General features: G+C 37.7%; 2 protein-coding genes, 1 non-coding gene and 1 pseudogene across 3 annotated transcripts; 2 read left to right on the forward strand and 2 right to left on the reverse strand.

The window, feature by feature from the left end:
• The first annotated feature begins 35619 nt into the window (after window positions 1–35619).
• Window positions 35620–55476, forward strand: LOC103719086 (bet1-like protein At4g14600). Its single transcript, XM_008808158.3, has 4 exons — window positions 35620–35770; window positions 35898–36021; window positions 52037–52093; window positions 55056–55476. The coding sequence occupies exons 1-4, from the start codon at window positions 35733–35735 to the stop codon at window positions 55215–55217; spliced, it is 381 nt and encodes a 126-aa protein (XP_008806380.2). The 5' UTR covers window positions 35620–35732; the 3' UTR covers window positions 55218–55476.
• A 191-nt stretch (window positions 55477–55667) lies between these two features.
• LOC120108670 lies at window positions 55668–57814 on the reverse strand. Its single transcript, XM_039122351.1, has 2 exons — window positions 56745–57814; window positions 55668–56249 (listed from the first exon to the last, which is right to left on the reverse strand). Exons 1-2 carry the CDS (start codon window positions 57723–57725, stop codon window positions 55851–55853), a joined length of 1380 nt encoding a protein of 459 aa, XP_038978279.1. The 5' UTR covers window positions 57726–57814; the 3' UTR covers window positions 55668–55850.
• Window positions 57815–62000: 4186 nt separating this feature from the next.
• Window positions 62001–62072, reverse strand: TRNAI-AAU. The gene has a single exon. It is a non-coding gene; the product is annotated as a tRNA-Ile (tRNA).
• A 1291-nt stretch (window positions 62073–63363) lies between these two features.
• Window positions 63364–72089, forward strand: part of LOC120108671 — a 9327-nt pseudogene continuing 601 nt past the window's right edge.

The raw sequence follows: 72089 nt of genomic DNA on the forward strand, positions 1-72089 counted from the left end.
TCCCTTGTGCTTCCAGTCGCTGCCGGCCGTGTCCACCGGCTACATCCGGTAGCTTAAGCTCCGCACTAAGCCAACCCCCCTCCTCTTCTTAAACCCCTGCTCGGGGAGGTTTGCTACCTTGCGCGGTTTTCACTGTTTTACTCCCCATGGTGAATAGCAAAAGCGTCGCGTCAACTGAAATGACCCGGTGAAAATATTAGACCAAAATTACGTATAATTTCAGACAATTTTGGCATCTTTTTCTTTCTCTTTTTAAAGTTTGACAGCATGGTCTCAATTTCAATAATTCCTGTATACCCTAAAGACAGACCCTCTCTGAATCCATACATCCAGCTTTTTATAAAGAAATTTACGGCCGTAATTTTTCTAGTCATAACTTTGACTGCCTTCACTTAATACTAGAAAAAAGTAATCATGGAATAAAAATTCTCAATAATGTAAATAACAATCAGAAAAACAAAATGTCATTTCAGGTTTTCAATGCAAAAGAATTAATGAAACATGCATGGTTGCTTTTATTGTATAATAATGATTAATTATTATAACATATACTGTAGCGAAATAGTTATTTCATAATTAAATATATTTATTGAAAAAAAAAAATGGTTCGAATTGCAGTTTCTGTGAGCTATCAGCTATATTGTCACTGTTCTTCGTAATCCTGCTACTATTTTATGCTGGTAAGTATGTTGCCAACTTAGACCACCAATACTGCTACAAGGGATACCATGTCATGATAAGGTCTGTTATTTAGACCGCGCTTTTCCAGCTTTGACCATCTAGGCATAAAAAATTTGAAATGGGCAAAAGAAACTTTCGAGCTCTCTTTTTTTTTTTTTTTTTTTGGATAATAAAGAAGTGATACATCTTAGCATATGCTCAAATACAAATAAGAGCTAGTCAGCATTGAGGGTGCAAATAAGTAACCTACTCGAGCTCAATTCGAATTCAAGCTCGACTCCATTCATGGGTCAATTGAGCACATATATTTTATTTTATAATATATATTAATATTTTAATAATTATAAATATAATATAATATTATATTTTGTTTAAATTATATTTTTTAACTAAGATCAAAGTTCAAATAAAACTTTGGATATATATAGTTTAGTTAATATTTGAGTCGAGCCAAATCGATTTTGAGTATTATTTTTTTATTAAATTGAGTTTGAATAACAAAGTTCGATATCGATTTCAATTTAGAGCCAAACCCGAGCTTCTAGCTATTAGAATTTGATTTGGCTCGATTGCATGAAAAGAGAGGGATCAAGTATTAGATTGGAACAGATGCAGCATATAATACTCGGCCTTACCACCTCTCTGACGTACAACAGCAGTGGACACAACAACACAAGAAATTACTCGGGGAGAGGAGAAAAAAAAAAGGAAAGTGAAAAAAAAAAAAAGGGAAACTAAGGGAAAGGATAAATAAGAATGGTGGGCATTTAAGGCGGCCTGAGCTACGTGCGCCCCTCCGACATGCGTGACGCCCTTCTACGCGTCAACACCCATTTAGTAAGCCCCTGTTTGACGAAGAAAACCACTCAACCCATCTTGCCATTTCCCCCCCCCCCCCCCCACCATCTTTTCTTATTTATGGTTACTGCTATCGCCGACCCCGTTACGGATCAACATATGAGACGGAACCCCACTCCGTTACTGCTCCATTTATACCTTTCTCAAGGCTCCATGGCCACCCATCTGGCGACGTTGACCATAACTTTGACCGGTGGCCGCGGTTGACCGCTTAAGAAAGGGTGGAGCAAAGTATAACATGATCACACGAGGGTTTCCAATAATGGGACTTCCCACTCTTTAATTAAAATGATAAACACAATGGGCCCTGGAAAAAAACAAAAAATCTCGACCATACCAATATCACAAAAAGTCCAGATAAAGCCTTATCCTTGTTAACAGCCTTATCTTGGTAAAAGAGTTTGGATACCACATATTTGCATCCTGCTAACCTGATGTGGTCCATATTATCGACTTTGGGTGGGTCTGAATAGAGTGTCATCTCATTTCTCCCCAGGTGCGAACTTTAAGCAAAAGCAACGGATTGATGGAGATGGGTACAATCCAATTTAGACATTAGGTCGTAGATTATTAACTGTAGAATGGTAAAAGACAGTCCGGTGTATGAAGCTCCAAATGTTGTGGAATTTCGAAAGGGTTAAGATATATGTAGCCTTATCCTGCTTCGAGTTAAAATAAAAGCCAACTAATTTGTGGCTAATTTTAATTTGCAGCTAAAAGCCAAGATTTTATGTAGGATCGATAGACTCCATGGGATCAAAGTAGCGGCATAAGCCACCGCTTTCTAGTGAATTCACACCACATGTTTAGCTTGAAAGTAAGACACTTGTCCAATATAAGCCAAAAGAGGAGATAAGAGATTATAGTGACTATTTTTGCATCCGGACATGGGAGACACGCAGCAAGTGACACTAATACTTGCGGCGCCGAATCACCTGGCCAACGCTGATCAAATATAAAATGGCTGCATGTGTTAGTGGAAATGAAAAAATCGAAACTGAAGAGAGAGTCCGTTGTGGAGGAAAAAAAAGAGGACACGTTACATCTTGGAACTTGGATGGAAGCAGTAGAGGCCAAAATATTCTGAATAGATGATAAACAAGCAAAGATAAGAAAGGGAGGAAGGAAATTAAAAGCGGGGGAAGCAAGCATCGCGAACCAGTCGTCTGTTTGCCAACAGTAAGCAGCCTTTTACTTTGAGTGAAACGAAGTAAGTGGGCCCTAGCACTTTTAAGAAGATGGCACGTTGCGAGGGGAAGCTGGTTGGTGTTTGGGAGGAGAGAGGAAGGGGTCATGTGAGCCGGGGCAGGCCGTCCGGGTCACACTGACGCGACGCTCTGGCGCCGTACGTCAGGCCTGTCAGCTGGCAGGAAACCGCAGGATTAGCATAAGAGATAGAGAGAAAAATGTGCTCAATGAATAATGTCTCTAGAGAGAGAAGTCGAATTATGCCCACAGAGAGAGAGAGAGAGAGGACAAAAGACTGTAGGGATGCAGCTGGGGCAGAGAGAGAGGTACTGTAGCAGCAGCAGAAGCAGCAGCGGCAGCAGCAGAAGCTCACGCTTTCTAATTCCAAGTCCACAAGCAACCCACGAAGATCGAACCAAATACCTCAATCATGGTCCGTTCCGTTTTGACCTCAGAACCCCGTTTACTTCCCTCCGTTCTCTATTGAAACTATTTAGAAGAAAAGGGGGGGGGGGGGGGGGGGGGGGAGTGTAGAGGGTTTTGCGGGGAAAAGGGTGTTGGATGTTGACAAGACGATAAAAAGGTCAGCCGACCGTGATTTCCATTTCTATTCCTCGCAGGCTTTTCTCCCCTTTTTCTTTTATTTATGGCTCTTGTTTTAGAGCCATCTTACTGCTGCTCTTTCTCTCTCTAGATGGCCCAACATTCCTCTCACTTCTCGCACCACCTCAGCTCCCACCAATCCAGCTCAAATAGTTAAATATCTCCCTATCTTGTTTTGTTTTTGCCTTACTTATAATGTACCTAGCATGCACAAGGTTGTAATATTATCATATGTAGCTCTTCTGCACATACTTAGGGCTCGTTTGGTTCGCAGGAAAGGGAGGGGGGAAAGTGTGGTCAACGGGAAAGTAATGAAATGCCTCTTGTTTGGTTGGAGTTTTCAAAGGAGAGAGATGGAAAAGTTGTATTCTCATGGGAATATGATTCCCACATTTCATGGGAAAGTCTTTCCCATGAGAAACATGGGAAAGTTACTTTCCCATGAGGTGGGAATCACTCCTTTTTTATTTTTTCCCAAAAAGACCCTTCAGCATTAAAGAAGCATTAAAGAGGCATTAAAGACCTAATTTTTATTAAGGGCATAATAGGAATTATACATAACTTTCCTAGGAAAGTGGATGGTCAACCAAACATAAGCACTTTGGAAATTTGTCACTTTCCCATGGTTAACCAAACATGCCAAAAGTGCTTTCCTAGGTATCCTCTTCCTAGGAATCTGATTCCCAGGAATCATATTCCTAGAAGGGAAAATACTTCCCGCGAACCAAACGAGCCCTTAAGTAAATGGCACGGTATCTCTTATATGGTAGCTTGGGGAAAGAAAGAGGTATGAGGGTGATGAGGTGGTGGACCACACATCAAATGGAAATGGGATTTGTTTGGTTGATTCCTCGACAGTGGTAGGAAGGAGCAGGTGCCGAGTGTGGACTGACATTCCCACCAAGTGATGGGAGGGGGAGAGAGAGAGAGAGAGAGGATAAAAGGCTTCTTCCTTTGTCTCCTATGATCTCTGCCTCCATCATTGCCTTTGTTCCTCTTTTTCTTCCTTCACTATTACCTGTATGTTTCATTTCTCCATACGCAACCAGCATACACGCACCCACACACATGACCCCCAGCCCAAAATACTCCAAAAGAAAGAAAACAACATTGTATGGAGTAGAAAAGAAACCCCTTGTGCTCGCGGACTGAGTCAAGTTTGAAGACAGCAATATGGACTATAGAGTGAAAGACAGAAAGAACAATACAGAGAGAGAGAGAGAGAGAGAGCTCTGTGATGATCTTTCCCCGGTATCATGATTAGCCACTTCCTTGTTTGGCTTGACATGTTAGCCCAACCCATTCCCCCCCACATCCCACCAGCAGATTCAGTCACTGGTGCACCCTCTCATCCATCATTCATGCATCTTGCCAACTTGATGGAGGCATTTGATTGCTAGCGAGAATAACGAGATATGCAGATGTTGGATTGGAATGGATGGATGGAACCTCTCCGAGAGCATCACAACACTGCAACAACAGCACAAACACAACAATCTTTGATTAAGACAATACGTTAGCATCGTTACGGTCCCTCGCTCTGAAGTTTCTGATGCATCTCGCCCTTCAACCTTTCAACTGTTGCTCATGTGAGTCCCAACAGCGAGAGGCCTGCAGGGTGGCCGTAACTTCGCTACTAGGTTATCTCAGCAGGATCAGCTCCTGGGCTCGCTCTAATGAAACTGGTGCTGAGGATCCTTAACTCTCGACACGTAACAGGGTCCTGTCCGTGCTTCAGAAGAGACAGAGGGAGCTCTGAGCTCGGGTTGTGTCCTTTGGGACGCCGTATGCGGCATGGGATGCAGTCCACACGAGGGAGAGCATGTGGGGATCACATGCGCTGGCGGGCGGACGCACGAGCGTCAGACTGTGAGGCAGAGAGGGCAGCTGTGGCTTGCGACGAAGGAGAGCATAAGGCTGGTCAATCGAATTCTCGGATATTAGAGAGGAAAAAGGCTGCCAAAACCGCCGGAAGAGCAGCCGGTGATGACACGTGCTCGTATTCCCCTTGCTGTTGTACGCTCTGTGTAGGGAGCCATGGGGATCACCAGTCGTAGCTGTCTAGTATCTACCTGGTCGAACGTACATCTCCTGTGATCCCACGTGCGAACCTTGTCCTCTCTCCCGTCGATTGTGCATGAATCTAATTAACCACTTGGTGGATATCCCCTCCGACTCCCTCTTGAACCGGAGAGCACGGATTCCCCAAACATGAGCCGTCCGATTATCGCATGAACATCCATGATTGAGTAATATACACAATAAATACATTGGATATGTACTCCAAGTGTCATTTGCTCGAAAGAAAGACTCACCTTCCTTTGCATGAATCAACTGTTGAGTCATCTACTAACCTTTTTGTGATGCATTCAGATGGCACCTAGAGAGCTTTGAGATCTGTGTGATTGATGATCCAACGATGGATTCGCATGAAGAAAGACGACATGGCCAGTGTTGCACCAACTATTCAAGCACGAACTATAAAGAATTTCGACCCTTAAAAGAAGCTTGTGTTGCACCACCTAAATGCACGATGGCGATTAAATAACTTGTTTGCTACCTTGGAACCTTGTCCACTGGCTTGGTTGTCAGTTCTGGAACATCTAGTAATGCATGGTTGTTGATTTGTAAGCATGCAAGATAATCAAATGGATAAGCAACCAAGGCATTGTCTAATAGCATGTGGATTAGATCGTGTATCGATTAACTTGGCTTGTAGTTATGATCGGGGCTTGGTTCGGTGAGTTTGTGGTTATGCACAAGATTTTCATGCATGATCGGTCATCGATCGGTCATTTACTAGATCATGCAGAGATTTGCACTCATGAAAATGGATAGGGGAAATACAAAGGGAAATTGATGTTTATTGATTAAGTAGATCAATAATTGTAACTATGAGGACCATGTTGTTTCAAAACAAAACGACAAAGAGTAGTAATCAACAAACTGATCGGATTGCCTGTGAGGAATCTTTTGATCGATCCTTTAGCTTAATTTTCACATGACCTTTCTCTGTAAAGGATATGATCTAAATTCAAAGCACCACCAAGAGGTTACTCGCATGAGTTTGGCGTGGTTGGCAACATGTTGATTGTAAGCATTTGATGTGGAGGGCGCTAGATGCATATGTGGACAAATTCCTATTTATGGCATGCAACGTTTGACGGATCTTATAGAATGGTCTCACATGGTATGTTAAGTTATTAGGGTTCATATATTTTTCATGGTTCTTTGTCTACTAGAACCAAGCTAGCTCGAATTTAGGATTCTAGCAAAGAAGAAACTAACTCGAGTGCGCATGGAATAGATTTGAACATGAAATTTACACAAAAATAACATCATAGATAACTTGATGATCGAATGCGGCCGCATAAAAGCACATACAAATGGCACAAGATGGAATTTTTCTGATGTGAAGTCGGCAAAACCTTTCAGAAGGAACAACTTAGATCATCAGAGAAGTATCTAGTTACCTGTTGATGCTGTGGTAGACTGGAAATGGAAGCGTCTCAGATTTTTTTCCAAGGAATGACAAGAGTAAAGTATCTTCAGCAACAATATATCCATTTAAGTAGGATAAATCATGGAGGAAAGACCTTATTATAAGCCACACATTGGCAATAAAACTGTACTTAATTTCTAAAGCTAATAGTTTCCGTATCCGTGAACTTAGGAACCTTATAATTATGTTTGACATTATACGTCACCAAATTAATATTGGGTCAATGTGCAAAAGATTGCCAAGAGTGAAGCATTGTGACTTCATATATATTAAGGGTCACGTGTGAGGTATGGTCTTAAATTAAATAATTAGCGTAATGGAGAGATAGATGATTAAGTTAACAGCTTACATTTTTAAATTAAATTAGGTTCGACATAAATATCAAGTCCTTTCTGTAACAGGACTCTGGTGAATCAAAATTAAACTTGATTGGTGATGCTGGGTATGAGCACAAACTTGAGCATAAGTTTTTAAAAGAGTGGATTTTGTTAAATATGCGGTCAAATGTGGCCCTTTGCGTGGGTGATTCTTGGGCTAATTAAAGTGGTGACTTGCATATGATTAAGTATGGTTCTCACAATCATGCAGCAGTCTAAATATTTGACGATTCTATGTTCACCACCACAAGCCACCTTTTAGAAGGCTTGTAGGCAAACTAACTGAGTCGGAGTTCGACTCCTTCAAATCGATCCGATGATACATTACAATTGTTCAAAGGACCAAGAGTAAAGTTTGAGATAAAGAACAAGACTGAAAAATTTGGCAGTAAGCCTTTCACTACCAAATTAGATCCGATGGTACCAAAACTACCATCTAAAGCTTTCCGATGGCAACTAGGTCACTATCGAAACATTTTCTTATAGAAGTCCTTCGGCGAGATAGCTTAGTTTAGTTAGCTTATGGGTTTTTTTTTTGTTCTTATAGAACTTTGATGGGACCCAAATATCCTTAGCTTTGTAAAGGGTCCTAAAGCCTAAAAATATCCCCAACATATCCACTGTTTTGATCAGTTAATGAAATTTCTTTTTGTAGGGTTGTGCACTCTAGGTGGTGGATTCTGCAGAGGCCACCTATATGTTGCAAGGTAGGGAAGCTACTAGCTAGGTATCCTTAAAATAGATCTTAGTTTTCCCTTTTACCTTTATTTTTTAATTAAAAAAAATAATGATATAGTTTTTGCATATTTAATTATGGTCTTCCACTATTTTGGTCTGAACTTAATATCAGACCTTCCTTGTTGGTGTCAACATATTTTGGCATTAGAGCAAGGTACGTAATTTTTAGTGGTTATTATGCTAGCATAGTTTTCTTTCAATACCTTTGCTTGCTTATGTGACACAATGAATTAGTGAATTATGGAATTGAGTTTGGTTTAGAAAATTTATTGGAAAAAAAATATTTTCAATATTCGTTTACTTTCGAAATTCTAGTTGCTCTCAAATTCAAATTGATCAGAAATTATCTTTAAAATTTTAATTTGATTTCAAGTTAGATAAGGTGTATTATCGGGAGTCGAACACTGTTCCTCTCATAATTGATTACTTTCCTGCTTGACACATCTACTCTTGGGCATTACCCACCACACACCAACAACCCTAGCTACATCCTTGTTTTCGTGGACTAATATAACCAAGAGGTAAAGGTGATACATGCACCCAGGACCTTATACTTACCACCAGTTGGCTTTTTATTACTATCAATCTTGCACACATCCCACCAAATTCGATGGCAGCATTCCCACCTTCAAAACGCTACAAGTGGTAAAACCCTAGTGGTTGGAACCCAAGTGATGATCAGCATCCATCATATGAACAAAAGTAGCCCTAGCTAACCCTAGCAATCGATGACAAGTGTATGTTATTAGGAGGTGTTTAACAACATATATTCACCCCACTATCTATTCCCATCTGATAGCAACCTCCCCACCATAAGGTTGGCAATTTACTCCACCCCATTGGGTACCCGACCCTAAGGTCCAGGTTTTACCCGACCTATTTAGAGTCGACGGTGAGGGTCTTCATTCTAAAACTTGCAATGGATTGAACGTAGGTATGGATAATGGTAATGCATGCCCCGAACTAGACCCAATTATATATAAGCTTTGATGATTATTAATGATTATGATGACAATAGAGAAAAAGTATTACGATCAATTATAAAAAAGATTAATCATATTAAAAGTTACGAGCTACCTACTTAGCTGTTTGTTTTCTTTTAGTTGATAGCTTTTCTAGTTTAAGAGATACTTAACTTCCAAAGGATATTATTTCTATTTGTCGTTTCTATTATTGCTAAAAATTTGGTTTGTTACATTCTATATCTTGACTCGTCTTATCTAATGTTACGTGAAGTACTAAGATTTTTGTTTGTTTTTTTGTTTATTTGATTTGCATGCAACAAAAAACAATTACAACTTTACGCATCTTGACTCATCCTAACCTGCGCCATCTAACTCTATCTGCCCTACCCAGACATGCCCTAAGATAGGTACGAGACAAGTATGGGTGTGTGGTTTCTAATTGCAGGGCTGGTATATATAATGGCCTACTCGGCCCATACTCGCCATGTTGCCATCCCTAACCGTGGGGTCTAGTAGCAATTGTGAGTCTCCTCAACCTTAGGTCCAACCTTCTACCATGTCTATAACTGTGCATGCACTTTCACAACAGCGGCAAACTCCCTGCAATACTGTACCAACAGCGAAAGTAATTCCAAAGTTGAATGGCTCAGGACACAAATGCCCAAGAGCACTGGAATCTTGAGGTAGATCTAAGCCACATTGCAAGCCATTTTGGCTAGACTAAGGTACTCTCAGCCCTGTGGCAAGGAGCATCAGCAGCCCAAACCAAGGGGCTGCCGATGCTGAAAACTCTCCATGTCCAAAAAGCCGCACAAACAATCAAAACAAGTAGCGTAATAAGGACGAACATGATAAGCATCACGACAAAATAGTGCATTTGACTATGGATGAACTTTTTTTTAAGGTAATTGGAGCTGCTGCATTCCAAGGCTGGCTGGCCTCAATTGATGATAATTTCAGATACTACCTCCTGTCTTACTAAAAGCAAGCTCAAATTTTGTAAAGGCTAATTAAGACACCATCGCAACATGGGCCTAGATGAAAAAAACTAGAGGACCATTGCATTCCCTTGAACACTCAGATGCTCTAGCTGAAGCAAGTCTCTAGATCAGCGTGGGAGTACCAAGAGAATCTGACGAGCTCGCTCTACGGTTTCGTTTCAGTAAGCCAATGCATGGCCAGGTTTTGCCATGGACTTCGCTTGGAGATTCATGAGCAAATGGTAGTAACACAAACGAAAATGTTAGGAAAAGCTGGGGGGTCAAGCCTTAAATGAGAACAAACAGCACCATAGCCAGCCTCGGGTGGAGAAAAGATGGATTGGAAGCAGAACAACATTTTCGTATGTCATGTTGTTTATCACGATTACTATATACATCAAGGTCGGCATTGGTAATGGTGGAAGCGAGAACGTGGCTTCCAAAGAACTCGAAAATAAACTCGGACTCTCAGTTATATATCAATCTCCCGATACCCCATGCCAACAAGTCGCTTGGGTTGATAACCTAGCCATCACTATAAGCCATAGGAGTCATATCTCTTTCAGGTGGAACAAGAGACAAGAAGAAGAAGAAGAAGAAGTTCGGTGGGATGTGATACCCATGAATGTTATGCCACCTCTTTCTCAGACGGCTGTGGATCGATGCTTGCAACTACCTATGATGGCCAAGAAAATACCTACACCTTTGATCTGAATGGAGGAGAATCAAGATGCATGCTAACTAGAGTAGTCGAAGAGTCAAAAGAGGTGGAAATAGCTGGATCCCAAGCATCAGAGCTAGAACAACTTGATCCTCAGGAGGAATAGACCACTCAGGACTAGTAGCCGCTTGAAGGTCTATAACCACTACGTCTTCAGGAGATGGCCCATGCTAAGCTAGGAAATGCTTGAAAAAGGACCAATGGCATTCAATAATGGAAGCATGCATGATACTAACAAGGCTTCTATTCACTGGGAGCCAAATTCTCGGGGGCGGCGGAGGGGGTAGCTGAGCTAATGCAGGCTAATTAAAGATGTCCAACCTATGGTTCAGTTATCCTAGTCATGATTACCTGGGAGCCTATGAGTTACACCCACTAGAAGGGTCTTATAGAGGCTCAAGAACACTCAAGGAACCATGTGGATAGAGCTCTAGTCCAAGAACTCTCAAGGTCGAACTATAAGGATCGAGCTCTAATTCGACGACAAACATACTCTCACCATTTTCTTTTTATTTTATGGCAAGCTAAGTGCTGATAGAAAGCAATTGACGATGAATGCTTCACCATTAGATGAAGTGCCCAACGATGCCATATTCACCATCAAAAGATTTCTAATGGCATGATGATCATCATCAAAACTAGAAGGGTCCATGTTCCACCTATGTTAATCATCGTATGAAGATGTTTGTGGTTCAATGTTCATTGTCGGAAGCCACGTTTTAGAGAACTTGTGGATCCCGAGTTCAAGCCCGAATCCTTCATATCCAATGACTCATTGCCAATTGTCCGATACATTGAAAATATTTTACCAAAAAACTACTATGTCTTTATTTTATAGAAGTATTATAAAAGAATAATATACTAAAATAAAATTAGAAGATTGAAAAGAGTTTGCTAGATTGAGGCGTGTGATATACAATGTCCTAAGAACGTGATTCGTCCCCTATGTATAGGTCTGGATCGATCTTAATTATCCCTAAGGTACAACAACCGGCTTAGCCCGATTCTCCTTTAATGAGCACAATCGCTGTGGAGGCTTGATTTGACCAACTCTTTCAGATATCCAAAAAATAAAAAGAAAATGGAAAGCAGAAAGTTAGAGGATAAAAAAACTCTCTGTAAAAGAAACTCTCGGAAGAAAGAGTATCGGTGAGAAAAGGAGAAATTGGATTATTTTTGAATTTAACTGGAAGAGTCTATTTATAGATATATCTGGAAGACTCCAGAGATGCTGGTTCCGAAGATACGTTATATTTTGAAAACACCATATCTTTTTAGAAACCAACATTCTCTTTCGAAGAGTCACAACTCTTATAAAAAAGATATTTTAAAGCATTTAAAACAACTAAAGTATAGGATATAAAAAAATTAAATCTTTTTTAATTAAAACTCCAACAAACTCTCATAAAAGATTTAAATTTTTAAAAATCATAAAATAGAATATTTGGACAACTTATACTGTGCAATAGGTGAGGTATCCCATGGACTTGAATCTCAGTGTTGATAGTATCTATCAGAAAAAACCATTGTGAATTAGATCTTAAATTAGGTCATTTGACTCAGACTTCTACTTCTCACACACACAATATGGATTAATGGGGTCTTTATACGATAAGCGCCATTTAAAAGTCCTGCACTTAGTACCTTGATTTTTTATAAAAATTTTATTAGGGTTAGAGCAAACCCCTAGTCGTGGCCTATACGACAATTCTTATATAGGTAAGTCCTTCAAGGATATATGGGGCCTAATATCCTGCAGATTTTCTGTCTTGAACTCATTAAGAGCATAACTCAATCTTTCTAATATATTTTTGTCATTGATAAAAGCACTCATCATAGGGATGGAAGGAGATATACTCTAGAAAATGTGCTCTAACATGATCGCTCAATCAGTTTCATTTCTACCATATTGAATCTCCTTCATTGGATGTTCAATCATAGAGGTTAGGTATCCACTTTCGGTGACCAAATAGTGGGCTTAAGCCCCATCTCCTTCAATGATTCTAAAAATCACGTCCTAGAAAAATCCTTGGTTAATATATCTACCAAGTTTTTCTCATACTTGATAAATTTCAAGAAAATGACATTACTTTTTTTGAGTTGTCTTACAAATTTATGACAAATCTAGATATGTCAGTTCATTTTTTTTTGTAGCACTCTTTTAACTCGTAAAATTTTGAGTTACATTCTAGCTTATGAAATAAATGCAATAAAAAAATAATATTAATAAAATTAAATAACCATACTAAGAAATATAACAAGTAATGTAACTTTATAATTTTGCATGTTTTTCAAAGCAGTAGTATGTATGTTGAGAACAACAAATAATATGCATAGTTTTTAAAACAACAATAATTTCTGCACATTTTTTTAAAATATAGGAGTTTTCTGCATAAATTTTAAAGATGTAGAAAATTCTGCACAGAAATTAAAGATTGCAGAAAATATATTGCATAGAATTTAATGCTGTAGAAAATCTGTACGGCTTTTAAAGCTGCAGTATTCTTACACAGATTTTTAATCTACCTAAAATTTCAGCACATACTTTAAAGTTGCAGAAAAAATTTGAAAATTATTTAGATCTGCAGAAAATGTTTGTATAGCTTTTAAAGTAGTAGAAGTATATTTGCATAATTTTCAGAGTAATATAACTTTCTTAAAATACTATTTTTTGTGAAGAAAACAACCTTCTGAATGAAATTAAGGTTTTTAAATTTTTATATAATTAAACTAATTCTAATTCTATGCTATTAAAATTATATATATATATATATATATATATCAATTTCTAGTACAATCAAGTTCACGTTCTTAGACTATTAAAAATATTTTACCTAGAAACTGTTGTATCTTTATTTTAGAGAAGTATTATAAAGGAATAATCTACTAGAATAAAATTAGAAGATTTAAAAGAGTTTTTTAGGATCGAGATATGTGATATACACTGCCCTAAGAACGTGATTCGTTCCTTATATGTAGGTCTGCAGCGATCTTATATATCCTCAAGGTACAATAACTCGGCTCAGTCCGATCCTCCTCTAACGAGCATTTCTTGTGAAGGCTTGATCCGACCGACTTTTTTTAGATGTCCAAAAAATTAAAAAAGATATAAAGCAGAAAGTTAAAGGGTGGAAAAATTCTCTGTAGAAGAAACTCTCGGAAGATAAGAGTATCGGTGAGAACAAGAGCAGATTATTTTTGATAGGGGGCAAAATGGATCGTCCAGCTCAGGACAGGGGACCACCCCATTCTAGCCAAGTAGACCTCGGTGCTGACTAGGCGGGACCTCGATCCCGCTTAGGGCTAGTCCAACCTCGGTCTCGCCGAAGGCCAAGCCAACCTCGTCTAGATCTCTCTACTACTACGACTGCAGCAACCTCTTCTGGTGCTTATAATGACATTTCAGGCTCGAACTCGGGGCGCCTTGCTGCGTCAATTGCAAGCCAAAGAGCTCCCTCGACTGCTGGGATATACGACAATGCGAATCGGCCCGAGCTCGGGGCGCCCTATATGACGATACGCTCGAGCCAAGTTTGGGGCGCCCTATGCGATGACGCACCCCGGCCCAAGCTTGAGCGCTCTGCTGAGCAGACCTCAAAGTTAAGAAAGATAGGCCGATCTCAGGGCCCGCCAAGCCGACCTCATCAAACATGTCGTGGCTCCCAAGTCGGCCCGACCTCAATGCCTACTAAGCCGACCTCACCGAATATTTGTCGTGGCCCTCCATGTCAGCTCGACCTCAGCACCCTGCCAAGTGGCAAGGCCAATCTCGGCCCCCACCAAAGGCCGAGCTAATCTCGTCTGGTACGCGCCGTAGCCATACCCTGCGACAACTTCACCGCACCATGCTTCGCTTGATAGCCATGTCAAGACACATAATAAAGGACTATGCCTTGCTGCCCCAGCTATACCTGCTGACAAGGGCCATGCCCTGCGGCACATACCCACGCCATACCGCATGCAGAGACAACTCAAACCGTGTGCCTCAAACATGCCGTGGCTGCGCACCACCTGGCTAACACCATCTCCTCCCATGATGAGGACAAGCCACACCTCCGCCACCTGGGCACCTCCGCGGGGACTCTAAATAGCCCCATCAAATAACGCCTAAAGAACTTTTTGGCCAAGAAATACTCCACGCTAACTTAAGCATTGGAGGGTCCTCACCGGAAACTTTGGTGAGGCTTTGTGCAAATACGCCGGCGTATGGAAGGTGGCGTCCTATCTCTTTTTCGACCGGCAGCTCCCTCAACTCTTCCGGCGTGGTCACTCTCGGGCCAAATGTGAACCACAACACCAATATTAATCGACCTTTCACTGTCATATGAGATCTATAGCTTTATAAAAACCGTCTGAGAGCTTTCTAGCAGTAGCTAAATAGCTTTTCAAACACTTTTCTTGGAGAAGCACCCTTTCGATGAGCTAGCTCGATTTAGTTAGTCAAACTTTTGTTTTTCTTTTTCCTTTTTCAGATTCTGAGGCTATCCAGACGGCCCTAGCTTTGTAAGGGACCTAGGGCCTAAAAATAAACCCTATATTTTTCCTGTTTTGATTCGTTAATAAATTTTTTTTTTATGGGTGCCATCTCGCCCCCCTCTCTGTGTTGAGGATTATCCACGTAGAGTCGGCATCTGTTGGTAGAATTTTTGGCACACAGAAACCCTCTTGCTAGCAAGGTGAAGAAGCTGCAAGGTATCCTTAGATTAGAACAAAGTTTTCCCTTTTTCCTTGAGGTGTTTTGATAAAAATCTATAATTAGTTCCTTACAAATAGTAGCAAATACTTTAATTTCTTCATATTTACTTGTAGTCTTCCACTATTTCGTTTTGATGCTAACATTACGTCTTCCTCACCAGCATCGTGCAGAGTGAATTCTTGAATTCAATTGGTAATATTTAGTGCACTAAGATGAATAATTAAATGTGAGCTCATAACTATCTACCTATATATATAAGTCATTTTGGTATTAGGAGTCGTTGTGTCCCCAATAATAGACCTAATATTATACCAAAATAGCATGTGAAAGTCGTTAATAAAAATTAGCATAAAGAAATTTTGCAGGTATAAGACTAATTTAACTACAAACTAGTAGTGAAGAGAATAGAAACATGGACTGGTAAAATCAAAAGATGAGTAACGCCAATGAGCAAGCTTCGTTCCTGGAAGCATGCAAAATCAGCATGCTGGCTCACAATGACTGCTTTCAGATGCCTTTAAAATTAGCAAATTACTATCTTTGAACCTCCAACAGGGAACAGATTATAGATTAACATTCAACTCTAGATTGTGTTTTTTCTAAATTGATAAGAACTATTACTGCAACTTTTGGCTAATCCTTTTCTCCATGTTTTATCTCCTTCTGAAAATATGATCTCTGGAGGCAGAGCATAACATAGGTGTATAAAGGGAGCTGTAGAGGCGAACATGGCACATGAACATACTAATGGGCTTTCATGAATATGTTGGAAGGACTAAATATTTGAATCAAATATATGGTGCTTTACCAACCATATATACAATACCCAATATCTTGAAGGCAGTCCTTCAAGTTTACTGGACGTACATATCGGAAGCATTTAAGTCATGCATGTGCCCTCAGAGGAGCTTCTTACTGTAGCTTCATTTAAACAACTCATTGGTTCTCTTTTATTTATTTAGTTTTTAAAGAGAACTTGTATGCTTTCTTTTAAATTTTCCATCCCAATTCAGAAAGCTTGCGAACATTCATTGCATTTCCATTACCAGTTCTAGCTGAACCACCAGTCCAATTTCTCCCAGACTTCATAAAATAGTCCATATTTGAATAAGAACACTTGGGATTTCGAACTACTGTAGCTGAGATTTCATTTCTCTTACTGGAGGCAACGAAGAACTGTCTCCGGATGCAGTGATTTGACCAATCTAATCTATCAGCGCTGTAGTTTACTCCTCTTGGCTTAGCTTCAGCTTGAAAACTCTGGGCTCTAATCATTTGAATGGCAGCTCTCTCTCTCTCTCTCTCTCTCTCTCGTATACTCATTCATTTCAATCTTTCTCCCTTCACCTCAGTAAACATATCGCTCTTTAATTCCAACCGAAAACCAGATTGGGAAGTCGAGGAACTCCATTTGCTCTTCTCCTTGTCGTGTTGATACAATTCTTCGTAAGCGAAGGACGAGGCAATATATGCCATCCATATTAGTCTCAAGCTTGCCCATTATCTTCATTATTCAGTTTCCTATTTGACATTAGTTTTGTGTTGAAGTATTCCTCTCCATTAGCAAGCTGGTCATAATCCACTTTGAGCTAGCTGAAGCATCGTCATGATAGTTAGAATATATCAAAGGAAAAGATAACGGCAATGCTAACGAAAGATGCATGCAATTGAGTAAGGTGTTGATTACCGATAAATCTTGCCACTTGGTGTTGCTACCAAATTGCTTGAGGTCATCATCATCACCACCTAAGAACTCCGTAAAATCTAGTTGATGACACCTTGAATAGTGAACTAACAGAAGAACTACAAGGTGCTCGACAGAGAAAGGAGGAAAGAAGAACCTGGTGACGCTACTTTGATACTCTCCTTCCACTTCTCCATGTTCGATATTTGATCTCTGATATCCCTTGCACCGAGGTTTTTCATGCTTTTAAAGCATTGCCGATTAGAGCTGAGCCCTTTCTTACAGTTAAATTGAGGGGGGCGTTATATTAGATGTTTGAAAAATTTATACGTTGGAGTTTGCTATAGAGGAGTTATTCAAATATCATTAGATGTTTCGGATGGAAAAAGGAGTACTGCTGCTTTACGTGAAGCGAATAAATAAAGGGTTGGTTGCCCTTGAACTTTCAAGCAAAAGATAAGAAGGCCGTGGATGTGGGCTTTGGATAATAACCTCTCCTAATTTTCATCTTCTATATAAAACCTCTCCATATATTAGATTTGTTTTTTATGGCTTAAGATGAAATCTGCGTTAAATTCAGTATGCCAGTCTTGAATAAGTTGATTTGTCATTTGGAGATTGGAGGATTAATTTGTTGGGGCATATGTGACAATTTGGGGCACTTTTTGCCTTGATTTGCTTGAGCTGTAAGCACAAATAGATCATTTTCATACCAATAATTACTAACGTTAATGCTTATGAAATGGCCATCTTTCTTTTATTCCTGATTTCATATTATCGAGTTCAAACCAATCATATTTGAATGGAACAACTCGATTACTATGGGTGATATAATCTAACAAAATAGTATTAGTCATGACAACAAAGAAGTCAATTAGCTTAACATTATGGATCTCTTTGACAACCACTAGTGTAGTCACTTCTATGATGCTTTTCATGACCTTCATGTGAAACCTAACTCCATTAACAGCAAAACCTACGTACCTTCTCGTACAAATGACAGGACTTTGCTAATGTATATGGTTGATCAGTAGCTTCTAATGACTTCTAATTATATAATAGAATATTACTTGTTTTTTGCGAAAAACATGTAATGCTAAACATGAATACATAACTTGAGAGTTTTTTAAATAGATGATTTTGCATTCAAGTTGTTGTCATGTTTTTTCAATATAATCATAAATTGCTAGAAGATATTGATTAACATTTTTATTAGCATGAAATCTTGACAAGAAGAATCTATACAGGTTGTATTGTCAATGATGTTAGGTTTCACACGGGGACGTGATAGCTATCGTTGAAGTCAAAATTATTAATGGTGTGGTTGATTCATAACAATAAGTTAATTAACTTCTTTGGTTCGCAACTAACATTATTGGATAGGAATATATCAGGGGTAATTGAGTTGGTTAGTTTGAGCATGATTGGTTTGACTTGGGTAACGAGAAAAGAGGAATACACTTGAGAGAGTCATTTCGCAAGTATTGATTTTACTAGCTAATAGTATGAGAATGAGTTGTTTGTACTTAGACCTTAAGCAAATCAAGTCAACTACAATCAATGAGAGTAAATTTGGCAAGAATTTGCAAGCCATGCACTTAGGCACTTTTTGGATGAACCAAAAGTTGCAAAGTGTAGTAATGGATATCAACAAAGTCCTGCTGCAAATGAATATGTGCCCCATGACAATAAGTCATCAAGGAATGCTATTGTTTTCCACGATAAATATCATGAAATTGGATGTGCATATGGATGATATTGATCCAGATATTATTGATGTTATCATTGTATATGGTAGCACGACAGTAAATATCTTGACCATGATTTCAGTTGAGATGATTATAGTGGCGAAGATAAAACATTGTTGAGACACTATAATGATACGAAAGAGATTTTGTGATCGACGATGATAGTGATATGGAGCCTATGTTATTCTTTATGTTATTTTTTCTTAAAACTTTATGAATATATATATAATTTGCAATGATAATTAAAATTCGTAATATGCACCATTGTTGGCCTAGAGGTTTGATTTTTATGAGTACAAAATAATTGAGTATAAGTCCACTAATCATATGTGCTTTGAGTGTTTAAGATTGTGTGCAGGAAGTAAAAATTAATCTTTAAGTGACTTAAGTTTGGAGAGGATTTTAGAAAATCTGGCTAAGCTCTGTAGTTGAGGAGTCGACCCAAAATGAGTAAAGTCATACCACAGGATAAAATAGAGGATCATTAAATTTTAAGATCTCGGGACTCAACCCAAAGACTAGTGGAGTTGGCTCCAGCACCACTCAAGTCGACCATCATGCTGGAGAGGATTGACATGTTTCCATGAGTCGATCCTAGAACAGTCTCAAGGTGAAATTGAGCGTCGTGGAAAATTAGCCTTCTATGAGTTGACTCAAATAGTACAAAAGCCAATCTCTACGATCAAGAGTCCACCCAAGAATGGTCAGAGGCGAAAGACAAAATGCAGTGAAAAATAAACATTTCTCAAGTCGGACCAAGACTTTCATGAGTTGACCCAAGCCTTCCATGATTCGAGCCCTCTACATTTGATGGTTCAAATGGCTAGTTTTCTTGCGAGTGTAGAACAGAAATCAAACCTCAAACGACTCTCTCCACCTCTCTAATGGCCAGAAATTGTTCTCCAACAACTCTTTGAGGTGTAAATGCATTCAAAACAAGTTAGAGAAGGCAAAAAAAGAAATATGAAGTGATATTCAAGAGAGTACTCAAAGCATACATCCATATAGACTTGAGAGCAATTATTTGAGCATTCACATGAGACAACCAAGCATTAAAGAAGGGCTGCCACATCATTCAACTCAAGCTTCAACAACCTTCAACTTGCTCATTAAGGAGCTTTGCACTTTCATTGTTCTATTATTTGTATTTACTGTTTTCGTGTAACAAGTTCCAATAGGCTTGAAACTTGGGTTTAGGTCTATAAACCTGTAATTAGATTGTAAGGGATATATCAAGCCTAGAAAAGGTTATGATTGGGTTGGTTTTGGTTGATTTCTAGTGAAAATCAATTAGGTTTGACAACGAGCCCAGAAAAAACATTCATGCTTGTTGCCCAGTAGATACAACCCAAGAGGGGGGGGGGTGAATTGGGTCTTTTAAAACTTTTAGACTACTTCTAAAACTTTTCAATTAATTATGCTAAGTTGTATAGATGCACAGTGAAATTTAAACTTAGCAACAGTTTGATGTATAGAATGTGACTTGATTGAATATGCTTGCAACTAAAGGATGCGCGGATAAGAGTTAAGCAAGCAATTTATCTAAGTAAGTAAGTGAGTAAGTTAGACAATGACAAGAGGCATTACAAACACAACAAATATATAGTGGTTCGGTGCACCCCAGCACCTACATCCACTCCCCAAGACCTCTTGGGAATTTCACTATAATCCTACAGATTACAGCCGGTTGTTTTACAAGCTCACAACCCAACTTGTTGTTTTGCGAGATAACAACGAACTCGGTTGGTTTTCACAGGCTCACCGACTAGAACCAACCGATTGTTTTTCCGGGTTCACAATCAAACCCAGTTGGTTTTTTCCACAGGCTTACCAACCACAACCTTACAACGATTGTTTTTCGGGTTCACAATCAACCCAGTTGGTTTTCCCAAAGGCTCACCAACCACAACCTAACACCGTTGGTTTTCCCCTTTCGCTCACCAACAAACCTTAACCCCTTGATTCAATCCCTTGATTGAATCAAGTTACAAGATATTAAAACAAAGGTTTAAAACAAATCAAAGCTTCTTAAACAAGCAAATATAACAATATAAACAAATAGAGTAAAGAGAAGCCCTTAAACGAGTTTTGAAGATGAAGGAGCTCGGCTTCTTCTTTACTTGACCCTCTTCTGATTTGGCATGAAGTAGAGGATCACTGAGGCAGCACACGGATGGAGAGAAAGCTTTGGGATTCACTTGGATGCTCTTCTTCTCTCTGTATCGCTTTGGATGGCCCTTTTGTGCTTATGGGAGATTTTCCTTGTAATCTCTTTGAAATCTCTTCCCTAAATGTTCTCTCCCACTTCCATACCTTCTCCCCTAGCCCTCCTCTTGATTTTATAGCTTTTGATGGCGTGGAAACAAAAACTAGCCGTTAGAGACAAAAATAGAGCCGTTATGACCCGTCTGCACATTCTGACAATGTATCCGTTGGGCTCGGAGTCGACTCGCGCGATCTGGAGTCGACTCGGCTGTAGCAGGAGTCGACTCATGCTTTTCTGGAGACGACTCGCCCACTGTTCCAAATTTGAATTAATGTGCATGCCTTGTCCTAGAGTCGACTCGGACCAAACGGGAGTCGACTCGCCAATAGTTGGAGACGACTCGGGCACTTGGGGGTCGGCTCATCCAGAGGACATACTTTCTGATTTTCTTCCTCGAGTCGACTCGGATTCTCTTGGAGTCGACTCGGCTCTCAGAGCCCGAAAACTGATCCTCTGTATTTTGGGGTCGCGCTGCCTTGGAGTCGACTCGAACTGTCTTGGAGTCGACTCGCCTCTCAGAGACGAAAATACCGTCTTCTGTCTTTGGGGTTGCGCTGCCTCGGAGTCGACTCGGACTTCGCGGGAGTCGACTCGGCTCTCAGTGTCTGAAATTGGCTCTCTGATTTTTTTTTTGCCTTGTATTTCTCTGGGAGTCGACTCTTGCTTCCTTAGGAGTCGACCTGCCAACCATCGGAGTCGACTCGAGTTCTTCGGAAGTCGACTCGGCTCTCAGGGTCCAAAATATCTTCTCTGTGTTTCTGCCTTGTTACTCCCTGGAGTCGACTCGTTCTACTCTGGAGTCGACTCGGCAAGCATCGGAGTCGACTCGAATTCTTTAGGAGTCGACTCGAGGACTATTCTTTTGAATTTTCCTTTGAATTTGCTCCTCCAACTTGAATCCTTTGAACTTGAAACTTGGGCCAATAAATTGTAGCTTTCTTCCAACTTTTCTTGAGAGCTTTGGAGGCCTTCTTGTGTTCTTCCAACTTGCTATGTTCCTTGCAAAATAAATATCTTTCTCCTTGCAACACAAACATTAGTATTTATACTTCAAGGTTTTGTGATCATCAAAATCAATCTTTGGGTCATCAGTCTCCCCCTTTTTGATGATGACAAAACTTGGAGTATATGCAATATAAAATATATTGTGTTCTAGAAGTAGTGCATAGCTAAGTTGCATGAAGTAGAAAACATATATATTTAAAACATACTTCATGATAATGCTTTAGATTTAATCAGCTTAACATAATCAACATACCTAAATTTAAGCTGGTTTGTATTCAATTCAAAACATAAAGCATTGTGAACATATATTTAGATATTTCTCCCCCTTTTTGACAACATCAAAAAGATAGTGAAACATTAAGCACAAAGATAAGACTACTCAAATATTTCTTTTTCTTATTGTACTCTGATTTGCATGTCAAATTATTGCAAGGATATGAATCATATAACTCAAGGCAATAATATTAGAATAAGATTAATGAGCATAGATCAGAGCCAATTAAGATAATTTCAGAGCAGAACACATCGAATGTGATTCCAAGGATAGTTTTTAACTCAAGTGTAGATAGAATCTTTCTTAAGTTAATTCAAGAAGTACCACGAATGATATTCAAAGAAAGCACGAATGGAAATCTAACCTCTCTTCAATAATACGTATGAAAGCTTGTTCATTTAAGATCTTTTGCCCAATATATTAAGTATTTTATCAACATGAGAGCAATTTAATTAATTTTCAGAGTATAAGTGCAGTATATTAAGTATGATTGCAAAGTTCTTTTATGGTGTAAAAATATTGTGGCATAAATGCCAAAAACATGAATTCATGCAATTTATGATATATCTTAGAGCGTACATAAAATTCAAAGCTTTGAAGGTTCTTATAAAAACTTTAATCCTTAAAAAAAAATTTTGGTACATATAATAATGAATTGGCACAAAAATTGAAGTTCTAAAGAACAAGCCAATGAGACCTCATCAGTAAATTTCAAAAATAGGTTTTCTAAGAGATACTCAAGAAAATTCAACACATAATTCTCTCCCTTTTTCATTAAGTTAGAGGCTCTTAAGATCAACTGTTTGAATTGCAATTTGGTTCATGATTTATGCATAAGATATATTAACCAAATAACAAGCCTCAAGGTGTATCATAAAGATTTGTATATTTAAATTTCAGATGATATATTTTGGAGAGCATTAGGATCACTTTTCATTTAGTATGCTTTCTCTCTCCTTTAGTTATAGATTTATGCGATTAAGTTCCATAAGATCTCTCCTTCTGAGATTTTCTTTCTCCCCCTCAATTGATCATTCCATTTAAGAGTTTAGAATTTGAAGATAATGTTCAGTAAAATTGTCAATCTCAAAAAAAAAATATTTTCTATAAGTTTCAGCTTATTTTCATAAGACTCAATGTTTGAGATAAGACAACCTTTATAGAACTCATCTCAAGGTATAAACTCATTATATAATTAAAGCAAGTCTTGCAATATAAGGAGGTTCATTAAAATCAATCCATAAAAAGATACTGAATATCTAAAGCTCCCCCTCAAAAGATGCATTCTTCTTTAATCATTCTTTTCTATTGTTGAATTTTAGATTTTAATGATAAACGTGAATAAGACTGAAATTCTATGATATCGAGAATGTAGAGTAATCTAGTATTATTCAAAATTTGTGGCAATTACTCTTTCTAATCCTTCAAGAACAAGTTATGCTTTCTCTTAATCTTAGAAAAAATGTATAGAATATTAAACAGAAAATGATTCATTTTAAGCTCAGTTTCTTTCAAAAGCATTTACATTTTCTTTCTTTTAGAATCATTTGAGTGAGCTGAAATATTTCTAGCTTTAAGATCATTCACTCTATATATATTCTGATGGAAGTCTTGAAGAATGTAGGAGAGAAAAACATATAGATGATCATTGAGGTATATAGATTTATAGAACTCAATTACTTAATCACAGTTTTTCTGCAATGTATACATGAAACACAATAAATCCCTTTTTAATATCAAAATAAAATTATATATTTAGAAATTTTTGTTTGCAATCAAGATCATCGAAAGACACATCATTTGGACTAATATTGGTACACTCTAAAGATAAGTAATGATATGTTTCGGATGCGTATCGGAGCAATCAACCAAGGCATCAAGATTTTAAGTAAATTAATTCTTTTGTTCTTACATTAAGATTTTATTTAGAAATCATATTGAGTTTAAGCTTTTATATAAAATCAGATTCTGAATTTCATAAAGATTTTCAATAGAGGCTTTCAAAGTCATAATTTGAGATATGTATCTTCCACATTGTAACTCATCTTAAATCATTATGATTGAAAACACATATTTCAATAACATTAGAGCACTTTCAGAATCTTTATATTTAATATTGAGTTTCGATACACAATAAAGGATATTTTAACAAGTATTAGGACATTATGTATCAAAGTTAGGCAAGTAGAATGATAGATCAAGATCAATTCATTTTGCCTAAATAGAAATATCCTTCTCTTCTTCTTTTTGTAAATCTATTTAACTTTCAAAGTTAATCGTGAATGATAAAACTGAAATTTCTTTTTAATATTACTTAAAAAAAAACTTTATGTAGTATTTTAAACATTCAAGCATTGGAACACAAGTTAGTTTGAGGCAAGGGTGAAGCAAAGACTTGTGAGCAAAGTTAAGACATATTCCAAGTTAAGACATATTTCAATCAACTTATTCAAGCATGGAGCATTACAAAATATTGAGAACCCATAATTCAAAACATCATGCCACATGCAAAATATATTATGTGTTAAGTTATGCATTAAAATATTAAGAACAAGCATGTCTAGGATCAAAATCAATTCTTTTCGAATTAACTCTCCCTATTTAAATATAATCTTCCACTAATTTCATCCTTAAGGTGTGTTTCCAAGTGATTAATACTTGACTTGATTCTTCTTATATACTTTCATTTACTTTGTCATTCATTTCCTCTTTTTTTTTGAATTTCTTTTCTTAACCAATTAACGAACATTTTGATATTGTTTTTTTTTTTGTTTTTACTTTCTTATGCTCTATACTCTATTTGCTCCCTATCCGGTGGAGTTGGAAGGGGCACGAGGTACTACCACTAGCCTCCCTCTTGTGCCGTCCCTAATATACCCTACACCGAATAGTTGGGTCAAATAGTGCCGGGTACTACCACTAGCCTCCCCATTGGCACCATCCCTATGATGAGCAATATAGAAAATTTAAAAGGTTCACTTCAAACTCTCCCTGTTTAAGTGTAATTAATTGCGGATTTTATCCCTTTCACGAGTCTCATAAATGTGCCAAATCTATTATGCTTGTTTTGCTTTTCCTTAAGATTGAAGTATTTGCCTTTACTTAGATTTTACTTCTCTTGAATAATATCCATTTTTTTTTCTTTATCTCTCTCTCTTTTTGTTATTCTCAAGTAATTTACATGAAAGAGCAGAATAAAGAAATAATCTTATGTATCATATAGATGTATATCATGCAAACAACATTTTCATTGTGCTCAAGGATTCATAATTTCTCACAAGTTATTTTAAATCAAAATTTTAAGCATAAACTTGTGTATTTCATGGTTATGACATAGGCAAAGATATATTTTAGTTTGGGCAAACCATGAAACAATTTCTAAAAGTATAAGTCAATCAATATATATATATAGACATGATATCAAAAATTTATAATTAAAGACCTTAATCATGCCATAATAAGATTTAAGTTATTAACTTTGCTCAATTAATTTATGAGAGAAGTATCTAGAATTACCAATTCATTCTCCATTCTTCAGTCAAATACCTACTAGATTTCTTATGTATGAACTTTTGGCTGAAGAAGGTCCTCTCTCTTGTTTGCATGTGAATGTTTATTGTATCTTACATGGAGATATCCTTCAAGTTGAGATCTCTCATTTTCTTGCTCAAGGATCCTGCATTATTAACAAACTTCTTTTCTTTCTTGAAAGAAAGTCATTAGTTTCTTCAAGATACAAAACTTTCATCCAACATATTTTTTAACTAGATGACTCAATATAAGATATGACAATAGTTGCATGTTGAGTCACTTTACTCAAGAAATTGCCTAAATATAAGCAAGCACATATCACTTGAACTAAAGAGATAGTTTCATTAACCAAGATGGTTCAAGGACAAGCAAGTGAGGCAATAGAAAGATTTATCAAGGTCAAATCAATTTTTTATTTTCAGAATCAATTTAGCTTAGATTCTATTTGCTTAAGATAATTATCAATAAGACATGTTAGCTAAGTTTTAATCAACTTATCTTAAACGATTGTTTCTATCAAAATTCAGATTATGATTTATTTGTTATCAATAAAATATGATTCATTAAAGTTAGATTGAAGTCTTGCACAAGGGCACATAATGAGCATACAATCTGGTCTACTAGCTGTATGATAAAATAGTTATTCTATCATGCTTCAATACAGCTTTAAAACAATAGATCTACTTTGCCCATCCTTTTCAAATTCTACAAGATGGGGTCACAGACATACCTTCTTCATGCCAATCTTCTATTAAGAGTTTTCTTGTGGACTAACTTTGGTCAATGAAGATCTCCTTTCTTGTTTGGCTTAATTTGGAGTTCGAGAGAAAATATTAATTCATTCATCATACATATTTCAAACTCACCTTGCATGAGCTTAGTAAAATCTTCATATAAATCTCCATTAGTAGAACCAAGAATGATGTCATCAATGTATACTTTGAGCAAGTAAGATATCACAAATTCTTCTTTTTGATGCAAAGATTTATCACTATTACTTTCTATCAAAAAGGTTGCTTAAGCTTTTATATCATGCTTTTGATGCTTGTTTCAAATCATATATTGCTTTATCATATTTGTAATGAGTGTTTTCAAATATGGTGGTTATTTAACATATATCTTCTTTAATAAAGTAAGCACATAGGAGTCCATTCTACACACTCATTTGATAGAATATAAAGCTCATAAAGCAAGCAAATGATAATGGTGATCTTTACTTCTAATCATACAAGAATCTCATCAAGATCTATTTCATCTTTTCTTGATTTAGTCTTTTAGTAGTCATCAATTTTTCTTCATTAAGTGCATTTCTGAAAAACTCAATTTGGTTCTAATTATTAACATGTTTTCAGATTGTTATATGTAAAAGATTAACCATATACATATATAATTTGATTTTAGTATCTTGATAGTAAATCATTAGTCTCATAAAGAATAAAATGAATTGATATTTCTGCAACTAAAATCTTTTCATTGAATATTCTATATGCATTGCTTGATGAATGATATCCAAGGATAGAAATATCTTTATCAGATTTGGCATTATTTTCAAAAGACCATATCAAGCATATCATAAGCTACTGAAAAATATGAAAGATATGCAATAGATCATTTTCTATTTTTCAGAAGATCAAATGGAGTTTTCATCAATAATAGACCTAATAGAAACCATATATATGACAAGCAATGATGATAGCTTTTAACAAATCATTTAAGTAGATGACTATCATACAACATTGCCTTCTTCATTTCTTCAAGGATTCTATTGATCCTATTTTACTTATAGTGTTCTTGGTGCAGAAACAATTGCATTCAATATTATTTTCTGTGCACAACTTAATACAAAATTGGTTTTCAACACTATGCCATGATACTTCTTTACTTTCATAGTTTGCAAACCTTTTTCATTTGATCCCTTTTTGTGAGTTTGTGCCAATGCAGAAAATATTTCAATTTAAGTGCCAAGAACAAAACCAATGTAAGCTTTTGAAAACTTAGTGTTGGAAACAACAACTTTAGATTTAGAAATTGATTTTTGTTTGTTTCCTTAGTTAACATGCATAGTAAACTTTGACCTTTCAGAAGATACTCTAAGTAAGCCAATGGCAAGGTCTTTTGAGATTAAGTACATACTAGCATGAGTTGATTTTATATCCCAAAGATGGTTTCTTTAATCTTGGTATTCATAGTGCATATATTCAAAAGCATACCAAGTACACATTATCATATCTATGATCAATAAACAATAATGTCATGGATAAAAACTCTCAATCAAGCATATAGAGAATTCATAGAGTTATTCTTAATAAATTGATTAATCATTTAGCAACTTATCCAATAGTGAGTAAAGCATACTATAAAATGAAGTGATTTGATTATATTTCCAAAAGTATTTTTTATATCACAAAATTGATCAATACTTGCAATTCAAATTTTAATCAAATACTAAAGCCAAAATAATGATGAGATGCAAGGATTACTGATTTCATTATTATTATTTTTTAATTACTTTTCATAAGTGTATTTTAAGTTTCACTCTTTAATGTGTGTCTAGAGCACCCATTTGTATGAAAGTTCTATTTGTTTCATGGGTATCTTGGCACACCTTCATCTACATCCTCATATTTTCATTTTGGGTACCCAAGCTTGCTTGGGTTCTTGAGAGTTAGGACATATAGTCCCTTTTGGAACCCAAATTTGTTTAATTGTAATAACTTTACTACTTGATTTAATTATGTTAGAATGATAGGTAAAGTTGTTATGCCCATTCTTTTCATGTTTGAAATAAGTTATCTTCTTTAATGGTTTGCTTGGTGAATTGATAACCTTTTTCTTTAGGGATTCATTGCTAAGTGAAGGAGTTAAGCCAAATTTTGATTTATCAAAATCTGCATGTTGGCTTTCAAACATCATTTTTAATCTTTCTGAACTTACATTAAATTTGTTAATAAAAGACTTCAATTGGTTAATTTCTTTACTTAAGTTTTGATTTTCTTTAATTAAATTCTGATTTTTCTGAATTAATTGTTCTGAATTTAACCTTAAAATTTCATTTTCAGAATTTAGTTTATCTTGTATTTCATCATTAGAATTTCTTTCTTTTGAAATTTTCAGATTCAGTTTCTTAAGATTTTTATTCTTCACAGCTAATTTTCTACATTCACCATACAAATCATGAAAAGCATTTAATAATTCATCATAAGAGAATTCTTCTTGAAAATCATTTGAGGTAAGAGTAGATTCAGATTTTACCTTGTCTTCTTGTGCCATAAAGCACGAGTTAGTTACCTCTTGTAGTTCCTTGGAGCTAATATCATCATTGTTGCTCCTAACTTTTAATTTCTTGCTTGACTCTTTCTTGGTCAAGGCTTTCTTCCTTTTTATCTCTTTCTCCTTTCTTCTAGCTTCCTCTTCTTCTTTGTCTTTAGGAAGCTTTTGAATCTTTCTTCCTGATTTAGAGTGTTTCCTGCATGCTCAATGTTAGTCTTGCAATTATCCTCAAGTAAACTAACATGGGGTTCTTCGAAAATATCATAAGTTGCTTCAAGAGTATCCCATATTTGTTTGGCAGATGAACATATACAAATTTGGTTGAAAATATTTTTATTAAATGCACAGTAGAGAAGGTTCATAGCCTTAGCATTTAGTTCAGCCAAATTTTTATCGAACATACTTTCAATTAATTTCGTGGGTGTGTGTAGGCCATTTGTTATGACATTCCATAACTCATAGTTTTGTGATTGAGTAAAGATTTTCATTCTAGCTTTCCATTGAATATAGTTAGATCCATCAAACAGTGGAGGTCTGTTTGTGGACAGTCCCTCAGCAAGTAATACGTTATGTGGGGTTGTCATGATCTTTGGCTCTAGTCGGTTAAGACTACAAATAATATTTGAGCACCTGCTCTGATACCACTTGTTGCCCAGTAGATATAACCCAAGAGGGAGGGGTGAATTGAGTCTTTTAAAACTTTTAGACTACTTCTAAAACTTTTCAATTAATTATGCTAAGTTGTATAGATGCACAGTGAAATTTAAACTTAGCAACAGTTTGATGTATAGAATGTGACTTGATTGAATATGCTTGCAACTAAAGGATGCGCGGATAAGAGTTAAGCAAGCAATTTATCTAAGTAAGTAAGTGAGTAAGTTAGACAATGACAAGAGGCATTACAAACACAACAAACATATAGTGGTTCGGTGCACCCCAGCACCTACATCCACTCCCCAAGACCTCTTGAGAATTTCACTATAATCCTACAGATTACAGCCGGTTGTTTTACAAGCTCACAACCCAACTTGTTGTTTTGCGAGATAACAACGAACTCGGTCGGTTTTCACAGGCTCACCGACTAGAACCAACCGATTGTTTTTCCGAGTTCACAATCAAACCCAGTTGGTTTTCCCACAGGCTCACCAACCACAACCTTACAACGATTGTTTTTCGGGTTCACGATCAACCCAGTTGGTTTTCCCAAAGACTCACCAACCACAACCTAACACCGTTGGTTTTCCCCTTTGGCTCACCCATAAACCTTAACCCCTTGATTCAATCCCTTGATTGAATCAAGTTACAAGATATTAAAACAAAGGTTTAAAACAAATCAAAGCTTCTTAAACAAGCAAATATAACAATATAAACAAATAGAGTAAAGAGAAGCCCTTAAATGAGTTTTGAAGATGAAGGAGCTCGGCTTCTTCTTTACTTGACCCTCTTCTGATTTGGCACGAAGTAGAGGATCACCGAGGCAGCACATGGATGGAGACAAAGCTTTGGGATTCACTTGGATGCTCTTCTTCTCTCTGTATCGCTTTGGATGGCCCTTTTGTGCTTATGGGAGATTTCCCTTGTAATCTCTTTGAAATCTCTTCCCTAAATGTTCTCTCCCACTTCCATACCTTCTCCCCTAGCCCTCCTCTTGATTTTATAGCTTTTGATGGCGTGGAAACAAAAACTAGCCGTTAGAGACAAAAATAGAGCCGTTATGACCCGTCTGCACATTCTGACAATGTATCCGTTGGGCTCGGAGTCGACTCGCGCGATCTGGAGTCGACTCGGCTGTAGCAGGAGTCGACTCATGCTTTTCTGGAGACGACTCGCCCACTGTTCCAAATTTGAATTAATGTGCATGCCTTGTCCTAGAGTCGACTCGGACCAAACGGGAGTCGACTCGCCAATAGTTGGAGACGACTCGGGCACTTGGGGGTCGGCTCATCCAGAGGACATACTTTCTGATTTTCTTCCTCGAGTCGACTCGGATTCTCTTGGAGTCGACTCGGCTCTCAGAGCCCGAAAACTGATCCTCTGTATTTTGGGGTCGCGCTGCCTTGGAGTCGACTCGAACTGTCTTGGAGTCGACTCGCCTCTCAGAGACGAAAATACCGTCTTCTGTCTTTGGGGTTGCGCTGCCTCGGAGTCGACTCGGACTTCGCGGGAGTCGACTCGGCTCTCAGTGTCTGAAATTGGCTCTCTGATTTTTTTTTGCCTTGTATTTCTCTGGGAGTCGACTCTTACTTCCTTAGGAGTCGACCTGCCAACCATCGGAGTCGACTCGAGTTCTTCGGGAGTCGACTCGGCTCTCAGGGTCCAAAATATCTTCTCTGTGTTTCTGCCTTGTTACTCCCTGGAGTCGACTCGTTCTACTCTGGAGTCGACTCGGCAAGCATCGGAGTCGACTCGAATTCTTCAGGAGTCGACTCGAGGACTATTCTTTTGAATTTTCCTTTGAATTTGCTCCTCCAACTTGAATCCTTTGAACTTGAAACTTGGGCCAATAAATTGTAGCTTTCTTCCAACTTTTCTTGAGAGCTTTGGAGGCCTTCTTGTGTTCTTCCAACTTGCTATGTTCCTTGCAAAATAAATATCTTTCTCCTTGCAACACAAACATTAGTATTTATACTTTAAGGTTTTGTGATCATCAAAATCAATCTTTAAATCAATCTTTGGGTCATCAATGCTGTAATCTTAAGATAGATTATAGTGAAATTTTCAAGAAGAATATCTTGAGGAGCGAACATAGGTACTGAGTTTGGTACCGAACTACTATAAAACTTTGTGCTTACTATATATGTGGTCTTTTCATTTACTGCATTCATTATTTCAATATCCTAACTCTATATACTTGCTTTAGGATACTTCATATTTTAAAAGGTTACTTTTCTGCTTTGCATAGTTGTAAAATTCATCACCCCCACTCTTTGGTTGCATTGCAGGGCAACAAGTGGTACCAAAGCTTGATACTTTTTAGCCTTTTATTGATCCAATTATCAAGAGCTAAAGATCGATGTTAGCCTAAATTAGATCTTCTCTTACTAAGAAACGGTTCACTAGTGGACCTCCTCTTTTCAATGGCACAGACTATACTTATTAGAAAGCATGTATGAGAATTTTTATTCAAGTACTTGATTATGACATATGATGTGTCCTAATTAATAGACCTCACACACCCACAAAAATAATTGATGGTGTACCCTCTCGCCTGCCCAAGATTGAATAAAATGCATTTGACAAAAAAAATAACTCAGCTTAATCTAAAGCCATGAATTTTTTGTATTATTCCTTAGATGTAAATGAATTTAATAAAATTTCTATTTGTATTTCTACTAAAAAAAATTGGGATAGGCTAGAAATTACATATGAAGGAATAAATCAAGTTAAAGAATCTAAGATAAATATGCTTGTATATAAATATAAACTCTTTAAAATGGAACCTAATGAATCTATTATCTAAAGTTTACTAGGTTTAATGATATAATTGGTGGTCCTATGAGTCTTGAAAAATCATATACTAATGTGATATTATAAAAAAAAATCCTCATATCTTTATCAAGGACATGGGAGGCAAAATTCATAGAAATTCAAGAAGTGAAGGACCTCAACAAACTTTCTTTGGAGAAACTATTGGGGTCGCTAATGACTCATGAGTTGATAATAAAACAGAACAATGATGAAGAGTCAGTGAAGAAGAAAATAATAGCCCTCAAATTAGTGGCCATTGATGAAGATAAAAGTGAACAGTTGGAGGAAGCCGATGATGATGAGGAGTTGGATTTGATTACTAGGAGGTTCATAAAACTTATGAAGAAGATAAGTAAGAATTGAAGAAGAGGCCTATGGCCATGGGGGAGGTAAGCATGGAGAAAGAAAGGGATATTTCAAAGTCAATTGCCTCTTGATCAAGAAAGTTCCAAAAAGTTCTAGAAAAAGGTTGTGATGGCGATATGGAGCAATAGTGAGGACTCGAGTTCAGATGAGGAAGCTCAAGATGTGTCAAACTTGTGCCTCATAGACCATAGAGATGAGGTGTGTCTTGCAGTCCATGGGATGAAAAGAAAGTAGAATTTGGTAAAAGGTTACTCAAGGCACGTGATGGGGGATGGATCTCAGCTCATCGCCATTAAGGCTAAGGATGAATGAATAGTTATCTTTGGCAATAACAGTAAAGAGAATCCTCCATTAACCCTATTAAACCACACAGCCCCTACCCACAGCAACCCCAAAACCCAAAAAAACAAAATGAGCATAGATAAGGTGTCAAAATGGAGCTAAGGTAGATATGAAAACCTATTCTAGAATGATTGTAAAAAGAAAAATAGATAAAAGAAAAGAAGAGAATCCCTTTCGAGAAGATGAAGTTTTTGGCTAGATTGCCTTGTGGAAGATGAAACTTTTGGCTCTCAGGCAAGATCACCAACTATTGTCGGTGAGTGAATTTTGGAATCTCCTAGTCGGTATATTGGCACTTATTAAAACACCAAGATGTCCCTCGCATGAACCTAAGTAGCTTCACTAGAATTGATGGTGGATGCCAACAACCTAGGGGTAGTAGGGTATTTATACTAGTAGTGTAGGGTCATAGATAAAACTATTGGATTCAAATTTTTAGTGCAATCTAGTAGATCTAGACAGATCATTTTTTTGAAATCAGAGACAAAATTCTATCCACCTATTTAAACAAGTGGCACAAATTTTGTCGCCAAAGTGGCAAAGTCCTTACCACTGGTTTAAATAGGCAGCAGGCTGCCTATTGCTGATCCCATAGGATGGTTGCACTAACTTGCTATGAGTTAAAGGGATGGTTGGAGTCGAAATTTTTGGCAAAGAGAGAGGCTACGTGATAGGAGACTTTCTTTCAATTTAAGCAAGTGGTAAGAAATTTGCCGTTGGTTTAACTGATTGTTAGTTTACAAGTGTATAGAAGGTTGCCACTAGTTTAAATAGGTAGGAATGAAGAAAAAGAAATTAAATTTTTTGTCAGAAGTGACTGATAAGTGAGAGCGCCACGAAAAGTCTACTACCACTTTGCTAAGGTCCCAACTTTCTAAAAATTTCTTGAAATAAAGAAATATATATATGTTGGTTCCTTGACCTCGACATAAGGAGAAATTATTAGTTGGACTAGGTAGACCAGCTTAGTCGTAAACTGGTCCAATCAGGAAGTGCCACATATTTATGGGATCCACATAAGCCAACCTATTTATTAAAATAAAAGAAAAGAGAGTTCGGATGCATTCCGCCCTCTCTCTTTCTCCTCTCCAGTCATCTCAAGAGAAACCCTAGGGTTTCACTTGTGCCACCGGTTCATGGTGTGATAGGTTATGACACTTGGTCATCTCAAGAAAACTACCAAAAGTTGAATATCTACATGCATCAAATCCTACAGAGTTAGATTGGTCGGATCATATATTCCAATAGTTAACTAGTTGTTGGCTCTTGCTCTAATTTGAAAGATTTTGTTAGATTATAAAACTAGTTAATTGACAAGTCATATTTCTTTTAAAATCATATATATTTTATTTGGCCTATTCGGATTGGATTTTAAATTTATAATTGTTTTGCCCCTTATATTTTCTTACATAAGGAAATTTTCATGGAAAAATATAAATTTGGTTCTGATCCTTTCAATTCTCTATAAAATTTAGAATTCTGTAAAATAACCTACAAGCAAGAGTGGATCCTAGTTGTTTGTTATTAGGAACCTAATAGAAAATTCTTCTTATTCTCATTATATTTCTTAGTTTTTTCCGAAAAAGCAAGATTTATGTTCTAATGGTTTACATTAAGCTGGGATGATGTATGTCACCCTTCATGTATATTTTATGGGCTTAAATTGGCCCAGAATAGTATATATAAATTTTAGTTCCGTGGACCGTATGGATCGGTCTAAAAGATAACGGGCTTGAAGAAGATCCCGTTTATACTTTTGAGGGTTTTATTACATTAGGTGCGGGCGCGGATGTCGGTCGGCACTCAAACAGACGCGTACGGCGCCAGTCGTTAAGGGCTCGTTTGGTTCGCAGGAAAAGGAGGGGGGAAAGTGTGGTCAACGGGCAAGTAATAAAATGCCTCTTGTTTGGTTGGAGTTTTCAAAGGAGAGAGATGGGAAAGTTGTATTCCCATGGGAATATGATTCCCACATTTCATGGGAAAGTCTTTCCCATGAGAAACATGGGAAAGTTACTTTCCCATGAGGTGGGAATCACTCCTTTTTTATTTTTTCCCAAAAAGACCCTTCAGCATTAAAGAAGCATTAAAGACCTAATTTTTATTAAGGGCATAATAGAAATTATACATAACTTTCCTAGGAAAGTGGATGGTCAACCAAACATAAGCACTTTGGAAATTTGTCACTTTTCCATGGTTAACCAAACATGCCAAAAGTACTTTTCTAGGTATCCTCTTCCCAGGAATCTGATTCCCAGGAATCATATTCCTAGGAGGGAAAATACTTCCCGCGAACCAAACGAGCCCTAAAATCTAGACCCGAATCCACAAGAGCAACCGGCTTTGACCCGTCCTTCTAGTTTCCGTTTTTTTTTTCTATTATCGTCTCTTGTTTTAATTCTTCGATTCAATTCAATTCAACCAGTTTCGGCGGAGCGCCGGAGCGGGGAGTTCTTCTCTCTCTTCCTTCCAATGGCAAATCTCTATGGCTCCGGGCCTCGGCGATCCAGGTCCCCTCAAAAGCCCTAGCTTTGTCCCGTTTTCTATCCCTTTGTGATGGATTTAATCGGCTCTTTTTAATAGCTTTTTAGCTGAATTTCTAAATAAAATTTCGTTTTGGGGGTTTTCGAATTTCAGAGAAGGCCTCACGGCGAGGCCTGTGGCGAGTTCCGACGAGATTCAGTTGCGGATCGATCCGATTCACGGGGAGTTGGATGACGAGATCACCGGCCTCCGGAGACAGATCGGACAATTGAAAGGCGTGAGTCCTCCTTAATTTATTCATCCTGATATTAGTTTAATTTTGAAAAGAATGGTTTTAGTTGGTATTACTTGTGAGATTCTGCAATTTTTTTCAATCTTGCAGCTTTTTTTATTAGCTTTTGCGGTAGAGAAATATATATTGTATGGAAAATAACATAGGAATTTGATGCAAATAAGCTCTGAGGGAAGAACTGCAGAGACAAAAAAAAAAAAGCCTTCTTTCAAGGGACACACCAAGATAATCCATGATACCATAGTCAGCAACAAGCGGTCTAAAATTCTAAAGACAGCATAGTTAGGAACAAAGAACCTTGCCGACAAGGTTCAGAATACGGAAATTTTGATGTAACTGCTGCCTGATTACCCAAGCAATATCTTTGTGTCTCATGTGACATTGCACCAACATTTCAGCCAGCACTAAACCTTATGGTTTATCTGGAAATTCAGAATTGCCATAGGCTCAAAATGCACCTCAACGTGAAGTTAAGAGGTGGTAGCACTGCATGTAGCCCCCTCTCTTTCTTAACTTACAAAGATTGAAAAACGAGTGCATATAGGATCTTTTTAGCAGCCTTACCTATAAGCAACTCGGTCAACTTTTGGAGATGTGGAAAAAGACCATAAAATCAGGGAGATAGGTCAGTGTATCCCCAAATCCATTGATGTCTATTTGCAAAGTTGAAAGTTGAAATAAAAGAATTCCTGACACGAAAATTTAAACTTGATACATGTGGAATTCATGCTGTACGTACATACATACATACATGTACGTGCGTATATGTGTGTGTTTGTGTTTGTCTATATGTATGTATGTATGTACACATTTTATCTTGTTAATTCTTATGAGAAATGTTTTTTTGCTTCTTTTTTTTTGTCTCTTTATATCTTCTGATGGACATAACAGTGAATGTGTGTGTATTTCATCCTGTGAATTCTCGCGAGAAAACATATAGTTTTATTATGTCTATATGATTGAGGCTCCATAGCCTTAACCTGTCCACCTTCCGATGGATATAATGGTGATGTAGGAGTGCGTAAGCCATAACAACTTCGTAAGGCATCAGGCCAATTGGTACATGTAGAGCAGTAATTTACCACTATTTTTCCAAATACAACTAATGAACTTGGGCTTATCTACTGAAAACACTGCAAAACACCCTAAATGTCTCCAAGCAAAATTTGACCATGTCTATCTGGTCATTAATTTGCAGATGATAGGGCGTGTTCATTTCTAATTTGCTTCCTTGGGATCTAAAAGATTATTATCAAAATATGCTAAGAGAACATTGTGATGGTGTCAATAAAGATATGCATACCATGTAGGTTTAAGAAAATGGTCTATGGGCACTTGAGCGATGTTATTTGGCAAGTATGGGTGGGAAAGAGCAACAAAGTGGGCCTATTCGCTCATTCAGTTCACAATGATCATATTTTAACTTTTGTCATGGGATGAAGGCAATTGATCCATGAAATCCATCAAAATTTTAGTCTAGACCTATTCTGGCATTTGTAACCATTGTGGGGGCCATAAATAAGTCAAATTTTCTCTTCTGTTTAGTTCTTTCTTTTACCATTTGTATGTTTTTGTATCATCTAACTCCATTTATCATCATCACTTTCATTAACTTTACCTTCTCTCTCGCTTGTACAGGTATATTTGATATCTTAATTTTGTTGCCTCATTGACTATTGCAAGTTTAGCCCTTTGTTTACCCTTCTATGTTTATATGGTGCCTAATTCCATCGATCATCATCATCATCACGTTCATCGACTTTTACCTTCTATCTCACTTTTCTAGATATATTTAATGCAATAACTTTGTTACCATATTGATTGTTACAAGTATGTGCTCTCCTGAGTCTTGGTTCCTAATAATTTTGATGTTAACCTGCTTTAGGAGACCGTTGACCCTCTATCATTATAATCCCCAAAGAGAAGGGAAAACAAGTCCTCTTCCAAGTTTCAGAGTTGAGTTTTTCTTGATTGAATGCTTGAATCCTATTTTATTTTTATTTTCCCAGTAATTACAGTTGGAGTGGGAATTAAGTAGTAAAACCATAGGTTAGTAGCTTTGCTATGAGGCTTAAAAATGATGATGCCATCTACAAAGTTTTGAAGTAACATGGAATCAGACAATGAAAAAAAAAAACATGTTACTATGTAAATATCTTCTTTGGTTGTCCAAGATCTATTAAGTTATGGGAGGGAATAAATGATGTTATGAAGTCTGTCCAAGATCTATTAAGGTATGAGAGGAAATAAATGATATTATGAAGTTCACTTTCTACATTCATATTTGATGGTTCTTTGAACTGGCTATTAGAGCTTATGTAAAATGAGAACGTAAATAGAGATGTGAGCATTATTAGTTGTGGCCTTTGATTGTTAGGGAAGATATATAAAGCTATTCATTGGTCAATGCAAAGCCCTTGTGCTTTAGGTACAAGCATATAATGTTAGTGAATAAATTTATAGAGGTTTGAATGTCAAGCTTTCCAAGAAGCAGCAGCATAGCATTGAAGTTGAAATGGCAAAGACCTAAATAATACTATTTCAAATTAAAAAGGTGATGGTTCAACAATCTTGGGATCTATGAGATTTGGTCTTTCTGATTTCAGTCCATAGCAATAAAAAAATATTTCAGCATTTCTTTCAGTAGTTTTAACTGTAGGGATGAAAGAGGCCTTGTTGAATTTGTCCCTGGCACTAGTTAGCAGGATGATATCACCTTACTTCTTAATTTCACTCACCATTTTCTCTTTGCAATTATTTTTGAAAAGTTTCTCTTAGATTAGTATAAACTCTAGATTATAGTAGGTAGAGATTAACATTTTAGAACCTCTAATAGTGCGATCATCTCTTTTAGAGCAATGCACATAAACATCATGAAGTTTACGCCACACAACTCCTTTGGTGGATCAACAAGAATTGGTCTTCAGCAAATATATATGTATATGATATGGATAATATTGGCTACTAAGGGCATGTTTGGAATCATGGACAGAAAATCCATGTGCAATATCACTTGGAAAGGAATTAAGAAGCAGCGGATACATTGGAGCAGATTGAGAGAAGTGGTAGACACAAGTAATCCTGAAAAATTAGGATAAGAAATTCGAATAAAGAGATGGTTTAACTTATCTCTGAAAATATAGGGATAATGGGATTGCAGCCTACTTCCTTCCCTCCCAGTCTTGCTGGAACTACCTTTTGACATATTTAACCGTGTCTCAACTCCTCTGATTGAAGGAGGTTATTCATGGGCAATCTGTCTCTTTCCAAACAGATCCTACAGTTGAATAGACAGCTACGGTCATTTTTTTAAGAAAAAAAATGGGATTCATTTCATATAATATTATTTCATAGAAGGTAAGCTTGATAATTGAGATATGGGTTATTTAAAGCTAGAAGTGGTTAATGTGTGTGCTGACAATTGAGGCCATCTATTGACACTCCCTGTCCTTGGTATCTGTTTTGTATTAAAAGTACAACATTCCTTAACTTTTGCAGTCCAAGGAGCATCATGCTTTGTGATTTCAGGTCCTCAAAGGTCTTTGCCCTTCAAAAATGTTAACAATGTTGTGGTAGCAGAGCTTTTTAGGTGTTGGTCAAGAGTGTGGAGTGATTGATTAAAACCCTATTTGATTTTGATGAGCTCAAAGCATTTGAGTATATTTCTTGTTTACTAATGAATTCAATTAAATGTTTTCAGTGAAAATCTTCTCTAAGTGTCTCTAGACTTGGTTCATAGTATTTTGGATAAGTTAAGAAGTCAGCTTGAACCAAAGTCTGAGACTCGAGTCGACTCCAGAGTATCACGAGTCGACTCCAAGCGTATCAAGTTCACTGGCACGGGCTCGAGTCGACTCCGGATCGGTACGAGTCGACTCCGACTGAGAACAGACAGACGAACAGAAAGCTTCAATTCAAAACCTGTCAGCGAGTCGACTCCCGAAGTGCGCGAGTCGACTCCAATGTTTACCGAGTCGACTCCGGAGAAGTATGAGTCGACTCCAAGGAGTCACAGGCAGAAAAGTCAGAGAGCAGTTTTCGGGTCTGAGATTCGAGTCGACTCCAGTGGAACGCGAGTCGACTCCGATGGTTGGCAAGTCGACTCCAAAGAAAGTGAGAGTCGACTCTCAGAGGAACACAAGGAAAAAAGACAGAAAGCATTTTTCGGACTCTGAGATTCGAATCGACTCCCGCAATACGCGAGTCGACTTCGAGACTCCGCGACCACAAAGAAGACAGAAGACCAAGTTACTGCCTCTGAGATTCGAGTCGACTCCCAGACAGCTAGAGTCGACTCCAAGGCAGCTTCACATCAAAAAGGCAGAAGACCAAGTTTCGGAAACTGAGAGCCGAGTCGACTCCGAGGAAGTTCGAGTCGACTCCAAGACTGGACGAGCCAAAAAGACAGAAGATAGGGAGTTCGGGCTCTGAGCGCCGAGTCGACTCCCAGGATTGACGAGTCGACTCGAGTGGACCAAATTCAAAAATAAATCCACGGACTCCATGGGATGAGCCGACTCCGAGAAAGCCAAGTCAGCTTCAGAAGTTGGCGAGTCGACTCTGGGTCAAGACGAGTCGACTCCCAATCGCGAAGGCAACTTTAATTCAAATCTGGAACAGTTGCCGAGTCGACTCCGGAAAAGTATGAGTCGACTCCCGCTACAGACGAGTCGACTCCTGATCGCGCGAGTCGACTCCAACCCACCAACGGACACATTGTCAGGCTGTGCAGAGTGTGCAGAACGGGCAGAAAAAGGTGTCTAATGGCTAGTTTCCGTAGGGGTTGGTTTAAATAGCCACAGAAGACTGTAGCAAAGCAGAGAACAACCATTCCACTCCAAGTATTCAAGCATTCAATCTCTGCAACCTATTCTTCAACGAAAAAAGAGGGAAGAGCTGCATTAACTGCATCCACCTACATCTTCCCAGCAATTAAAGAATCCTCCTCCTGCATTCAAGTCGACTACACATTCAAGAGGAGACCCGAAGTTTAAGAAGCCATTCCTCTTCTCCAACTTAAAAGCGTTTGAGGGCTTCTAAACTCTTTTCAGATTATATTGTTTTCCATCTGCTTTTGAGAAGCTTAGTTTTCTGTTTGTCTATTTTATTTACAACTTGTATCTGCTTGGTTCAATCGGGGGATTGAATCAAGGGTATTGAGGTTGGTTGGTGAGCCGAGTGTAAAACCAACGTGTGTAAGGGTTCGATTGTGATCCCGGGAAAACAATCGGGGTGGTTCTAGTCGGTGAGCCTGGGAAAACCGACCGAGTTCGTTGTGAGCTCGTAAAACAACAAGTTTGGTTGTGAGCTTGGAAAACAATCGGCTGTAATCCAAGGGGGTTATAGTGAATTCCCAAGTGAGACTTGGGGAGTGGACGTAGGAGCAAGGGTTAGCTCCGAACCACTATAAAACTTGGTGTTTGTGATTGATTGTCTCTCTTCTTCTTCCTCTCATATCACTCACAGCACATAGCAATTAATTAAACAACTTGCAATAGTTTTAATTAGTCATTCACAACGTGTTAAATAGCTAAATTATTTTAAAACCCAATTCACCCCCCCTCTTGGGTTGTCTATCTGGGCAACAAGTGGTATCAGAGCCTAAACTCTTCCACCCAAGAGTAAAAGATCGAAATGACAACTCCATTTGGATCTTCTCACATTGAGGGTCAGTCCACCCAAAGACCCCCATTCTTTAATGGATCCGACTACTCATATTGGAAGGCTAGGATGAGAATATTTATCCAAGCCCAAGACTATGAGATGTGGACCATTATAGTAAATGGCCCATACATCCCATCCATATATGTAGAAGGTGTCACGGTACCCAAACTAGAAAAGGATTGGGATGAACATGACATGAGAAAGGCACAACTAAATTCTAAAGCTATGAATGTGCTTTATTGTGCCTTAGATAGAAATGAATTCAATAGGGTCTCAACTTGCAATTCTGCAAAAGAGATTTGGGACAGACTTGAAGTGACCCATGAGGGCACGAATCAAGTCAAAGGATCCAAAATAAATATTTTGGTTCATAAATATGAACTATTTAAAATGGATTCTAATGAAACAATCACATGCATGTTCACTAGGTTTACTGATATTGTCAATGGCCTAAAAAGCCTTGGCAAGAACTATACTAACAGTGAGCTTGTCAGGAAAATCCTTCGGTGTCTACCAAGGTCATGGGAAGCTAAAGTGACGGCAATCCAAGAAGCCAAGGACTTGAACAAGTTACCACTTGAGGAGCTTCTTGGATCCCTAATGACGCACGAGCTAACCATGAAACAACACAACGAGGAAGAGTCCTCCCATAAGAAAAAGGTAATAGCTCTAAAATCTACTTCATCTAACAAGGACTTATCTTGCAGTAGCAGCAGTGAAGAAGAAGAACATGAGGAAGATGATGGTGAGGCACTTCTTGTGCGCAAATTCAGAAAATTCATCAACCACAAGAAGTCCTATCATCAAAGGAGAGGCCCCTCAAATTCCTACCGCAAGGACAAAGGTAAGGAAAGGGAAAATGAGGGGATTGGGTGTTACGAGTGCAAGAAGCCGGGTCACATAAGAGCTGAGTGCCCTTTACTGAAGAAGGGCAACAAGTACAAGAAGAAGAAGGCTCTTGTCACAACACTATCCGACTCTGACTCATCATCCTCTTCATTGGATGAGGAACAAGAGAAAAAGGCCAATTTCTGCTTCATGGCCAATGAAAATGAGGTAACGTCCGAATCGCCTTTAGATTTTACTTTTGATGAGCTTTATGATGCTTTTAATGAACTAATGATTGAATATAAGGCTATAAATGCTAAAAACAAAGAACTAAAAGTAAGTAACCAAACTTATATCCGTAAGTATGATTCATTAGTTAAGGATAAAGATGTTCTTATCAAAGAAAATTTAGAACTTAAGACAAGCAATCAACTCTTAACTCAAAAGACTAATACCTTGAGTAAAGATAATGAAAAATTAACTAAGGAAATTTCAGAACTTAAAAATAATAAACAAAACTTAAACGAGAAACTCATAAAGGATTTAAACATTCTAAAAACCGAAAAAACAAACTCTAACTAAAGAACATGAAAAGTACAAACCTTTGGTTGAGAAATTTACGTATAGTTCTGAAAAATTAAATATGATACTTAATAGTCAACGTGCAGTATTCAATAGAGCAGGTTTAGGATATAAACCTAAAAATAAGCAAAAACTTCTTAGTAACTTCTTTGTTAAAGCAGGAGAAAGTAAAACTAAGAAAATAACCTGTTTCTGTTGTGGAAAATTAGGACATAAGGCAAATGTGTGTAATTATAGAAAAGGAAAAACAAAAGGAAAAATTAAAAGGGTATGGGTTCCAAAAGGAACCAACATGACTAACCATGAAGGACCCAAGAAAACTTGGGTACCTAAGATTACATGATTTGCTTGTGTAGGAGTGTCTTGCAGCCAAGGTCAACAAAAATTGCTGGTACTTGGATAGTGGCTGCTCAAGACACATGACGGGTGACAAGGATCAATTTTTCACCCTTGAAGCTAAGAAGGGAGGTGCTGTGACTTTTGGAGACAACAACCAAGGTCACATCATTGGTATTGGTAAAGTTCAAATTACCCCTTCTACTTTTATTGATAATGTTAGATATGTTGATGGTCTTAAGCATAACCTATTAAGCATTAGTCAATTATGTGATAAAGGGTATGATGTTATGTTTAAACCATCACTATGCATTATAACAAACCCAAATGACAATAGTTTAGTTTTTAAAGGAATTAGACGTGGGAATGTGTATGTTGTAGACCTTGAAGATCTTGCCAAACATAACCAATGTTTAGTTGTTAATGAAACTAAGGATAATGATGCTAGTTGGTTATGGCACCGTAAGTTAGGTCATGCAAGCATGGACACAATAACTAAACTAGTTAAAAGAGATTCCGTGATAGGTTTGCCAAAATTAAAATTTGAAAAGAATAAAATATGTGAAGCATGTCAATTTGGCAAACAATCTAGAAACTCATTTAAATCCATAAAATGTGTCTCTACCTCTAGACCTCTAGAATTATTACACATGGACCTATTCGGACCAACTAGAACAACAAGCCTAGGTGGAAATAAATATGGTCTAGTTATTGTAGATGATTATTCTAGGTACACATGGGTCATGTTCCTAGCACATAAGGATCAAGCATTTTCTGTTTTTAAGAAATTCCATAAAGAAGTAACCAATGCTAGAGATACCTCAGTAATGGCTATTAGAAGTGACCATGGTACCGAATTCGAAAATCAGTCATTTGATGAGTTTTGTAGTAAAAAGGGGATAACCCATAATTTTTCTGCACCTAGGACACCACAACAAAATGGAGTTGTGGAAAGGAAAAATAGAACTCTAGAGGAAATGGCTAGAACTATGTTATGTGAAAGTAACCTCCCTAAGTACTTTTGGGGAGAAGCCATTAATACTTCTTGTCATATATTAAATAGAGTTTTATTAAGACCCATTATAAAGAAAACACCTTATGAACTTTGGAAAAACAGAAAACCAAAAGTTAATTACTTTCATGTTTTTGGATGTAGGTGTTTTGTTCATAATAATGGGAAAGATAATCTAGGTAAATTTGACTCTAAATCTGATGAGGGAATATTCTTAGGTTACTCTACAACTAGTAAAGCCTATAGAGTCTTTAATAAAAGAACGTTAGTTATAGAAGAGTCTATACATGTTGTATTTGATGACTTTAGTGATTTTTCCTCTAGTAAGAAAGTTAATTTTGATGATGATGTTGAAATTCTTGAAGAAAAGATAGATGAAATGGCATTACAAGATGATAATCAAAAGTTGAGTGAAGGAGCATCATCAAGCCAAGAGGCTATTGTGGATCATGGGCTAACTAAAGCTTGGAGGTATGCTCACGGGCATCCTAAGGAACTAATTCTAGATGATCCATCTCAACCGGTTAGGACTAGAGCATCCCTCAGAAATTTAAATAACCATCTAGCTTTTGTCTCACACTTTGAGCCCAAACATAGAGAAGAAGCCGAAAATGATGTAAATTGGATAAATGCAATGCAAGAAGAATTAAACCAATTTACTAGAAATAAGGTATGGAATCTAGTAGAGAGACCTTCTGAATATCCAATTATAGGTACTAAATGGATTTATAAAAATAAACTTGATGAAAATGGAATTGTTATAAGGAATAAGGCTAGACTAGTAGCAAAGGGTTATAATCAAGAAGAAGGTATAGATTTTGATGAAACCTTTGCTCCAGTAGCTAGACTTGAGGCCATTAGATTATTATTAGCGTATGCATGCTCTAAGGACTTCAAACTATTTCAAATGGATGTAAAAAGTGCATTTTTAAATGGGTATATTAATGAGGAGGTATATGTAGAACAACCTCCTGGTTTTGAAAATCATCAATACCCTAATCATGTATATAAACTGAACAAAGCACTTTATGGTTTAAAACAAGCACCTAGAGCATGGTATGAGAGGCTTAGCAAATTCCTATTAGAACATAAATTCTCTAGGGGAAATGTAGATACAACACTGTTTCTGAAAAAGCAAAACAAAGATATGCTATTAGTACAGATTTATGTTGATGATATCATTTTCGGTGCTACTAACAATCGCCTCTGCGAAGAATTTGCTGATTTGATGCAGAGTGAATTTGAGATGAGCATGATGGGAGAGCTGAACTACTTCCTCGGGCTTCAAATCAAACAGTCTGAAGGAGGCATCTTCATCAATCAAGCCAAATATATCAAGGAGATGCTCAAGAAGTTTGATATGGAGGGAAACAAGTCAATCAGCACCCCCATGAGCTCATCATGCAAATTAGACCAAGATGAATCAGGTAAATCTGTAGATCAGAAACTGTATAGAGGTATGATAGGATCCTTATTGTATCTTACTGCAAGTAGACCTGATATTATGTTTAGCGTTTGCATGTGTGCTAGATATCAGGCTAATCCTAAAGAATCACATCTAGTTGCAGTTAAGAGAATTTTTAAATACTTAATAGGAACTAAGAATATAGGGTTATGGTACTCTAAAGAATCTAGCCTAAACTTAATAGGATACACAGATTCAGACTTCGCTGGATGTAAGCTTGATAGAAAAAGTACCAGCGGGTCTTGTCAATTTCTAGGAGAAAACCTTATCTCATGGTTTAGTAAGAAACAAAACTCGGTTGCATTGTCTACTGCTGAAGCTGAATATGTTGCAGCCGGGAGTTGTTGTGCTCAAATCTTGTGGATTAAACAACAACTAGAAGATTATGGCATTAAACAAGATAAAATTCCTATTAATTGTGATAATATAAGTGCCATTAATCTAACTAAAAATCCAATTCAGCATTCAAGAACTAAACACATTGAGATAAGACATCACTTCATAAGAGATCATGTATTGAATGGTGATGTGACACTCCAATTTGTTTGTACTGATGATCAATTAGCAGATATTTTTACAAAATCCCTAAGTGAAGAGAGGTTTAGTGTGCTTAGGAGGGGATTAGGAGTGATTGATCCATCCTAGTGGTAGTTTTCACTAGATTCATTGATTTTGATGATTAGATTGTGGCTAAAATAGAGTTTCTTTTCACTGATCATCAAATCAGATCATACTTTAGTGTTTTTCCCTCATTTGGCACGAATGTAGCATGATTTTTAGGTGCGTGCCAAAGTTAGAGACGACTCGAGTAAGTTTCAGAGTCGGCTCCTGAGGGAGAGTCGACTCGCGCATTTGTGGGAGTCGACTCGCAGAGATGGCAGCTGAGGGGGAGTCGACTCACATATAGTCGGGAGTCGACTCGAGGTCTACAGGCGCATAAGGAGAGTCGACTCGCGCATATTCTGGAGTCGACTCGAGGTCGAGTCGACTCGCGACTCAGTAGAGTCGACTCGCAGTCGGGATCCGACTTTTTAACCCTAACTTTGTCGTTTCGAAAACACTTCTTTCTCAAGCCGCCACTGTTCACAAGCCCTAGAGCCGACTTCTAGGTCGTCCCCAAGGCTTTTTCCGTCGACCCTTCACCGTCCCCTAGGGTTTTTCCTCCCTTTCTAGGTCGTCCCCGGTCGTCCCCAAGACTTTCCCGTCGGTTCTTCACCGTTCATTAGGTTTTCCTCCCATTTTAGGTCATTATGCCGCGTAAGACCGTAGTCCGGAAGAGGTCCCGACCCGAGGCCGGTCCCGAGCGGCGCTCCAAGGCTCGGCACGATCCCGCGAGGCCACAACCTCCGGCTCGTTCCCCGCCTAGGGCGATTCCCGCGAGGCCATTAGCCGGGAAGGCCGTCACCACCGGGAGATATGTCGACTTCGACTATCTCTCCCGGGAAGGGTTCACTATAGGTGATAGACTCAGGGCCCGGGGCTTAGAGTACTTCCTCACCTTAGATTTCCCCACATATCCAGGGCTCATTAGAGAGTTCTACGGTACCGTCCATCGGGGAGATGGGGGTATCGAGGGCACAGTAGCCGGTGTCCCTCTGTTCGTTACGGAGGATCTTATTGCCCACATCCTCCACCTTCCACTAGTAGGGGTGGCTCCCACACACCCTGAGGACAGGGTTGAGGCCCTTACGGCCGTTCTAGGACATCCACCCTAGTCACCCATAGACGAGGTATCCGCTAGCTCACTACCGATTGAGATACGGATCCTCTTGAGTATATTGTCTAGGTCCATCTTCCCTAAGACCGGGAGATTTGACTTTGTATCTGAGAGAGACCTAGCTCTCATGTTCTATATGCTTCATGACACCCCAATCAACTTCCCCAAACTCATATATCGATACATGTGTGAGCCACTAGACAGACCTAGGCTCACCCTACCCTACGGCATGGTTTTCACACTATTATTTAGGGAGTACGAGATTCCTATCCCTGAGGGGGAACCCTTTCGCGCATTGCGATGGACTGATCGCACGCGTGCAGGGACCCTACACAGGATGGGGTTTCGGAAGAGAGAGGGGATTTGGGTTAGGAAGTCATCCATCACCACACAGACCACCAGACCTTCCCCCAGTCCTGAGCCCGATTCTGACTTTCCTGACGTACCAGACTTTCCACCCACTTCTGCTCCTACCACTTCCGCCGGACCCTCCTCGGCTCCACCACCCATGGAGGTCCGCATTGATCCTGAGCAGCTCCGGGAGCTGCGGCAGGAGATAGTCCGAGATCTGAGGGATGAGTTGCTTCGGGAGCTCCGAGGTTCGATGCCTACTCCCTCTCCTGCGCCCACATCTTCCGCGTTGGTTCCTTCCCTGACAGCCGTGACTGACATGACGGCTGAGGTGCGGCAAGAGATATACAACATGAGGACCTTGATGCAGGCCCAGTTCCATAGCATGGGTGAGGTCACGAGCACCACTCGACAGATGCGGGATGACATCGGCCGTGACATGTCCACCACTACCGCGGGGGCCGAGCGCTTGTCGAATGTGCTCATCGACAAGCTGGACGGACTGCAGAAGTCGGTGCTCGAGCTGGATACGACACAGAGCAGGGCCATCCAGGCCATCATTCGCCAGCTCGAGAACGTCACCAATGCGGTCCAATCACTCGTGGAGCGCATGCCTCGAGGAGACACATCCTCGAGAGGAGCCACATCCTCGAGAGGAGGAGCTACATCCTCGAGGAGACCATAGCTACTTTTTGTGTTTTGTTTTGACATGTATTGATTTGCTTTACTTATTGTATTCTGAAATGTACTTACATACAAATTAATACAATGAGTAGCCGCATTTTTCTTCAATACTGTGCCTTTTGATCTATGTTTGATTGTGTGTTCTGATTACCTCCTTTTTGATATGATGACAAAAAGGGGGAGAAATATGTATAAAATATGTAAAAGGGGGAGAAATATGAATAAAATATGTAAAAGGAATCAATGGAAATCAATAAAAAGATAAACTCTTAAAACACACAAATTTGTTCTAAGTGGATTCGGTACCTCGAGGCTCATTATCTCTCTTTTGGGGCTCCTAATGGAGTAATCTCCAGAATCTATTCAAGGGATATTCGGAGATTAGCTGAATCCTACTCAAGAACAAATTGACAGATTTTTCCTCTAAAAACCAAAACTTCAGTTCAAAAACTTCAAAGCATTAAAAGAAAATTCAAAGAATCAAAACAAAGTTGAATGCATATGTTGAGGGGGAGAATCTGAAATTTTAACAAAGCTAAATCATTAAAGATATATAAGCCAAACAATTGATTGCATAATATGAAGGCTTATATAATTCCAAATGAAAGGGGGAGCTTTAACTCCGAAATCTACTGTTTCACTCCTTTCAAGCTTGGATAAATTGAATTACCAGACATTTGAATTCATTTATGGATTTTATTTCATTGTTTATTGTGCAATTCACTTTACATATACTCAATGTTTTGTCATCATCAAAAAGGGGGAGATTGTGGAGTGATTGATTAAAACCCTATTTGATTTTGATGAGCTCAAAGCATTTGAGTATATTTCTTGTTTACTAATGAATTCAATTAAGTGTTTTCAGTGAAAATCTTCTCTAAGTGTCTCTAGACTTGGTTCATAGTATTTTGGATAAGTTAAGAAGTCAGCTTGAACCAAAGTCTGAGACTCGAGTCGACTCCAGAGTATCACGAGTCGACTCCAAGCGTATCAAGTTCACTGGCACGGGCTCGAGTCGACTCCGGATCGGTACGAGTCGACTCCGACTGAGAACAGACAGACGAACAGAAAGCTTCAATTCAAAACCTGTCAGCGAGTCGACTCCCGAAGTGCGCGAGTCGACTCCAATGTTTACCGAGTCGACTCCGGAGAAGTATGAGTCGACTCCAAGGAGTCACAGGCAGAAAAGTCAGAGAGCAGTTTTCGGGTCTGAGATTCGAGTCGACTCCAGTGGAACGCGAGTCGACTCCGATGGTTGGCAAGTCGACTCCAAAGAAAGTGAGAGTCGACTCTCAGAGGAACACAAGGAAAAAAGACAGAAAGCATTTTTCGGACTCTGAGATTCGAGTCGACTTCCGCAATACGCGAGTCGACTCCGAGACTCCGCGACCACAAAGAAGACAGAAGACCAAGTTACTGCCTCTGAGATTCGAGTCGACTTCCAGACAGCTAGAGTCGACTCCAAGGCAGCTTCACATCAAAAAGGCAGAAGACCAAGTTTCGGAAACTGAGAGCCGAGTCGACTCCGAGGAAGTTCGAGTCGACTCCAAGACTGGACGAGCCAAAAAGACAGAAGATAGGGAGTTCGGGCTCTGAGCGCCGAGTCGACTCCCAGGATTGACGAGTCGACTCGAGTGGACCAAATTCAAAAATAAATCCACGGACTCCATGGGATGAGCCGACTCCGAGAAAGCCAAGTCAGCTCCAGAAGTTGGCGAGTCGACTCTGGGTCAAGACGAGTCGACTCCCAATCGCGAAGGCAACTTTAATTCAAATCTGGAACAGTTGCCGAGTCGACTCCGGAAAAGTATGAGTCGACTCCCGCTACAGACGAGTCGACTCCTGATCGCGCGAGTCGACTCCAACCCACCAACGGACACATTGTCAGGCTGTGCAGAGTGTGCAGAACGGGCAGAAAAAGGTGTCTAACGGCTAGTTTCCGTGGGGGTTGGTTTAAATAGCCACAGAAGACTGTAGCAAAGCAGAGAACAACCATTCCACTCCAAGTATTCAAACATTCAATCTCTGCAACCTGTTCTTCAACGAAAAAAGAGGGAAGAGCTGCATTAACTGCATCCACCTACATCTTCCCAGCAATTAAAGAATCCTCCTCCTGCATTCAAGTCGACTACACATTCAAGAGGAGACCCGAAGTTTAAGAAGCCATTCCTCTTCTCCAACTTAAAAGCGTTTGAGGGCTTCTAAACTCTTTTCAGATTATATTGTTTTCCATCTGCTTTTGAGAAGCTTAGTTTTCTGTTTGTCTATTTTATTTACAACTTGTATCTGCTTGGTTCAATCGGGGGATTGAATCAAGGGTATTGAGGTTGGTTGGTGAGCCGAGTGTAAAACCAACGTGTATAAGGGTTCGATTGTGATCCCGGAAAAACAATCGGGGTGGTTCTAGTCGGTGAGCCTGGGAAAACCGACCGAGTTCGTTGTGAGCTCGTAAAACAACAAGTTTGGTTGTGAGCTTGGAAAACAACCGGCTGTAATCCAAGGGGGTTATAGTGAATTCCCAAGTGAGACTTGGGGAGTGGACGTAGGAGCAAGGGTTAGCTCCGAACCACTATAAAACTTGGTGTTTGTGATTGATTGTCTCTCTTCTTCTTCCTCTCATATCACTCACAGCACATAGCAATTAATTAAACAACTTGCAATAGTTTTAATTAGTCATTCACAACGTGTTAAATAGCTAAATTATTTTAAAACCCAATTCACCCCCCCCCCTCTTGGGTTGTCTATCTGGGCAACAAAGAGGTTGCTGCAGCCTATGGTAATAGGTGGCATGGGAGTTATTGCTTTAAAAGGATGCATAAGTCGACCTTGTTGTTTATGAAGCAATTGCTACTATTTATGAAAATTTTGAAGAAACAAACATTTCTTTCTACTTGATGAAAGTCACCTAATTTAGCCATGAAAATTTTAACATTATTTGCAGTTAACTTCTAAAAAAACTTATGAGGCCCATTATATATATATATATATATCTAGGGATATTTATTTAAAATATTGAAAGAAACCAGTTTCCTCATTGAACTTCTTGCACATAATTTGGCTTATTGTTCGTTTTCCTTTCCTTCCTGAAAACTAGGATTGTAGGAAGCTCGACTGAAGTCGGGGTGACAACAGGATGGACGCCACACCACTGATATCCAATTCCTAGTGACTCTAAGCTTTGGCACCCTGAAATTGGCCTATATATCATCTATTTAATAATTCATGTAATTCTTTATTAAATGATCTTTTCCTTATTATTTAATTTATTTGTACTTGTTGATGGTAGTAGTTGTAGTCATGTATGACTTTTCCAAATTTTGTTCGTGTCTCTGATCAGATATCTTTTGAATTAATTGTACAGGTGGCTCAAGAGATTGGGACGGAAGCAAGGTTCCAGAATGACTTCATAAATCAACTGGTGAACTTCTTTCTCTTTTTTTTTTTGAAGTCTCTGTTTTAACCTAATGATGGTTTATAAGTTGATAGCGTTAACAAAAATTTAAGAAGTTTGTACAATTGAATCTTTAGTCTCATATAAACCAACATAAAATTCTTAGAATTCTTGCTGCATTTGATCATATGCCTTCATAAATAAATAACTGAAGGCATGGAATGACACATGAAATGAATTTAATCAATAAAAACAGGCTTTTGGATATTTTAGGCTATAAGATTATATTATTATGCATAACATTAAAGAAACTTAATATAAATATAACCTCAATTTATGAATAGTGGTAACATATAATAGTTTAGTCAATTATGTGTCACATGTTAATATTTTTTAAACACTTGATAAAATATAATGTTTGACAGAGATGTGATATGACCAGAGTCAGCGGAACTGTCCTGAGCCGGATAGTTCTGGCCGCCCCGAGCCATACCGGTGGCTGATCGGTACGGTTTCGGCAATAGAAACGGAACCCATTGTCGGAGCTGGAGAAGGAGAAGGAACGAGAGAGCTAGTGGGGGAGGGAGGGAGGGAGAGAAAGAGGGTGGGACGCCGGTGGAGGCTGGCCTCGCCCGCGGAAAGCGAGGCTATGACCGCTGCTTCTGTTTCGAACGAAATAGGTCCGACCGTTCGAAACAAGATCCGGCCGCACCCTAAAAGAATTTGTGATTTTTAAGTGAAGTCAGTAAGAAATTTGTCGACTTCACTTAAAAACATGAAATTTTTTAGCCACGGCCGGAGTCCTATTTCGTTCGAAACAGAAAAATTGGCCGCAACGTCGCCTGCCGTGGCCTTCGCCGGCGTCCGCCACCCTCCTCCCCCACTCACTTTCTCTTTTTCTTTTTCTCTCTTCCACGGTCCTGTACCGGCCTGGCACGGCCCGTGCCGAGTCGTTCTGCCGGAAAACCGATACGGTGCCCGGTACCGGTTCCTCCGACCTTGGATATGACTATGACCCCCTTTGGCAAGTTCTATATTTGCCTTCTATCTTTATGCATTCCTTTTATATGAAGTTATTCGCCATATTATTTATCTTTTTATATATATTTATTTTGACATATTCCATTTTTATTCAAATTTATAACCTTTCGCATTCTCTGCTTTTCAATTTTGTATTGTACTATTTTGCTTTTTCCCCCAAACCATTTGCACCAAATATTTAACTTATCAATATTCAGTCTAAACCTTTGGTTGAAAATTTCTTTGTAGTCTACAATTCTGCTCAATCCCTACATGCTAATCAGAGCAGGCAGATGTATGTTAAATTCATAAATGCAGCTAAACTTTAACCATCTATTTACTGGGTGTTATGTGCAATCTCCTGAACTTATAAGTGAAATCTGAAAAAAATAAAAAAGTGAAGCACAGATCTGACTCTCCTTCTGCATGTATGCAGTCTTTGACTTGGGATGATGGTATTTCATGAGTTATAGTTATGGTACTCTGAAACTATCTTTTCATTTTTCTTCTTTGCCGGCTTCAATAGACATGGCTCAAATTTCATACGGAACCATTTATCTGAAATGTATGTTGGCCTCTGAGATAAAGATCCTTGGCGAATGGTTCTTGCAATATCTCTTAGTTTTGGTAATTGATGGAGCTAAGCCCCCTATACATATTGTTACATGATGGAGGTATACCTTCCCAGAAGGATAAAGATAAAGCTTGGGCAGTTAATTTATGTAAAGTCATCTTATCATAATAGATGATCTTCCCAATAAATTGACTTCAATTTGCAGAAAATGCATCTGATGATCCCTCTGCAAATAGCCATTATTTATTTCTGTTGGGAATGTATAGTTCTCTGCTTCTTACACCGGCCTCTGGGAATCTTTTCTAATTATTCAAACATCTACAAGATATTGCAAGATCTGATTGAAGACTTTTTAGTTTTGCTTTGACAATGCTAAATCAATTTCTGACTTCTAATCTGGAATCCATTGAACTGTTATTTTGCAATGTAATTTGAGCCTTCACCAAACAACAGTTCACCAAAGATAATGTAATTATTGCATGCTTTTTTATCATGAGCAACATGAGGTTAAAGGGTCAGAGGCAGCAATTTTTCATGTCTAATATGGCCAAGTGGGTCAATTCTTCTGTAATTATTGTGAAAAGAATGTCTTCAGTTTTTCTTGTTAAATGGTTCATAAGCTTTTAGACTTACTTTTTCCCACTTAATAATCATCATGCAATAGTAGGCCATGAATAACAATTGCATCACACTTGTACTGACTATGTGATCTTAATCTGAAAAATCCCTGTCTCATTTCACCTTTCATAACTACAGCAAGGAGAGAAACTTAAGGTCGAAGGTTCAGAGGCAGCAAATCTTCATGCCTAATATGACCAAATAAGTGACTCAATTCTTCTGTAATTAGTGTGAAAAGAATGTCTTTAATTTTTCTTGTTAAATGGTCTGGTAAGCTTTTCGCTTTCTCTGCTTAATACTCATCACACCGCAGTAGGCTATGAATAACAATTGATATGATCTTAATATGAAAAATCCTGTCTCATTTCACCTTTAATAACTGCAGTAAGGATTAGTAACCTTGTGGCTAAAGAGTAAACATGGTCATATTGAGCCCTCCATAATGGAGATTTTCCAATAAACACACAGTTTAAAATGTCTTTCATAGGAGAGCCAGCATCATCTGAAAATTGGACAAAAAATATATATCTTGTGATTGAACTTTTTGCTTCAAGAAGTTCTAAGGTTTCTTTTACCCTCCAAGAAGACGTAATACAACACACTTGTGCAAGGAGAATCAACAAAGTTTTTTGTTAGTCCAGATCCACAGCAGCATAATGTGTCCTGCATTCTTATTTTAATGTTAGGCAGCACTTAATAACTTACTATGCTATTTTGGTCTGAGGTCATCTTAGATCCCTTCATGCATTTGACATAGTTCTCTTGGTTGTTGAACAGCAAATGACTCTCATAAAAGCTCAGGCTGCGGTAAAGAACAACATGAGAAGGATGAACAAGAAAATCATCCAGCAGGGTTCGAGCCATGTCATGCATGTGATACTGTTTGCACTACTCTGTTTCTTTGTAGTATATTTCTTGTCTAAGTTCTCTAGAAGATGAAAAGATTACATCCAAGTGTATGAAAGCGGCTTCCCGCTGGGCTCATGTCTTCTCCAGCCTTCAATTTGCCTTGTTATTGGAGTCTTGCCAACATAATTCATAAAGATATAAAGGTTATCCCGTAAAATTGATGTTGATTGGAACATATTAAGTCTCTAATTTGATTGTAAAAGCTTCTCAAATTACTAATATTTTGCTCAAACCATCGTGCTTATTGTTTGACATTATGCTCCATGAATCAGGTTATTTCTTTGCTGTAGTTTCCATTGTTGAAAGCTAGAACAATTTCTCCTAGTATCAAGACTTTTGGAGTGGAACTAGATAAACAATTAAAACGAAATGATGTGTAAAAATTTTATATTACATATAGCATCAACCATTTGTAGCCTATGAGTATCTCATCAATAAAATTGTCAACTACAGCATGAGTAGGTTTTTTTGCGAGGAAAATTTCAAGTAAATTGTGAGTAATTCAGAAATGATTCTTGCTTATCTGTTCGAATAGTTGGCATAGATAAATACATCTTATTTACCCCCAAATAATATTCTACATGTTGAGGAATGGCTTGGAGCTGGCAAGATTTTGATATATAAAATAGGAAGGGAAAGAGATTGAAAAATGATCTGGTTGGCTTAGCCACATGGACAGGGCCTTGATCTAGGCTGTGGGGGGCTGCTGTTCTTTGATGCCCCTGTCAACTTGTATTCCTTCACCTCATTGAGAACTTTGGCAGTCCAATTGGCAAAGTATGCCTCATCATGCCCAAGTTGGGCATCCTTGTAGTGAGAGAGGCAACTGCCCCTATCACTGTGGGTGCACGGCTGGCCCTTCGGATCCCACCATGATCCCTGGTGTCTCATCCTCGCCCACTCGGCGAGCCACCGGAAGACGTACTGCCCTGCACCGGCCAGCTCCCGCCATCCCTTCGGATAGAATTCCATTATGCTGCTATTCTTGTCCATGAAGAACAAGTTCGCCATCTGAGCTCCATGTGCAGAAAGCAATATATCCGTGTCGCTCAGTAGCTTCACCTGCATCAATCATGGGCAAAGACTAAAACTATGAGATATAGTTACATAACTTGATTTTATAGTGACAACCAACAAAAGACTTGAAAGATGATGATTATTTTTATTTTTATTATTTTACGAATCGAGCTGTCTTTATGAAAAGGTTTGGGACGCATACGAATCATATACGAAGCCTACTAGGAAGACTTTGTCGTAGGGCTGAAAATGGACAACCTTTTTTCTTTAACAGTAAATCTTACACTAATTATTCTAATGAAATGATCCACCAAGGTCCAAGAATTATGATGGACTTCATTTTGAGTAATTAAAATACACCATAGCAACTACCACCTAAAATAAAGAAGACAATTAAAGTTTTTACGTCTTGCAAGATGATAAGGCATTAAATAGTTTGTTGCAAAACAAATTCATAAATCCTTTTCCAAGATATAGTTGGAAAAGCAAGGAAAAAACTGCGAAAACTTTGAAAGATGTTAATAAAATGAAGCTACCAACCTGATCACAGAACGTCAAGTTATTGGACCTTGCAACCTTAAATCTACATCCATCCACCTTCCCGCACTCCCTGTCAAAGATCCTAATCACTGCCGGCTCATCCTTGAACGATCGTGATCCATCTCTAAGCAACAGCGTCAATCGAATAGCCTTCGGATCACCAATCTCTCGACTGATGTTACAATAAGATCTCGTCTTGCACCTCATCAAGTCATAAACCTCCTCCTTCCTCTTCTTCCCCATGGCGCCTTGGCTGTGCCTGAACACCACCACCTTTTCGAAGCACGCCGGTCCGCGACCGCCATTTTCGAAGTTTTCGATCGTCACCTTCCCAATCGAGGCTTCCACCAATGTTTGGAGCCATGGGCTCATTCTGGTCCTCAGCTCCCCCCAATGGAACAGCACCCATCTCGCCGGTGCCACACACTCCTTCCTCAGGTGCCATGCAACGAATGGACTTATAGCCGTCAGTCCATGCCAGATGTTATGATAATCGTAGTAGGTGTCGGACATGAATGTGAGCCCCCCAAGGAGAGTAGCATTGTGTGGAAGGGCTTCGGGCCAGGCCAGGGCGTAGGAATTCTTGGCACCATCGCCAGTGTGGTTGCCAAAGAGGCACAGCAGCCTTCCCTTTGATGCACTGGAAGGGAAGTAGAGGTGCTGGGCCTCGCCATCCTCATGGGTGTCATCAATGGAGCTCATGAACCAGGTGTTGCCTGACATAGGCTCCTTCGCGAACCTTAGGTCTTTGAGTGGAAGGAAGGTGACCGAGTCTTGGAGCATGGACCGGGTGCGATGGAGCTCGAGTTTGTTCTGGTGGAAGATAGGCCAGAGGGAGGAGGAGGAAGACAGGGAGAAGGAAAGAGGGAAGTTGATGGCTTGCATTTGGACCAGTAATAGGAGGGCGAAGAAGCTGGTGAGGAAGCAAAGGGAACGCTTGGGAGCGTGGGTGGAGAGTCTAGTACTGGTGATGGTGGTCATGGTGCAAGTAGAGGTATTAGGTTGGAGAGTTTAGCGGCTATTTATTTTAGTGGATTCGGGATCTCGAGAACTTCGGCTCTCGGTTGTTAAAGTTGCATATTGAAGACTTTGTGCTAAGGAATTCAGGAAGGTCTTAATCCACCAAAAGACTCTGTAATAATTTATTACGAGCTCGGAGGTGGCAGGAAAGTTCGGCGTCAAGGAATTCCGGAAGGTCTAAATGCACTGAATCGTAGAAAGAAATTAAAGATGCGTGAATAAATGAGTGGAGTAAAGAATGTGAAGGGTGGAAAGGTCGGAGATGATATTTTATACCAGAATGATTAAAAGGTGAATTCTCATTGCTTCCTTTTGAATCGGTACTTTGAAGTGCGTCGACATTTCATGAAGCAAAGTCTTTGGTGCAACCTACGGCTGAGGGACTTTTTTGATGTTTTCTGAGTTACCATAACACTAATCTACCTTAAGTTTCATTTTTATAACAAGATTAATGATGGATCTTCTTCGACCATTGGACCGCACTGCGCACAGATTTTAAAACACCGGAACTCCTTCATTCATTCATCTATATGGATTTCGAAGCAACCATTGTGTGATTCAACGGTGATCGAATTCGTCCGAAGGAAGAATTTTTTTTTTTTCACAAAAGATACAACCTCATCCCCTCCCAAGCGCGCCACTCAGCTTGTGGAATGTATCCTCGTTGCACCGTTTGAATTGGTGATGCCATTTAATGAAGCAAAGTGGTTGATGGAGGAAATGTGGGCGACCTTTTAAAAGATAAGAAGAAAACAAAAACAATGGTAGGTTTTTTTCTAGTAGAGTGAGCTAAGGTAGGTTTAATTTGATAGCATTAACGTGGCATGATGTCCCATTTGACTCTTTGAGAGATAAAAATTGGTTTGGAACACGTTGATGATATTAATGCCCATTGATTCAGGGTCTCTTATGCATGTGGGCCTTTGGCAAATTAAATGGTGACATTGGTCTACTAACCAAATGTAAATGCCACTAGTGAGGCCTTCTTTAGGGCGTGGGAGGGTCCTTGGCCAATCTCATGCCATTAGTAAGCGAAGGTGTCCACAGATAATGATCTCCACCTTACGTTTCTTTTTTCCAAAAGGCTTTCACTACTTGTCCATTGCTAGTGATTTCCACTTGGCAACTTCATATAATTAAAATGGCAGTTATCATGATAGCCATTATAACAATAATTGATAAAAAAATAATTTACCATAGTGGTATATTATTGGCTGAATCACTATTTATTTAATAAAAAATAACTTTCAAGTCAGAGAAACTTTTTTTAAAAAATATTGATAGAAAACATTAAATTTTAAAATATTATTTTATTTGGCAGTATGGATGCAAAATAATTATGAACCATTATAACAGTTATTGCAGGTTGCCATTTGCCTCATCATCTGCTTTTCTGAATTATATTTAGTATTAAATAATGATTATAATAGTAGCGAATATGATGGTGTTAAATTAAAAGCAATGGGAAAGGAAAAAGGCAATGCTATTGTTTGATCATTATTCATTCAAAAAAAAAAATCATGTGGTACAACTTGTTTGCAAAAATGAAGATTCCAAATTTTTTATATAATTATAGCTATTATTTGGTTCTCATCCAATTATAATGGCCGTTATATAATAGAAAAAACAATTGTTATTTGGAATGAGTCTCGTTTATGAGAAAATACTTACCTGAGCAAATAAGATTTTCTACTATATGTTTCTAAAAAGACAAACCAATACCACTACATTCTGTAATAATAAAAAATAATATTCATTGGATGATTTGGGAAGATAATAGTTCTCACTATAGTTGGCAAAAAAAATAATATATTTTTTTCTAGTTGGTATGGATTTGAAATAAATTAAATTAGTTTATAGAGATGAGCCTGAAATATACAGACCAACATATCTATATTATTTTTCTTCCCTCGTGTGAAAGCTGTTGTGATTGAGCAATACTTTATCGCCTCCTTTGTTTTGGTTTACCTTCTTCTTTTTCCTTAGTAAACGCCTTCTTTTTTCAGAGCCTACAAATGAGATAGTGAAAGAATATGGACGAGTTTGTTTAGCTTCAAAATAAAATTATCAAAAGCAGGTTTCTTTTAATATTGGACTTTTAAGTCTAATAATACAATAATAAAGCAAAAAGAATCGACATGGTATGATCCATAATAAGGACTGCTACAATATTATATATGGTGATTTTAGAACCTTCGTGTTGTATATATATATATTTGAGATACACGTCCAATTGCTAATAGTTATTTAATTATTATTTCATTGTATTGGCTATTATATAATTAATTAACTAATGGCTAAATTATGAACTATTTCTATATTCAAAAAGAATCAAACCCGCCACAATATGTACAATTAACTTTGAAATTGTGAAAAGTAAAAGAGATATATAGCTCAGATGTTTGGTATTCGTTTCATCTCTTCAAGTCTGAGGTCTCAGGTATAACTTGGTTGATGTTAAATAATCAGTATATTCTCGAATTTACAACAACAAAATCAACTGATGAACAAAATCAAGGTTATCATAAAATATATTATAGATGTGTTATGAAAAAGGCTATGTTTGCTTTAGCCACAAATAAAATGGGATACTATTTTATAAAAAGCCAAACATAGTTCAAATTTGTCAATTTGAAATTTTATTATATTCCTTTTTAAACTATTGTAAACAAACTAGAAACATCATGCATGATGCTCATTGTTTAGAGATATAGCTTCAAATGTGGAATTTTATGCAAATGAATGTTTGTTTTTAATTATAGAATAAAATCTATAAGTATAAAATGGGATACTATTTTATAAAAAAGATAAACCTAGTTAAAATTTGTCAATTTGAATCTTATTATGTTCCTTGTTTAAACTATTGTAAACAAAACTAGAAAACATCATGCATGATGAAAATCATTTAGAGATATAGGTTCAAATGCATGACGTTATGTAAATGAAGGTTTGCTTTTAATTATTGAACATATGAGCTAGGGTTATGATTTCCATGTTCCAAAGGAAGCTAATCAAGTTGTTGGCTAGTTTTTTCCATGTCAATATAAATGATCAGATTATGATAATGAGAAGAAAATGTCAACCTACAGTGGCTTACTGCCATGGAAACATAATCTATATACTATATTAGCACATAGCATATGTTAACACCCATCCTTCTCCATGAAAAAAAAAGAATAAGAAAATGCTAGGATCCTTATTTGATTAAACATAAATGACAACAAGATTAGTCCTTCCAATAATAATTTGAAAGATCTTATCTTTGAATCTATACACTAACCATTGCATGATAGAAGATGAATACCATATATATATTGTTGAACACTGATAAATCTATATTCTATGTTTAACTGGTTATGATGCATGTGCGACAAACAACTATGGTTACATATTTTAGATATAGAGCAAACCTTTTTTTTTTAAGTGAAACATGGATATGGTGTAATATAGCTCCTCATGAAATTGTCTATGATTTATTTGGTACATTATAGTATTAATCTAGGTAAGTTTAAATTTTGTTATGACTAGTTAACATATAACCAGCAAGAGCTTCAGCTATCTTCATGAAGTGAATGAAGTAAGAACAACAAAGCCATCATTTTCAGAACCAAATGGTTAAGGTAGAGGATAAGAGGTACAAAGATTATTAGTCGTAGATGGTAATCACTAATACTAAATTATTCAAATAGATACAGAAATGTTGTTAAAATAGGATTTCTTATAGAACATTATTTGCTCCCCCACATGGTGGGGGTTTATTTTCATAATTTGTCAGCTGCACTACCTTTTTTGGAATATATACTCACTTGTTTTTGCCCCAACAGAAAGATTGAACTAACTGGGGGGGTGTACTGTTAAGAAATAGAGGTGCTCAAATCCAACCCTCTCATGGTAACCTAGTCTTTTGACCTATTGCTTGAATGCAAGCTTGTGTTTAGACTGGTTCCAAAAGTAGACCCGAAGGAGAAATGGATTAGGCCCATATTAAACATTCTATATTTTTGGTTGAAAATAGTTGAAAAGGCCCCAAACATTCTGAAATGTTCTCTTGGGAAAATTGAGGTGCTTAAACTAAAAAATTTAACTTAATTGGATCAAGCCAGTATTAGACATTCAAAAAAGTTTTCTTTTTAGGAATATAGAGGTGCTTAAATAAAAAATAAATTTTAATGTTTGAAAATATTTTTTCTGGAAAAATAAAGGTTGTAAAAAATTTAAATTGATACTTAAATTAAGTGGCCCATGCAGGTCTCGAACCTGCGACCTTCGCGTTATTAGCACGACGCTCTAACCAACTGAGCAAAGGCCAAGTTGGCTTGCCTTTTTTTATTATTATTCTTAACCTAATTATCTAAATTTACGGTTTATACTATAATTTTACTTTACCCCTTTTTCTTTAAGACAAGCAAACTTATTTCTAGCAAACTTCTTTCCTTTATATTTCATTATATTCCCTAAAACTACCTCCTACTTCCACGTCTCAAATTCTCTTCCCTTTCTTTTTCAATGACACAAGTTACATCTTTTCTCTCGGAGTTGTGCATTAAAGATAGGGTTGAAAATAAATTGGTTATAGTTAAAATATTAGTTAGATGAAAATTTTATATCCATATTTATTTTAAATAGATATGGATATAAACTAGATACTAAATATATTAATATAAATACAAATATAACTTAGATAGTTAAACTTTGTTCATTTATACCAAAGATATCACCAAGTAGAAGGTAAATTAGATCAATAACATATTAGTACAATTACTTATTTTTTTTAAAAGCTTACAAGTACTATATAATAGAATTATAACTGAAGAAAAATATTTAAGTATGGATTGTATAATTGTCTATCTATATTTGTATCTATTTTTTTTTAGATATATGAATATACATATGCATAGTAGTCATATGATCAAATTTGTACCTACATTCAGATATAGATTCTCATACGAGAATATACTAGGATAGATATTATTTAGTGTACTTTTGCCTCTAAACAAGGTGCTTCTCCTTAGAATTAGGTCTTCATCAATTTAATTTTCCCTCAAACTAGCATCCTTGAGCCTTCACTATCAAGCTGTAGGTCTAACCTCTTAGTACTTGGTGCATTGCCTTAAGTTTTCTTTTCCATTTCACCACAAAGTCTATTTAGACATACAAGAGACAACAACACCTTTAATATATGGCAGCTTCCACTCGATGCAATATCCAGTTGAATTTTAGTTATGACAATACCACTTCTAGCCCTTTAAGCAAAAGGTTAGAGATTTGATTCTAGGTGGTATCAAACTCCACTTCAAATTTCAATCAGTAAAGCATTAATTCTATGAGCTATGGCGTTTTTTTTTTTCTCTTTTTTCTTTCTTCATGTTTAGCTGTATTTATTTGTAATTGAGCTGATCCACCAGTTTGGCGGTAGATCTAGTCCAATTAATAATTTTTTCACTAGATAATCTTTTCCATAATTGGTTCTTGCTTTACTTTTTTTTAATATTTCCGATAACCTTTGGCTCCGATTATCCAGATGGTAGAGATACGTTAAGGTGGAACCCAGGAATGTGACTGCTTGTCATTGTCGATTCGCCGAATCGTGCGTGGCCGTCTTCGCCTTCCGTCTTCGTCCCACGGCCGTCGTCGCATTCCTTTTGTTCCGTCGGGCTATGGCTCGCGTCCGCGCAGGAATACCGTGCGAGCCGGTTGTTTAAACCGCGGTACGAGGGGCACCGTTTCCCCTCGCTTTCCTTTTAAAATGGCCCAAAACCGAACAAAGATCCTACTCTTCGCTCGCCCACCCTCTGAAAACCCCCTCATCTGATGGCTCTCTCCGTGCCGCCCGCCACGCAAAACCCTCCCAAAACTCTCCCGAAGACCCCCTTTCTCCCCTCCTTCTCTCGCTCCCGTCGCCTCTCCATCGCGCGCCCCTCTCGCCCCCCTGCTTCCAACCTCGCGGTCGGCTTGAAGACCCAAATCCGCTCCGCTCACGACACCTCCCTTCTCTCCGCCGACGCCTGCCACCGGGACGACGTCCTCCGTGCCGCCCGGGGCGCCCTCTCCAACTGCCTCTCAGAGACCCACCTCGATCGCACGGTTCCGGGCCTCACGGCCAAGGCCAGGGGCAAGGTGAGGCGGTCTTCCTTGGTTTTCTCATAATTCTTCTCTTATCACTGGCGTCTTTCTCAGAGCCGATGGGTTTCTGTAGGTGAGAGACATTTATGATGGTGGTGACTATCTGGTTCTGGTCACCACCGACCGGCAGAGTGCTTTTGATCGGGTTCTCGCTTCCATCCCTTTTAAAGGCCAGGTCTTTCTTCTCTCCTTTTCTATCTTTCACATTGTTTCTACTGTTTTCAGTTTGAACTTAAAATCCCTTCTTTGACTGATTGATCTAACATTTTGATCCTTTCCATGCTTATTGATCGATTTCATTTTGAAAATTGACTTCTTTCATTCCCTCGGGTTCAAATGCATTATTTATTTGAGGTTGGTCCTGTAGGAATCCTGAAAAAATAATTTCTTACAAATTTGTGATTGAATTTAAGGTCATCTAAGAATTGAGTCAAAGATCTTAATTTTCTTTGCTCTTGTTCATTTGCTGAACAAAACTTCATATGTATGTTTGGATATTATATTGCCTGGTTATCTGTTTTGACTGGTCTGAGGAAGGAAGAAAATAATGTCTTTTGCAACTCAGATGTTTCTGGTGAAGATGTATCTTCAATATACGTAGACTGTTAGAAATGCTGAAACATCATAACCACGGGGATGAATAAGACAACTATGATGAAGAAACTTGGGGCAGTCAGCTGAGAAGAAAACTGCATTGGTTCAATGCAAGGGCAGAGAAAGAAGTTTCTAGTGTTAATCCTAATGCAAGAACAGAAGAGGGATTGTGCTGGTTGAGCCATGAAGAGCTCACAATGTCATTTGAATTGGAGCATATTTGTGCAAGTGAAGCATTATGTGATGTGTTCTGAGGAACCACATATCTAGGTGTGACTATGGTAGTGGAAGGCTTTAATTTCATTGGAGTACAATTCTTGATGGGGTAATTTCTCTTGGAGTGAAGGTTTTAATTTTTGGCAGGACAGCAAGTGTCCAGGCCACCCTGTCCCATTTATGTGAGAAAATGGGACTAGGTTGGGGGGAACTCCTTGGAACCTATCATGGAGAAAGAAGAAGAAAGATAAAAGGAAGAAAGGAAAAAAAGAAGAAGAAAATAAAAAAGGAAAGGAAGGAAAGAAGAAGAAAAAGAAAAGAAATAAAGGAAGGGAGAAGAAAAGAAAGAAAGAAAGAAAGGAAAGAAAGAAAGGGAGGAAAGAAAGAAAGGAAGGAAGAAAAGAAAGAAAGAAAGGAAGGAAAAAAAGAGGAAGAAAACAAAGAAAAAGAAAAATAAATGAATAAAGGAAAAAAAAAGAAAGAAGGGGAGAGAGATGGAAGGTATCTATTGGGATGTTCGATTGGGATGGCTACTAGGATAGGGCGGGACAAAGGGGCATCCTGTTTCATGGAGAAACCGAGACATCCTCATCCCATGGAATTTAAATCCTTGCTTGGGTCTCTTGGAAGTTGGGATATCATGGTCACGAAGAATGATTAGGCATGAGCTCTACTAATGTTGCGAGACTAATGATGGGAAGAGCTAATTTTACTTTTGGCTTAGTTTATATATTATATACGATATTGGCAGGAGTATATTGAGTTAAATTTTTACAAGCTTACCTTTGAAAGGGTAAACAATCTTTTAGGTAGCAACATGTGTGTCTCTTCTAGAATTTTGAGGAGAAAGTTGATGTGAAGTCATTTTATGGCTGATGACTTTCATTGGAGTAAACTTATAGGCAATCCTTCAATGACAAGCAGTGACTATGTTCTTTTTATGGTGGATAGTGGGTTACATTTTCTGATTATTCACCATATTGGTCCTCATATACCAACTTTTACATAGATTTCTATTCCATTGAACAATAATGGGAAGAAATAGGATATGGCTTTTAGCAAATGCAGCCAAAGCACATGAAATTGGAAGAAACTACTAAGGATAGTGGTAAGAATATGGTGCTTATACTTTTAAAAGATGTGGCTTGTGCACTCAAGGTTGGAAGGGGCTATTAAGGAATAACTGTGGGCAACTTTAGAGGATGGTAGTCTGTAATCTGCCCTAAATTCTTCTAGTATATAGGCAAAAAGTAATGCACATTCAGTAACCAAAAAAAATCTAATTAGGTTAGAGCAATCAACAACAAAATGGCATCGTGATTTTTGGTAAAGGATGAGGTACCAAACAAAAAATAAACCACACCAAATTAGGAAAATGCAATGGGAACTATAAATAGACTATAAGAATAAGAAAATTGTGAACAATTGAAATATATAATTGAAAATATAAAACAGGAAGATGATTAAAAATAAAATAAAAATTCTGAGTAAAAATATTTCATAAAATACATTGTAGGAAAACAAAAACTTTATATGTAAACTTGATATATGATACCAAAAACCAAATATAAGTGAAAAAAACCAAAACATCTTCCATACACAAAAAGTCCAAAACATATTTCCTATTGGTAATGTAATGCCCATTAAAATTAAAAGTATAAATATATAATTATATTTTAAATAAAAATATATAGTTTTTTTTAAAATAAAAGTGATTTTCATAAAAGAAAACATAAATCTTGTAAAAAAATAAAAACGAGATTAACTTATTAAAAAATCATTTAATAAAATAATTAGAACAAAATTTATAATAGAATAGAGAACTTTAGATATAAAATTGACTATATGAAATCAAAATTAGATATAACTGGAGAAAACCTGTTTCCTATCCGATGGTGCAATGCACTTTAGAAATAAAAAAAATATGAATCTGATTTTTTAAAAAAATAGCAGAAGAATGATTTTCGTAAAGAAAAAGGGTAAAACTTGTAGAAGTTTAGAGAACACTAAATAATAAATTATAGAAATTCAAATACTTTGATTTGGTCAAGACTTTTTTTATTAATTAGATTTAGGGAAGTCTAGTGGAGGGAGAACTTAGGGAATTGGTTGAGTAGAGAAAATTCAGAGAGAGTGGGAGAAATAATGTTTATGCTTTAAGATCTACTTAGGAATTCTGTACTTAGGATTTTGTTTCCAGAAGTACCAATATTTGTTCTTATGATATAACAGTTTTAAGTGTTATCTTGTTAATATTCTATCTAATGGAAAATATGAAAGGCCCAAAGCTGCCCCATTACTCCTTCTGATATAGTATAGGTCCATAAAAGTCTCTGAGGAAAAATCTAGATTGTAGGGAGACAATGTTGAGAGAAATTAAAACCTTAATTCTATTCCATATGATATCTAAACCAATGTCTCAGGAGTTGGAGTTGGAGAAGAAATTTAGAACTCTTGACCAGACAAATCGATTAGTCTTGAAGAGTAAAGTTTAAGATTTATTAATTTTTTATAACACTAAAGGTATACTTCAAAAGGCATCAAAATCATGCATGCCAAAAGAAAGGAAATAAAAGCAATGGGTACTGTATAAGGCTTGGTACTGAAATTTGGTAGAATTCTTACCTTGCACTCTGCACATGTTCACAAATTTTGAAGCATATATGTTAACAAGTAGTGTTTTAATGTTCATGCAAGCCAGGAAGTGAATAATATGTATTTCTTTTATCATAATTAAAATCCACATTTTATTTCAAAAAAAATGATCATGCAAAATATATAGAAATCTCCTTGCTTCTCTTTAATTGATACTGAAAATTTCATTTCAATACTCGAATTTAGTGTGGTATGCCTCTCACTAATGGTGCAATGTAGGGTGCAAGAGGTGTGCATCACATAAATCTTTATATATGATGGATATGACACACTTTATATAACTCGAGCCATGACCTCAAGGTGTCATTTAAGAGTCTCACCTAGAGATATGAGGCAATGCAAGCATGAGAAACAATGAGATTCATGAACTTGATTGATCTAAGAAGTGATAGTTATCCAAAGGAGGAAAAATATCAAGATTGACTTCAGTAAAAAGATGAAGGACAATTAATTATAATAAGTACATGGAAAAGGTCAGAGTCCTACTCACAAAATTGAGGTGAGGGCAACATGACTTAATGTTGCTAGTACTTCTTATTATTGATGAATGATTGTGCTACCAAACTCTCAGAAAATCATAGTAAAATGACTCGTTTTTAGAACATGGTAAGCTAAAAGAAAACTTGCATCCAATCTTCCAGTTGGCTTGAAAGCCGGCCCGGCCCTTGTTGAACAGATAGCACCAAGAAAGGCAGTGTCGGTAGCAACATCTGTATCGGTTGGCTAACAAGATGGTACAATATGCCCTCGTGCCGCGTCGTCCCAACGTGAACCAATAGGCAAAACCAAAAGCGAGGGGAGAGGGAGGAGAGAGAGAGAGAGAGGGAGGGAGGGAGGAGGGAGGGAGAGGGAGAGGGCGGTGACCGGAATAGAGGCAAGGGAGAGAGGAGAGAGGGCTTTCGAAACCCTCTTGAGACCCCTCTCTCCTTCGTGTGTCGGAATAGGGGTGGAGCCCTTGTTTCGAAATGAGATAGGGGCTTCCACCCCTTTTTATATATTTTTTTGAATTTTTTAAGTGAATTTGGCAGCCACTGCTGACATCATGCGGCCAACTTCACTTAGAAAACTTCAAAAAAGAGAAAATAATCAGTGAAGTCAACAGTGGCGGCTAACTTCACTTGAAAAATTCAAAAAAATAAAAAGGGGCAGAAGCTCCTGTTTCGTTTCAAAACAGGGGCTCTACCCCTGTTCCGACACATGGAGGAGATAGAGCTTTGAAAGCCCTCTCTCCCCCTCCCTTGCCCTTGTTCCGGCCATTGCCAGCCACTCTCTCTCGCCCCCTCTCTTTTGCCCCTCTCTCTCTTCCTCTCTTTCCTGCTCCCCTTCCGTTGATTTCTTGATCTGAAGGCTGGATTCGTCTCGGTCCCTGCCGGTATGGTTCAGTACGCCCCGAATTGGGTGGTTTGGGACGATTCTGCCGTTGTTGGACGAATCATTTCCTATGAGCCATGTGAAGTGGAACCACCTCTATTCTTTAGGTGTCTTGCAAACAGTAGAGTTTGACGTTAATTTGTGGTTTTCATGAATCGAACCCTTGTAATCAGAAATTCAATTGCCCTTTCACTTTAAATATAGTAATTTGAGTAACAGTGGAAGGAGTGCCAAAGTCAATTGTAGTATAAAGCTGCCGGCCTTATAGTAATGTGGAGAGGCATAATCAGTGGAATTTGGTTCCCTTATTTTTCAAGAATTTTTTTTTTTTTTGGCCTTCTACTTCTTATGGGGAAGGAAAATCCTTCTGAATGTTAGTACAGAAGGCTTCAATTCACTATGTTGGATGATGCTATCTTGAATACTGACAAAAGAAATATGGAGCAAATAGGCTGCTAATTTTGAATTATACTATAAAAAGCATTTGACTTAGATGGTTTGCTCTAATTCTTTATTATGAATTTGGGCATACCGTGAAAGATGATTACTGGAGCAGCTTTAGAAGTATCATAATTATAGTCTGTTAATGACAACAGTGCTTGCTTTATTTCTATTGTATATAAAGCTCGCTTGCCAAGTCCAAGCTAATCATGTAATTGGATCAGCTGTGTGGACCTTCATCATCATGTTTTAGTGGGAGTTGTGCAAATTAGAGTTCAAGGGTTTATGAAATCAGGTCTTTTGGAAGCAAATTAATAAGAAACATGGTTTCTAGGTTTTCTTTTGTTAGGATTCCTTTTTTTCTTTTTATACAGCAATATTTTCTTTTTATCCTTAAATAGTTCTAGTGTTGGAAGTCCATCAGGAGTTTCCATTTTGATTTAGGATTCAAAAATCTACTTGGACTGGCTCTCATGATTCTTAAAAAAATGAGGTTAAATTTGGGCATAAGGTTGATTTTGGGATTTCTTCTGCTAAAATTACTACAAGTTAAATAAGAAAACAAGATGGATAATTATGATTGGATTTATCATTCATATAATAAAGTTAAATAATATTGCGACTATTGCTATTGTTTATAGCAAAATTTGAATGCTGGAAGATTGCACAACAATAGCAGCCTGGCTTCTTTAACAGTGTAAACACACAAAATGATGCCGACAACGTTTAAGGTTGTTTTGTGATGGTTAAAAAAAGAAACGCAGTGCAAAAAGGGGTCAGTTTGGAGGCAGTTTCCTGTATATTGTTCTGCTTTTTTGGTTTTTTGGGGGCTTAGATCTGATTTCAGGTATTTAGATTGGTTATTTGTTTTTACTTGGTACTAATTGATGAAGGGCTAGATTAGAAGTTGAGTGAACATATTGCAGAACCGTTAACTTTTATGGTTCAATGCTAATTAAGAGGAAATTTTGAAGTGCTGGCTACATGATGGGACCTCCCCAACTTATATATGCATATATGCTTATATATACATACATATGTATGTATATTTGTATGTATGTTTATATGTATATGTATAGTTTGGTGGGTTTGCTCTTTTTTCATTTCCTTCTGGGTTTTACTCCAATCTTGGGCCATGAAAATGCCCCTACTTTCTGATTTTCTGCTGATACACAGAAAATTTCTATCCCTTTTCTCAAGATTTGAAAATCAAATTAGTTTTGTAACAATTGTATCTTGATCTAAAACATAGATCTTATAACAGTAAACACTTCCATGTACAAATCCTTTTCATGTCAATTGGAAGGAATGAAAATTTCAACCTTGATTAAACAGCAATAAGACACTATCCCCTACTTTCTGATTTTCTGCTGGTATATGGAAAATTTCTAATCCTTTTTCTCAAGATTTGAAAATCAAATCAATTTGTAAAACTTGTAGCTTGGTCCCTGAAATAACAGTAAACACTTCCATGTATGAATCCCCTTGCATGTCAATGGAAAAGGAAGAAAATTTTCAACCTTGTTAAAACTGGCATAAAACATTATATTAAAAATTCCCAATAAATTACCCTATACCTAAGAGGAAAAAGAAACTCTTCACGAAGAGTCCTTGCCAGCAAATAGTCCATTAGTTTTATTGTAGGAAATGATTGGCATGAATAATGGCAGGAAACGGTTGCCTTATGCCCAAAATGCCCTTGCCACAGAAATTAACACAAAAGATCTTTCCTTGTTGAAACATTTAGAAGAAGAAAGAAAACTATTATGTGGGTCTACACAAAGCAGAATTGATGCTTAACTCTTCTCAACCAACCAAACATTCTATGATTGTTCTACCTCTATTGTTAGAAATAATTTCCGTAATCCTTCCTGACTGCTTGTTGTTCTTTCCGTTCCCTTAATTTTGCTTTGATCTGTAAAAGCCTAAGCTTAGCCTAAATCATATTTTTTTTACCCAAACATCTTCAATTTAATCATCTTACATGAGGAAAATGGTGTCATTCTTTTTTTTTTTGTTTTTCCCGTTGCCCAAAATGACATCTTCTGCTTGCATTTAAATTCATTCTGGCAGTAATTGGTGCATTTCTGAGCTTTTGTAAATTCAGATGAATCTTCATTGGTATCCTTAAATTCTTATTCTATGAATTGTAACTTGAGTCTAGCTAGAAAGTGTAAAAATATGCTAAGACATTGCCAATGATAAGTGTTTTAATTTTGGAATTAAAGATTCGTCCATTATTTTTTCAGCAATCTGTGTTTTTGGCATATGTTATCAGTGGCTTTAACTTTCAGGTTCTTAATGAGGCAAGTCTATGGTGGTTCAGTAAGACCTCGACATATTACCCCAAATGCAGTGGTTCTACTCCTGATAAAAATGTTACAATTGCAAAAAAATGCACAGTTTTCCCAGTTGAATTTGTTGGTGAGACACTACTTGTTATTCTGTGCTCCATTTGACACTCATGTATTTGACTTCTCTTTGATCTTGTGAAGGTGGATTATGAATGTTATATGCATGGAATAGCATCTTATAAAGAAGCAAGATAAAGTCAATAGCCTGAATTTTTCAATACAATATCATGATGACCATTAAGTTACTTGCCATCAAGTTGGGGTCCAAGTTCAAAGGTAAAGAGTGACGGTAGAAACAAGTTTGGGAAACTTAGATGGAAGATAAGATATGAAAGTCTGCCATGTAGGAGATGTAGCCCTTAATAGGAGTAATTGGCCAAGTACACCATGGAACAAGCCAAATTGATTATGATCATGGTTAGGACCTTTGTTTCAAATCCACAAAAACTAGCTGTGAAGTCATCATTTCATTAAGGAAGTGTCATTTATCCACATAGATTTGTGCAAATTCTCAACAATAATATTTTGTTGTCTATCCATTTCTTTTTTGAGGAATGAAATTGCAAATTTT

The sequence above is a fragment of the Phoenix dactylifera genome, unplaced genomic scaffold (assembly GCF_009389715.1).
Source record: "Phoenix dactylifera cultivar Barhee BC4 unplaced genomic scaffold, palm_55x_up_171113_PBpolish2nd_filt_p 001476F, whole genome shotgun sequence".
Taxonomy (NCBI): domain Eukaryota; kingdom Viridiplantae; phylum Streptophyta; class Magnoliopsida; order Arecales; family Arecaceae; genus Phoenix; species Phoenix dactylifera.

What these genes read in the sequence shown, in the direction of transcription:
- LOC103719086 (XM_008808158.3), top strand. Translation starts at nt 35,733, where the DNA reads ATGGCAAATCTCTATGGCTCCGGGCCTCGGCGATCCAG. An exon ending in TCCGGGCCTCGGCGATCCAG is followed by an intron (nt 35,771 to 35,897) that starts GTCCCCTCAAAA and finishes TTCGAATTTCAG; the next exon opens with AGAAGGCCTCACGGCGAGGC. An exon ending in ATGACTTCATAAATCAACTG is followed by an intron (nt 52,094 to 55,055) that starts GTGAACTTCTTT and finishes GTTGTTGAACAG; the next exon opens with CAAATGACTCTCATAAAAGC.
- LOC120108670 (XM_039122351.1), bottom strand. Translation starts at nt 57,725, where the DNA reads ATGACCACCATCACCAGTACTAGACTCTCCACCCACGCTCCCAAGCGT. An exon ending in ACTTGACGTTCTGTGATCAG is followed by an intron (nt 56,250 to 56,744) that starts GTTGGTAGCTTC and finishes TGATTGATGCAG; the next exon opens with GTGAAGCTACTGAGCGACAC.